Source organism: Pipistrellus hanaki, assembly GCF_964339955.1.
Source record: "Pipistrellus hanaki genome assembly, chromosome: 18".
NCBI classification, from domain to species: Eukaryota; Metazoa; Chordata; class Mammalia; order Chiroptera; family Vespertilionidae; genus Pipistrellus; species Pipistrellus hanaki.
The window spans coordinates 37820637-37885788 of record NC_140520.1 but is presented as its reverse complement, the minus strand read 5'-3'; the positions used below and the strand labels follow the sequence as shown (position 1 = coordinate 37885788).

General features: G+C 57.7%; 1 protein-coding gene across 3 annotated transcripts; it reads right to left on the bottom strand.

The window, feature by feature from the left end:
• Positions 1-11560: 11560 nt before the first annotated feature.
• FAM78B (family with sequence similarity 78 member B) lies at positions 11561-58005 on the bottom strand. 3 transcript variants are annotated; one of them, XR_014793433.1, is made up of 3 exons: positions 57235-58005; positions 21516-22450; positions 11561-13746 (listed from the first exon to the last, which is right to left on the bottom strand). XR_014793433.1 is itself a non-coding variant. In XM_084867156.1 (2 exons), exons 1-2 carry the CDS (start codon positions 57495-57497, stop codon positions 21928-21930), a joined length of 786 nt encoding a protein of 261 aa, XP_084723282.1. In that variant the 5' UTR covers positions 57498-58005; the 3' UTR covers positions 15994-21927. The 3 variants fall into 3 exon arrangements, 1 of the variants encoding a protein (XP_084723282.1); XR_014793434.1 differs by lacking the exon at positions 11561-13746 and adding an exon at positions 13754-15947 and having other exon boundaries at positions 16004-22450; XM_084867156.1 differs by lacking the exon at positions 11561-13746 and having other exon boundaries at positions 15994-22450.
• Positions 58006-65152: the final 7147 nt, after the last annotated feature.

Sequence of the window (65152 nt, the reverse complement as noted above, 5' to 3'; positions counted from 1 at the left end):
TAGCACACACAGACCTTTTTATTTCTTCCTACATCTATGTTGTTCCGACTGGGATAACTTCTCTTCTACTTAAAACACTTGCTTTAAGGTTTCCTTTAACGCAAGCCTGCTGGTGTGAGCTCTCTGGGATTTGTTTGTCTGAAAATGCCTTTGTCTGACCTCGGTTTTGTTGTCTGGGTTTCCACCCAAGGCCCGAGGCCTGAGCCGCCTTCATCCAGTCCGGTGGAGGCCGCAGTTCCCGCACGGCTGGTCCACCTGTTTCGTCCTCACAGCGTTGATTACGCCCTTTATCAATCTCGTCCCCTCGTCCCCTTCCCGCCCCCCACTTCCCTGCTGCCTCCAGGCTTTTGAATTCTCGGAAATTAGCAAATATCCCCAAGGGAACGATGCTATTCTCACATCTCTGTTTCCAGCTTCTAGATCTTGGCTTGGCAATTCTTCACCATCCTGTTGGCTCTTCAATATTTTCAGCTGACTTCCTCCTCTCTTTTCCCTCCTCTCCTTTTCCAACCCACTCACACGTCATCCCCTCCCCCTCCCTCCCTCCCTCCTTCCTCTCTGCCTCCCACCTGAGCCAGGCCCCGGGATAAGGACACAGATACAAGGCGCTCCCAGTTCAATGGGGAGACTTTGCTGGGAAGGGTCACAGCCATCAGCACAGGAAGTAAACTGTGTATGAGAGTCTTCAGCGTAAATGCATCCTTGTGGCCTGGTGACACCGAAGTTAAACAGAACCAGTCTGAGCAGAGAGGAAGAGGTGCTGATTGCCGAGGACACCAAGGAAAGTGGTGTGAGACGTTTTGGTGCATCAAGAAATATTTCCAAGTTCCCTGGAACTCTATCTTACATGTAGAAAGCCTAACGTCTGTACTTGAATTACACCTGGAACTCACAGGTGTTTGTCCAGAGCACTTACATGTGATGAATATTGAACACGGGTGTTTGTCTTGTGCTGTGCCCTGAGGACTCACTTATTAGAGAGACAAACCCACAGGAGATACCGCCATACACACAGCAGAGAACGACGGGTGACCAGACAGACGGAGACTTCGTTGCATTGAATTATTCTTTATGGAGAAATATTGGTCCAGAAACCACTTGCAAAGGAAGGCGATGGCTTTGTCATGTAGAACCCAGCCAGGTCCCGAGGCTTACACGCTGACTCTCATTTTCTTTCAGAACATTCTCATTCATCTTGCCAGGCTCCTCATTCTTCTTAGGAACACAAGAGAAAGAAATACATCTCTTTAAAACTGTCTTTTATTTAAACAGTTGTTAGATGGAGCTTTTCAAAATAGAGGATCTGAGTTTCACGATGACAGATGTGTACTCGGTGACAGGATGGACACCTTGTGTCTCTCCACCAGTCAGAGGGGCTGAGTCTGTTGGCCCAGCTTCAAGGTCACAGTCAGACCCAGGTCAGGGGTGAAAGAGCAAGAGTCAAGTCCCACCTGCACCACTTACTGGATCTAAGACCACGTGCAAGTTGTCTGGTGACTCCTCCCACACCTGACACACTGTCCAATGGGAGGAGATGCCTAGGAAGTCCCTCCCACACCTGACACACTGTCCAATGGGGAGGAGGTGCTCAGTAGGCCCCTCCCACACCTGGCACACTGTCTAACAGGGACCAAGCATCTCCAAGCTTATTTTCTACACCTAAAAAGTGGGGACACGCTGTTGTGAGGATGAATGAGAGCATGCAGGTGACAAAACTTTGTGCTTGGCAAAGGGCGGCAAATCCAAAAGGTTGACACGAATCCACATCTGGGCTTGCCCACCTTGGTAGGTATCCTTATTCCTGAATGGGATATTGAAATTTCTGGCGGAAGTGAGGCTGTTTTGATGTTGTTTTTAATTTTCTACTGCGAGGATGTTGCAGGAAACAGGATAGTCTGTAGAGCCAAATGAGACAACGGGAAAACAGATCCTCTCCACTGTCATCTTGGTGAGGCCTAATGAAAAACAAGAGTCGTCTCGGGCCCAGTAATCCTATTTTCTCTGGGCCTCACCTGATTGTATTACTGCCATGAGGAGCCCTCCCCGCTAATTAACTATCATGACCCTTTGCTCACGGGCTTGGAGATGAGATTATGGTCTCCCCGCTAATGAAATGAGAGGTTCTAGCTGGGTTAGCCATCAGCAGCCCCCGGGGAAGCCAGACTGGCTGGTCTCGGGCCAGTGCCTGTGAGAACAGTGATGCCAGGGCCTGCTCCACACTCGCTCTCCTGGGAGCGGGCAGCATCCTCAGGTCAGAATGCAATTACTGCCACGTATGTGCCTGCTTCCTGGAGACCCACCCTGGAACTAATGCCTGGGGGACATTCTGTGCGTGGACTGAGCAGCAGGTATCAGCCCCCTGCATAGACGGTGGATGGTGTAGAACAAGCATGTCAAACTTGTGGCCGCGGGTCACATGCAACCCACAATAATATTTTTTGAGGCCCAGCCAATATAATGGTATGTAAGAAATGTGATATATATATATATATAATTGATTTTTTTTTTTTTAAACAGAGAGGAAGGGAGAGGGATAGAGAGCTAGAAACATCGATGGGAGAGAAACCGGTTTCAGCTGTAAGAAATGTTTTAATAAAAATTTCATAACTTAATTTTTACAATATCCTGTTATACATAATATATATATATATATATATATATATATATATATATAGAGAGAGAGAGAGAGAGAGAGAGAGAAAGAGAGAGGTAATATGCAAATTATTATAGTCGGGACACCGTAATAGTCATGACCGGCTCAGGAGGAGGTTGCACACGCAGATGGGTGGGGGGGACTGCTTGTGCTGTGAGGCAAGACATGGATGGCGCAGCCCCGGAGCGGAGAGGCAGAAAAGGCGTGCCCAGGCCACTGCCGCGCACAGCCCCAGCAGGCCTGGGAGCGGGGATCGGGAGTGGAGAGGCCAGGGTGTGGCCAGGCTGCTGCCACCACTGCCACTGGTCCCAGCAGACCCGCCTCTGCACGTAAGCTGCAGAGGAAGCACCTTTTCTGATTGCTCATTGGCTAAGCTCCCAGTTTGCCACTAGCAGTGTTCTCGATAACTTGGATAATAACAATCCAAGAAGGCAATCTAGGGTTTTTCCACCTCACTTATGGAGGAAAAACAAAGGTCTGCTGCTGAAGGGCTAGGAAATGTCATATCCTGCCTTAGCCAGTTCTGCTCCGTGGATAGAGCCTTGGCCTGCTGACCGCAGGGTCCAGGTCCGATTCTGACCAAGGGCATGTACCTAGGTTGTAGGCTCCTCCCTGGCCCGGCCCCAAATCAGGGATCATGCAAGAGGCAACCAATCAAAGTGTTCCTCTCACATTGATGTTTTTCTCTCTCTTCCACACTCTCTAAAAATCAATGGAAACATATCCTCAGGTGAGGAGGAAGAAAGAAAGAAAGAAAGAAAGAAAGAAAGAAAGAAAGAAAGAAAGAAAGAAAGAAAGAGAGAAAAGAAGGAAGGAAGGAAGGAAGGAAGGAAGGAAGGAAGGAAGAAAGAAAGAAAAGAAAGAAAGAAAGAAAGAAAGAAAGAAAGAAAGAAAGAAAGAAAGAAAGAAAGGAAGAAATGTTATATCCTATGAAAGAGATATCTTGAAAATGCCTGGAGAAAGTTGCCATTTTTTCTTGGTGAAGGGACTGGAGTCCGTGTTGAGGAAAACACCTTGGCGGCCGGCAGTGGCAGCAGCAGTGAGTGATGGGGGTGGCACCTTCCCCTGATCAGCCTGCAGAGGGAGGCCAGACTGCAGTGTAGGCCCGCAATGAGAGTGGGCCTAAGCCATCAGTGGCACATCCCCTGAGGGCTCCTGGACTGTGAGGGGGGGGCAGGCTGGGCTGAGGGACCCCCCCCCCCAGTGCACGAATTTTGTGCGCCAGGCCTCTAGTTATTAATAACGAACTACAACGTTCAGTAGTGACTGATTACTATAATCATGTTGCATTCATTTTCCTTAGATGCTTACGCACAGGTGCACCATTTCTCCCCACTAATACCAGCAGCGAATATTTTAGCCGATTGCCATGTCATTCATCTTGAACTGACTTATTTGGTGCAACAGGAAATATTTCGCTTTCGGAGAACAAGAAAAATAGGTTTATTTGCATTTATTTGTGCATTTACTCAGTGTCTGGTGAGTTAATGTTCAAGAAAATATTAATTTTTATTAAAATGTTATTTTATGTTAACAATGACTCATTCATTTCAGCCCTTTGTATTCAGCATGTCTCTATCAAAATAGACCTACATTTCTATAAAAATTGCAGCTTTTGTTTTTTTGTGGCCACATAAGCTTAAACCTTGTTTACTTGGCCCGTGCTAGCCTTTGAGCCTGACCTGCTTGATGTAGAGGGTCTGGTCCGGAGTGAGGCAGAGCCGGAAGCAGAGACTGGGCGGCTCACAGCGTCCCAGGAGGCGGGACATTGTGATGGAAGAGCTGCCGGGTCGTGGGTCGCAGTCAGGAACCCCACCCTGGCTCCGCTTTCCTGGCAGTGGGCGGGGCCGGCGGGCCCACATACTGGCTTTCTCATCTGTGACTGGGCTGAGGCCTGGCTCCCAGAGGGCTGTGAGGGTAGATGAGATGGTGTACGTGAGGCCCTGATTTTGTTCCCAACCAGGACCCAGTCCTGTTGCCCACAGACAGTTAAAGTAACAAACTGCTGATGTGTTAGTCACTGTAACCAATCACTGACGCACAGCGCTGTTACCGGCAGCCACTGTCGGTGAGCCGGGAGCAGCCTGGTGGCTCTGCTCCGAGGTCCCTTCCAAGCTTCCAGCCGCTGTCACTGCGGCCGCGCCATCTGAAGGCCTGACGGAGCTGGCACAGCCACTCCCGGTCGCTCCCAGGGCTGGCGTGTGGGTGCCGGCCGCCTGCTGGCCAGGCTCTCCTCTCCAGAGCCACGGCCTGTCCCCTGGGCTGCGTGGCTGTCCTCACAGCCTGGTGTCCACAGGCCGGAGTGAAATCTGCAGCCCTTTCATCACCTCGCCTTGAAAATCACCAAGTCTGCCCTATCCTATTGGCCACAGGGGCCAGCCCCGGGTCACCGGGGAGGGGCGCTCACGAGCACCCTGCCAGAGCCCGGCTGACACCCTGTGGCACGGGCGAGGGTCTCTCTGGGCTGTTGTGCCGGGGTGTCATGTCCCGCTAACTTCCCGCGTCTTGCGTTGGAGTGGGTATTGCCCCAGTCCCTCCTGGCTCCTCAAGGCAGACAGAGGCGCCAGGGTCTCCCGGAGTTCGGAGACGGCAGTTACAATCAGCCGGCAGTGATCCCACCGCGGAGTGAGCTCCAAGGTGGCTGCCTGCCTCTCCAGGGTTTTTAAATAGACGGGATGTGGGGATGTGTTAATGACAGCACATCACCGTCAGTTCCCGCCCGGCAGCGCATGCCACATGACTGTGTAAGGAGGAGGTGCCACATGACTGTGTGAGGAGGAGGTGATCGCAGGCAGGCGGCTCCCTTGGCCCAGGCAGGAGGCGGGGCCGGAGGCTGCCCGGGAAGCCTGGTCTGGACCCCCAGCCGCCCGTCACACCCTCTGAGCGGCTGGTGCCCAAGGCTCAGGGGGGACAGACCAGGCTCCTGACCCGGCTGGGCGCGTCACTCTGGACATCTTCCCAGTTCGAGCACGCGGCCTGCTCCCACAGGTGCTGTCCCTGGTGCGGAGGAAGCCGTGACATGTCACTGTTCCTTTTTGTTTTTTTAAATCCTCACCTGAGGATATTTTCCCAGTGATTTTTTATAAGAGTGGAAGAGAGAGGGAAAGAGAGACACATCAATTAGTTGCCTCATGCACAAGTCCTGCCCAGGGCCAGGGGAGGGAAAAAGCCTGCAAGCAAGGTACCTGCCTTTGATGGATCAAATCCAGAATCCTTTGGTCCACAGGCCGACACCCTATCCACTACGCCACACCGGCTGGGCCCATTGTTCTTACTTCCTGATAACTCTAAGGTCTATCTGCCCTGCCCCTCATCAGACTTCCTCCTGCTCCAGGCCGCTCACACGCATCCAACCAGGGTGCCCACGCATGCTGACACTCGTTTCTTCCTGCCCAGACTCACTGGCCCTCCTTTCCATTCTAGCACCCCGCTCCCCTGTTGCCCAAGCCGGACACCCAGTGGTACCACGTGGGAGGGTGTGGGTGGGGCCTGAGTGCCCAGCCATCTCACCTGCCACGTGCCAGCTAGTGGTCTTGCCTACTTGATGGCTCATTCCTTCTGTGAAGGTGGGTAATGACAGGAACAACCCGAGAGGGCGGCTGGGAGGAGCAGATGCCATTGTTCATGCCTGGCATACAGCAAGAGCCCAATAAATGCCCCAAGAGCCACTGGGCTCTTCGGAGTCTGTCTCCTAAGCATCTATTCTTTCCATAGGCCACCCCGGCCCTGCCCCATCGCGGCTCAGCTGGCAGGTGACCTGGGCACTCTCTGTAGCCAGGCGCAGAGACTGTAGCCAGACGCGTCTCCAAGATGCAGATGTGGGTGCTGCCCCCTGCTCAGCCCTGCCCTGTTCTTGGGACCTGGGCAGAGGCCTCCAGGCTGCCCCCGCTGCCCCTCTAGCCTCCTTCCTTTCTGACCCACCAGCTGAGTCCGCTCTTCCCTGAGCAGGCTCAGGCTCACCGGACCGGGAGCCGTTGGTGTGGGTCAATGGGCGCTTGCCCGGAGAGGCCGTAAGCTCGTTGCTACTGTGGAGACTGTCAGCTGCTTCTGGGCGCAGCCCACACAGAAAGCCACCTGGAGGCAGGTGTTCCAGAAGGCTCCCCCTCCTGCTCTGTCCCCTTCCCCTCCCACAGTGCCCCGCCACCCAGCACTCGTTTCCTCATTGATGATGCCCTGTCTCTCCTCCCACAAGACGGCACTTCCCAGCGGGATGTGGTTTGCTGGTTCGGTTCACGGAGCAGTCCCAGCACCGAGGCAAGAGCCTGGCAGCTGCGGTCACCCGGCCAGTGTCTGTGGAAAGAACCAGTCTTGGGAGAGGCCCGATCCTGGCTTCTCCCAGCAGCTCCAGCCCGCTCTGCCCTCCCGCGGCTGGAGCACACGGAGACCTCGGCCTGGCTGATCTGAACCCCAGACTCCACGCCCTGGGCCATGGGGTCAAGAACATGCTCTCAGCATGTACACTGCCACGTGGGGCTCACAGAGACCCAGCCTTCCCCCAGGGAACCAGCAGCTCCCGAGGCAGCGAGACCGGGAGCCTGGACTTGACCAGTGGTCCCCGGGCTGGGCTCCGGCAGGCTAAGGTCACATCTTGACTTACGTTACGCCTCGACCCCTGAGCCCTAAGGTAGGATGACCTCAGGGCTGTCCTCAAGGCACGAAGAGATGATTCGTCGCCCTGACCTCACCTATGGCAATCGGGACCCTGAACCCAGAGCTCACGGCGCCTGGCGGCTTTGCCCTCTGTAATCGGCACCGGTGTCCCAGCGGGAGTTTGGCACGTAAGCATGAGCACGTTCTCCTGGCGGCACCGTTCACGGGGAGACAGGCACGCCCTTCATGGAGCCTGGTGCTCGGCTCTGCTAGCTGGGTGACCAAACGCTCTCAGCTCCCTGACACAATGCGAGTGGGGCAAATAATGGGGCATTTTGAAAACGTCGGTAAAAACAATGAAATAAAAAATGAAACATTAAAAAAAGGTCAATCTTCCCTCTGCAGCTCCCCCAGGGATGGCCGTGTCTGATGGAAATGTGGGCTTTGTGTGTGTGTGTGTTTGTGGGGGGGGGGGGAGCCAGCTGGCGGGGCGCCTGGCCTGCCTGTCAGAGGAGACGGAGAGCCAGCGCCTCCTCCCCAGGGAGAGGCTGGGCCCCCGCCGGGGCTCCCAGGCCGGTGTGGGCTCAGGACAGAGCAGGTGAGTCCCGCAGGAGGAGCAGGGCTCTTGGTCACGGACCGGTGGGAGGCTGAGGCTTCACGACATGGGAGGAGGGCGTCTCCACACGCGGGCGGGTTCGGGAAGGGCCCGCACGCCGCCCTCGGCATCGCTGTGCTTGGGAACAGTGACTGGGCCGCGTGTGGGGCCCGGAGGGGACAGCGGGGACCTGGAGGCCTCCTCCCAGCCGGGCAGGGGAGGCAGGACCGGTGCTGTGACCATGACCTTTCTGCTGGGCGCTGTGACTCTCTGGACCGGGTTCGGAGAAATTGGGGGGCGGGCTGAGGGGCCTCCGGGAAGGCTCACTGGGCTCTCTGCTGACAGGATCCAACGGGAGAGGTGGAAAGTGACCACGGGTGACCCCCAGCTGATGGCAGGAGCGTATCGTTTCTTCACACACACAGCGTGTTGTCTTTATCCCCCCAGATCTCTGCTTTAGGAGCAGTGTGGAGATACAGCAGATATGTCTAAATATAGGTCAGTTTGCTTTTTCAAATGAATCCCACTCTTGTTTCGTTTTCCCAGCCATGCCAGTTTAACGTGGAATGTACAAGTTATTTTTTTAAAATTTTTATTTCTTTATTGATTTGAGAGAGAGAATATGAATTACTGACCCTCAGCCCTCTAAAAACTGACCGCACCAAAGGGTCACCTCTCTCGTGAAAATAGCCGAGACAGGTTTGAGTAAAAGTCCGGGAGAGAGAACGCCTGCTCCCTCGGCACAGACACTCCCCGGGCGGGCCGGGCCCGCGGAGGGCAAGGGGAGGACAGAGCGGTGTGGCTCTGCTGGCGGGCGCCTGGCGCCACGGGGCCACGGCGTCAGCTCCTTCCCAGGAGCTCAGCTTCAGAACCACGTCCATCCCAACTCGACGTCTACTCCTCACCAACCATTTAAAAACCAGCTCTGCCGGGACCAGTTTGGCTCAGTGGATAGAGCGTCGGCCTGCGGACTGAAAGGTCCCGGGTTCGATTCCGGTCAAGGGCATGTACCTTGGTTGCAGGCACATCCCCAGTAGGGGGTGTGCAAGAGGCAACTGATCGATGATTCTCTCTCATCGATGTTTCTCTCTATCCCTCTCTCTTCCTCTCTGTGAAAAATCAATAAAATATATTAAAAAAAATAATAATAAAAAAATAAAAACCAGCTCTGACGTCGGCCTGGGGACCGAAGCGTCCCTGGTGCGATGCCAGTCAAGGGCATGTCCCTAGGTTGTAGGCTCTTCCCCAGCCCAGCCCTGGTCGGGGGGTGTAGGACTGGCCCCCAATAGATGTGTTTTTCTCACAATGGTATTTCTCTCTGTCTTCCCCTCTCTTTTCCACTCTCCCTAAAAATCAGTGGAAACATATCCTCCGGTGAAGATTAACAAGAACAAAATGCAGCTCTGAGGGAGAGAGGGCAGCACCCCAGACCCTTAACTGCTTTCGGGGCTCAGTCTCCCCCAGACACCTTGTTCTGGTCACATGGCAAGCATGAAGCAGAGGACAGCCCTTCACAAAGGGGAAGGAGAGCCGTCAGCTGGTGTGCTGGGTGGCGGAGAGGGCGGAAGGGCAGAGTTGACTCTCTGCCTCTCTGGAATGTTCTCCTTCCCCTCAAGCACGGGCTAAGGCACAGAGGAGGCTGGCGAGGGCCGCTGGCCACGCAGGGTCCCTGCAGCTGCCCCCGCATCCCCATGGCCTCCCAGAAAACCTGGCACTGCGACTTTAAGGCCAAAGTAAACAGGAGAGAGACGTTGTTGTCGAATACACACTGTATTTAACTTTTTATAATCCCAGAGAACTGAAATGCAACATCTGTTAGCGGCGATGTAACATCCGAAGACTGACGATGCAGAGTTTCCGAAAGGAAGTCATTGTAAGGCACTCGCAGGGCCAGCCCGTGCTTCCTCCGAGGGCTTTCTCCAAACTCCGCTCCGCCCGGCCCACCCCTGCGCCTGCTTCTCCCTCTCCCTGTCCCGGCCCGAGAACCAGCCCAGTCCCATTGGAAGACAGAAGAGGATGGCGCATTGGGGGAGGAGACCGCAGAGGGGGCACAGGAGTGAGCTCATGACACGGTGACAGCTGAGAGAGGGGAGCAGGAGGGACGGAAAGGGGGACCCGCTGCCCGGGGTGGGGGTGGGAGGTGGGTCCGGATCAGCTGGTTCCTTTGATTTTCCTCCGTGTTGAACGCTGTTCTCCATGTTCTCGCCCCAGGGAAGGGGTGTGCAGGTGGCTAGCTTGTGCTCAGGCACAGGCTGGTGCAGGGACAGCATGACTGGAGCTCTCACAGGCCCCGGTAAAAAGGGGTCCCCCTTCCTGGCCCACGACATGCCCTAACCCCACGTGAGAGCCGCTCCTCTGGGCCAGGCATCGTCTGTGATCACTGTTAAACCGTAACTGTCACCGCGGGAGGGCACTCAACTCCTCCACGCACGGACCGAACTGCCATCACCTGTCAGAGCGACCCTGCGCGAGGGGACCCTGCGGGAGAAGGACATTCCCCCTGGGGAGAAGGCGTGGAGTGTGGCCGGGCGGGTGGCCGGGCAGCTGGTGTGGTGGGAATTAGGTCACTGGCCTGGAGTTACTCAGATGGGGAGGTCAGGTAGCAAAGCAACTTGTCCCACATCACAGTGCGCTAGGGTGTGTGTGTGTGTGTGTAACTGTGCATAGATCACAACATTCTGTGCGCACATGTAATACGGAACTCACTTGCACACCTCTGTGGTGATGGTTTGAACATGGCATCTGCACGTGCACACACACACACTCACACACTCACACTCACACACACTCACACTTACACTCACACACACACACACACACTCACACTCACACTCACACACACTCACACTCACACTCACACACACACACTCACTCACCCACACACTCACACACTCACACACACACTCACACACACACACACTTACACACACACACACACTCACACTCACACACACTCACACTTACACTCACACACACACACACTCACACTCACACACACTCACACTTACACTCACACACACACACTCACTCACCCACACACTCACACACTCACACTCACACACACTCACACTTACACTCACACACACACACACTCACACACTCACACTCACACACACTCACACTTACACTCACACACACACACACACTCACACACTCACACACTCACACACTCACACACACACTCACACTCACACACACACACACACTCACACACTCACACTCACACACACTCACACTTACACTCACACACACACACACTCACACACTCACACTCACACACACTCACACTTACACTCACACACACACACACACTCACACACACACACACACTCACACACACACACTTACACACACACACACACTCACACACTCACACTCACACACACTCACACTTACACTCACACTCACACACACACACACACACTCACACACTCACACTCACACACACTCACACTTACACTCACACACACACACACACACTCACTCACCCACACACTCACACACTCACACTCACACACACTCACACTCACACACTCACACACACACTCACACTCACACACACACACTCACACACTCACACACTCACACTCACACACACTCACACTTACACTCTCACACACACACACACACTCACTCACCCACACACTCACACACTCACACTCACACACACTCACACTCACACACACACACACACTCACTCACCCACACACTCACACACTCACACTCACACACACTCACACTCACACACACACACACACTCACACTCTCACACACACACACTTACACACACACACTCACACACACACACTCACATACTCACACACTCACACATGCTCACACACACATACTCACACTCAGCAGTGGCGATCTTGTGTGAAGCGGGAGGCCTCTTCTCGGCCATCTGGGGTTTGGATGCTGCCCACTCGCTGGGGAAGGCTGGCGAGGGGCAGTGTGATCCTCCCTCTGTCACAGGAGACCCTCATTCAATCTGGTGGCTCTGCAGAGTGGGCAAGGCTTGGGTTGTACAGGCTGGACGGGCCCCAGCCAGTGCTGCTCAGTGGTTGAGCACCGACCTGTGAACTAGGAAGTCACTGTTCCATTCCCGGTCAGGGCACATACCCAGGTTGTGGGCTCAGTCTCCGAAGGGGGGTGGGCCGAAGGGCTGATCAGTGATTCTCTCTCGTCATTGATGTTTCTATTTCTCTCTCCCTCTCCCTTCCTCTCTGACATCAATAATAAATAAATAAATAAATAAACAAACAAACAAATAAATAAACAAACAAATAAATAAACAAACAAATAATAAAAAAACGCTGGAGGAGCCTTCTCACCAGGATGAGGATTTGGAGACGTGATGTCACAGAAGTGCCCTCTCACCTGTGGCTTTGGGGGCCTAGGGAGGTGCAGGTGGAAAGAGAATCTGGCAAAGGGCAGCCTCTGCTCCCAGCGAGGCTGGCAGCCTTTGTCCAAGAGCCGTCCCAGCTGGGCACGGCACCAGGCTCAGGGGACAGTGCTGGGACCTGCCCCTGCTCAGGGACCAGCTGACGTGCTGCCAGGGGCGGGGGGGGGGGGGGGGAGGGGAAGGGCGGGGGGGAGGGCGGGGGGGAGGTAGGGGAAAGAGTCAGGGTGGCCGATCTGCTGGGGAGGGGGTTAGGGGGAGAGGCTGAGGAATGGGAGGAAACCACTGTCATTTCTCAGTGGCCTCTCCCATTCTGGGAGCCGAGAAAGCTGGGGAATGAGGGTGTGGGAGGTGAGCGGGGAGAGCAGACGTTGGAGGCCCGCTCACCCCCCCCCCCCCCCAACAGACCCTCAGGGTCTCCTTAAAACGCCGGTGCCAGGCTGCACCGCCGAGACCCGGGTGCGGGAGGGGTCCGGACTCTCGGTCTGACGTGAGGCGGCGTTAGAGGATGGCGCCGGAGCGGGAGCAGCTCCGTTCTGAGTGCCAGCCCCCGGGCACGTGGGGGGAGAGGAGGCCTGGGCCAGGAGGGGGACAGTCCTGGGGCTGCTGGTTAGACAGCCAGGCTTCTGCGATGGGCGTGGCCTCCCAGCCTCCCAGCTGGTGGTTTCTAACCCATTTCTGGCTGAAAGTCTGGTTGGGGTGTGGGCGTTTGGACTCAGGGAGAGAATTTCCCCCCAAGTTCTGTGGCTTCAAAGTGGAATAACTTACTGTGCTGTCTGGGGCCAAGAAGGCGAATTCTGGGGCTGGATACTTCAAAGCAGGGGCTGGACCTTCCGCTGCGTAATGAGTTCTAATTCCATAAATGAAGCAGTGAGCAGGCCAGGGAACAAACCAGGCAGTGAGACATTGCACGCCTCCTGGGCCCTCTTAGGGTGGTCCTCCCCTTACCCCTTGACCTGGCGGCAAACACGGTGCCCTTGGCTACTGCAGGCATCCAGCCTGGCTGTGCGGAGAAGCAGGATGCTTTGACCCCGGCTCTCCAAGGTCAGAGACATCTCCAGAGTATTGACATTGGCCAACCGCATGGAAGGAGGGTAGGAGGGAAGGCAGGGCTTGGGGACCAGGGCTGGGTTACCCCAGGTAACCAAAGGCCAGGCTGAGCAGCCTTCACCCCTGGGCAGCTTCATAAGAGAGTTGGGCATGGACTTGAGACCTGGATGGACCCAACCCTTACACACGGAAACATACAGCAGGCACAGCCCTCTCAACACACCTCCCTGGGAGCCAACCGCAGCCCTGCCAGTGGGGAGGTGCCCGGCCCATGGTGGGTGGGAGGGACAGGCCACTGGGTGGGAGGGTGGCGAGGAGACAAGCAGGATGGCGTGTGGTTTATGGGAAACCAGCTGTCCACGGCTTCAGCTTGGGAGCCACCAGCCACGCTCAGTCGCTCCTCAGTCTGCCACGTGGCTCTGCTGGCTGGGTGTGCCGTGCCTCGTCCTCCGAGGTGACCTGCGTATGGACAGGGAAACATGTGAGTAGAACGGGCATTAAGACAGCGGCTAAAGAACGTCATTCCTTAGAAGCAGATCTGAGCACCATGAATAGATATCAAGAGGACAATGAACCTGAAGTTTTTTGCAAAACTACAGGTAATTATTCACACACCCATTAGTAACAGTGGTCTGCGGCCTTTATGTGGCTCTTTAAAAAGTGATGAAAAACTAAAGTGGTGTGAAGGGATTGCAGGTTGTCTGTAGGTACAACCCAGCAGCCAGGCACAAAGGAGCGACAGAAACGGCGGGCGGGTCAGACCCACAGTCCGCTCTCAGCATCTGGGTCCCGAGGAGCCGGCAGGAATCGCTGGGTTGGGAGGACCGGGCCTGCTGGGGTTTCTGGGGGCACCTGCCACGGGCTGGCTGCTCGATTGAGACTACACTACTCTACCTGAAGTTGTCTGCCAGGTTGCCTTTGAAAAGAAAACCTGTTTCCACTGTCTTTTCTGCGGGCACTTGTCCGCGTGGCTTTGTGTGGCAGCTGTGGTCCCGGAGCCGTGGGCACCTGACGTTTACAAACACAGACAGGAGCTCCGAGAGCCCGGCTCCTCCTGTCTCCCGGATGGGCTCCTGTGCGTGTGTCTCTGGTTCTGGTACACGGGGCTGCTCTTGGGGGGCTGCTGCAGGCACAGAGGGTCTGGGACTACATGTGAACACGGCTGCGCTTTCGGATTCCCTGCGTGGCTTCAGCTGAGGAAGAACATGCCGGTTCACAGGCAGGTGGCCACTAACCTTGTGGCCATGGTTGGCAGTTTGCAGACCCCCCATCGCCATGCCAGCGGGACTTAGGAGCCTAGAGGCCGCTCTGGAGACTTTCTGCAGGGGAATGGCTGCCACGCTCCGGGGCGGCGAATGCCAGTCCCCCTCCTCCCTCAGCGACTGGTCAGAGGCACCGACGGCCTGGCTCTGCCGGCCAGTGGGATCTTGCGTGGCCCAGAATGGCAGAATGCTGGGTGACAGGTGCGATGTGGCCCGGGAGTGCGGAGGCCTGCAACGCCCTCAGTCTGCCTGCTGCTCAGGGACCGGGAGAGAAGCCCGTGTGCAGAATCGCAGCATCACAACGGGCTCAACGTAACCGTCACCCTCTCTGCCGTGCCCTCCCTGTGATATTATGTAATAGGTTTACAACTCAATCGGTGCCTTGGCTTAGCCTAATTTTTGCACAAAAACTCGTTTAGCTGCGGGAGGGGGCGGGTGTCTGTGCATCAGTTTCCCCCAAGGCGAGGCAAAGCCGTGAACCTTGAAGAGGGGGTGGGGGTGAAAGCACCTCGAACAGGTCCCTTCCCACCTGACAGTGGGGACGGGAGGACACCTGCGTGAGACGGTTGTGTGTGGCTGCAGATATTTTTGAATCGGAGGAGTTTACAGCTGCTTATTCTCTCACATCAGATCTGCTTTCTCTTCCGAGGAAGGTGCCCGAAGACGGCCTTGGCCTTTGGTTTCCAGGAACAGGTGTTTGATGGCAGGATCAGAGGAAATGCTTCCGGTCAGACAGTTGCCGGGGTCTTTACTCCCTGGTGCATGCGCCTGTGTGTGTGTGTGTGTGCTTGAGTGTGCATTGTGTGTAAACGGTTCATGTGTGTGCGTGTGAGCATATGTGTGTGTGCTTGTGCGTGTGAGCATATGTGCACGTGTGAGTGTGAGCATGTACACTGCACACTAGGGGTGGGGCAGAGCCTCGCCCCTCATTACAAATGCACACGCAGGTCCCCTTTCTGCCTGCTGATTAGAAGTAACAGCCGCCTCACTGGCCTCTGGCTTTCAAAGCCCCGCTTAGTGGGGCAGTTCTCAACGGGAGGCGAGTGACCACCTCCTGCTGTCTTCCCAGGGCGTCTGTGTGGCCTCCAGCTGGATGGGAGGGTGGGGTGATGGGGGAGAGCCGATGGGGAGGGAGCCCAGTGCCTGTGAGTGGATGTGGCTACAGGTTTTCCCAGTGCCTTTCCTCGGAGGAGCACAGCACATGATAGTGCTCTTGTCACTGCCATCCCTCGCTGAGTCCCCTCACCACAGCCGATGCTCTGGACAGAGAGGGCTCAGGGAGCACGTGCCTGGGGCATGTCCTGTGCTGTGTGCTTGCAAAGCTTCCTGCGGGCTTTGTGGCCTACGGACATTGTGGCCTGCAGGAATTGTGGTTTGTGGCATCATGGCCTGTGGGCACTGTGACCCTTGGCCTGTGGGCATAGTGGCATTTGAGCATCGTGGCCTGTGGGCACCGTGGCCTGTGGGCAGGGACTCTGCCTAGGCTGACACATGGCAGACATCGTATGAACACTGTTTGAGAGGATGGGTGTGCAGAGGGATCTCATCCATTCTCCTTGAGAAGAAAACAGTGAGTAGAAGTTGGCAGGAAGCAGGGATGGGTGAGACGAGTCTGGGGTCCAGGGTGGACATTAGGGTCTCACTCAGCGCAGGTGTGTGCACCACACAACCAAATCAGTAATGCTCCCTTCCAGCCGAGGCCTGTGGCATCGGATCCTGTAGGGACAGACATGCCAGGGGAGGGCCACAGAAAGGTAGGTAGGTAGATAGGTGTACATATGTATGTATCATCTATATATCTATCCATCTATCAACTCTGTATCTATCATCTATCTATCTGCCTATCCACCCATCATCTCTCTATCTTCCTTTCCTCTGTTTCTCTTGCCCGAGCCCCCATGGCGGCGCTGTCCCTGCTGGCTTCGTCAGTCGGCGTAAACGAGGCGAATGGGGCTGGGACTTCCGGTGTGGCCTCTTCCCTTCCCAGCAGGCCTCCCAGAGCTGCTGCGGCACATGCAGCCCCGAGCGGTTTCTACAAGGCCCTGCAGTGGCCCTTCCTTTTCTAACCGCTAGCGTCCAGGCCTCTCCAGCAGGAGTCTGAGGTGGCAGGAGCTCTAAGACGCCTCCCCCACGAGGCCAGGTTCACTGGCAGGGAAAGCTGGTTTCCCTGAGGTGGCTCTGGGCTTCCAAGGAGATGGGGCTGAGGGCCTGCCACTCGCCCCAGACCTGAGTCCACGGACGAGACCGTGCATGCAGGCAGCACGTAGACATCACCGCACTGTGGCTCCTGACTGTGGTGAGGGCTGTATTAGCGGCTTGGTTCACAGAGGAGCCGAGGCCCAGAGGAATAAAGTGAGTCATTCAAGGTCAGGTTCACCAGCTGGTCCAGGTAACCCCAGGGCACACTGGCCTTTGGCCACAGGGCACCTGAATGGGCCTCCCTTCTAATGTGGGGCAGGAGAGCAATCTGAAGGCACAGAGCCCGGGACCATGGAGAGCTGGGTCTGTCCTGTCCGGCCGCACCAGGGACCCATTGAGGCCGACCCCACAAAGGCCACCTTGTCCCGGTCCCGGCCAGTCAGCCCTGCCCGAGGAGTGGCAGTGGCTGGACAAGCACAGAGGGGAGTGTGCATGGAACTAGGGGAGAAGGTCCCCTGAGAGTGGGTAACGGGGTGGAGATAGGAGACAGAAGCTCAAGTCCTTGGAGCACCACTGATATTGGCGTGACCTCGGACAGGTCACTGGACCTGACTCCTCAGACCCCTCACCTGTGAAACGGGCTGCAGAGGGGATGGCAGACCTTTGTGCCTGTGCCGTGCAAACCATGGCGCACGAGCCAGGGGAGTCTTCGCCATTCATGAGGACGGGGAGGGCAGGCCCACACATTCCCATCTCAAACAGGAATGTTGCTTCTCTACTTGAGAAGCAAAACCCTTGGTAAACTGTAAAGCACTGCCCACGGCGAGGGGATTGGTAGGAGGCTGACGTGAGTGATGGATGCCTCACTGGGCGGGAGCGCCTTCGCCCCAGGTGGTTCCTGTGCGGTGTCTGAGGACGGCCCAGTGACCTTGGCTGTCCCCTGGCCACTGAGCGGCAACTCTCCTGCGGGGCCTCCACGGCAGCTGCCTTGGCAGGGAGACTGGCACCCGCCGTCCTCACCATCCCAAAGAGATGAATGGCAATGACGGGGGTAAAAATATCCTTGTGCTCTGCGCTCGCTCGCTCAGCTCCGTTCTATCTCAGGATCGTTGAGGCTTAATTATAGAGCTCAGGCATTCATTGGGCTTTTGATTAATTTTCTTTTCAGCCTGAAGAGTGTGAGTGTAGTGGGTCTGCGTGTGCGTGCGTGTTTGCATCTTTCTCTGCAGCTCCGTTGGGAGCTGGCTCTGGCGGTGCTTCATTGTGTCCTCAGCGGTTCCATGTGCCGAGCAGAGCTGGGGAGGCCGTTGTTCACGCTGCCTCCGCCCCTGGACTGCTCCTGCCCGGATGAGGGACGCAGGGCGGGGTTCTCGCTCAGCTGGGGCCTCAGCTGTGTTGCTTGCTCTCTCCTCCTCCTGTGCTTCCGGTGCTTCAGGGATCCTGAGACCCCCGAGAGCAGACTGCTCCTCGCTAATTACCGGAGCTGCTGAGAGCTGCCCGGACAGCCCCCCCACTCTGCGCCTAGTGGCACCTCCGGCCAGTCTCCCTGAGTTACCTGGTTCTTGGCATAGAAAATAGCGTTCGCTTATTTTTTAACACATTCACTTCGTAGATTGGGCGAGGCCACATGGCTGTGGAGGAGCAAATGACTGGCTTCTCCTTCGCTTTCCTCTCTTTTGTGCCCTCCTGGCAGGGAGAACCGCGGAGGCAGCTCAGGGCCTGGGCGAACAGGGGATTTGGAACAAACGGCCCAGCTGGAACCTGCTCCTGACATTTTCTGTATGTGTCAATGAATAAGTCCGTTAACCTCTGTGTATCTCAATCAGTATTTGTAAAACGGGGATGGTAATAATGATATTACGGTACACTCCTCCAAGATGGTCTGGGGGTGAGAAAATGCATATGGAAGCTTTTGTAAAATATAAATCACAGTTCTTTTATTTTGCTGCTCAGATCACGACTTGACCTGTGAGATACACTCCTAGCACCTGGACAGAGGGCGTCGGGAAACACCCTTGGAAGGGCCTGGAGAGGGACCAGCCTCTAGCCTCCCACACGCTGAGGACCAAAGCCATGACCCAGGAGGTAAGATGTGTGCGGCAAAGGGCCCGAGGGAAGAGCTCAATTTCAAAACAGAGGTCACAGATCAAACCGATCAAAGGGAATCCGGAACATTCATTTTCGACGTAATTGTCACAAAGACCTCCCCTGTCCTTTAAGGGATGGATCCCATCGTCTCCAGTGCTAAGAGGGTGACGGCTCAGGGTGGTGACAGAGGTCTGGCCGGAGACCAGGAGAGGGCGGTGGGGCTCAGGTAAGGGAGTGTGCTGTGATCTGAAGTTGGGGAGGCCCAGGCCCTCCCCTGGGCCCTGCTGACTAGTAGGTACGTGGCCCTGAGATGAGCTAATTTAATGGGACTTTAATTCCCTCGGGATCGTGGACTAAAAGCTTTCAAAGGTGACTACCATGAAGAACCTATGACTTAATAAAATGCTATTTCCCAGGCAGTGTGTGTGTGTGTGTGTGTGTGTGTAGAATACAAATGTAGACCTAAGACCAGGCACTGAGTGAGTCCCTCTGAACTGATGGCGTCTGCCGTCAGACCTGGGGACTCTTGGGGACACGCCTGATGGGAGCAGAGAGGGACCTGAGGTGACTCCCTCTGGAGAACCTTTCACTTTGCAATATCCGGACTGCGCTGAGGGGCATTCAGAATCACAGACAGAAAAGGGTTGTTTTCCGGTAAAACAGCGATGACTTTAAAATCACTGGCTGCAGGCCCTAGGACATCCGCTAGATTTCAGAACTGAGAGACCCCGCTGCAGAGTTCACAGTATCACTGACAATGATCACAGCGCATATTTGGTTATTATACAGGGATTTGCCTTTTATAAGTACTTTCCTATTTTTTTTCTCATTTTGTCATCACACAATTTTTGAGAAAACTGGCCTGGGGTAGTTTCTTTTAAAATTCGGAAACGTGTGCATGTTCAGCAGGAACCAGTCTTGCTAAGTGTGCGGAACCTCGCTTTATAAAGACAGTGCATCCTTGGAAAAGTTGTATGTGAATATGACTGTGTACGTCACAGCTTATTTGAGTGGGCAATGGGTATTTGAAAACAGAAATCTTGTATAAGATTGTGTAATATACATAATCCTTTCTTCTTTTTTTTTTTTTTTTTTTTTTTTTTTTTTAACAATTTTTGGTTTTTAAAGATCAGGTTTTTCTTAAAGAACATGGACTAGGTTCCGGGATCAGTGTCCACTCTCCAGGTCCCACATGGGTGGCATCTAATCCCACCAGAGGGACACACTGCTGTTTCCGATTCTGCCAGCAGCTCCTTATTTCAGCCCCGGAGCTCTTTGGGGCTTCCTCCCCTAAACAAACAAAACAAAACATACCCTGGAAGCGTGGAGAGGGATGGAGGAACACAAATGGAACAGCGGAACTATTTCTAAATGAACTGTCCTATGAGTCACTGGCGTGTTGTCTGTGTGTGCTATAAATGGCTCAGCGTGCCCTCAGTAACCAATCCGGGGGCAGCTCAGGACCGAGGTGTGGGGTCCACACGGTGTCATTGGAAATGGATCTCCTGTAAATGAGCACCACCCCTGGGATTAGAACCTGAAAGAAGTTCAGCTAGATTGCACTTTTAATAAAAGTAATAAAAAGGCGCTCCTGGCTTTCCTGCTCCATCCTCAAGCTCTGGCCACAGACACATCCCTGGAGCCAACCAGAGGGCTGTCACAATTGCTCCGAACCTCAACTCTCTCACCAGGCCTGTAAGTCTGCCCATCAAGCCCACAGCGGCATTGTGGGACTTTCAGAATCATGTTGCAGGGGGAGGGGCTTGAAAAAGGCACCATACTTATATATCACAGTTCATGACTAGGAATAAAGGGAAAAGCTCTTTTTGGAGGGTGATAGAAGTTAGAAGAGCTGGAAAAATCCTTATTATAAAAATTAGAAATTCTTTAAAAAACTTGATATTGGCCTGACCAAAGGAAATACAGTTTCTCATATTTATTGCTTCAGTGAGTAGCTCAGATTTTCATTAACGAGCTCGGGGTTAAGGCTTAGGAAGCAGGCCTCACAAAGGCCCAGCAGTTAATGTTGATTTCTGTGAAATCGAGTGGAAAGAATCGAATACAGAAGCACAGTGTGTGCTTTGTGCTCCACGCACTCGCCAGGAACTTTGGGCCCGGGCGCACGGAGCTGCGTGTGTGCATTCTATCCGCCCAGCTCATTCGGAAACTAAAACCACAAACAACCCAAAAGTGAAAATGCTATTCTTATTTGCTGAAATGTTCTTGAAGCCCTCCATGGATTCTTCGCTTATACACATTATCTTTCTGTAAATTTAGGACTAGTAACGGGAACAGAACAAGCAGCTGTAAACAAAAAAATCACAATTCAGGTTTCACTGAAAACAAGGTGAAGGCCCCGAATATCATAGTGACTGCAGAGCACAGAAACGACCTATCCCAACACTGTGATTAAGGATGCTCTGAGTAATCACTTTTTGGAAGGAGGTAGGTAGATGGAACCATCCAGAGTCACCATCGGTTAGTTCATATCAGCACCTTGGATAGCTCCCAGGACTCCCTCTCAGAATAGAACAAATGTCAATATACCTGCAGTTTCTAAGTGTTCCTTTCATTCCAGTGAGTCTACGGATGACCAGATAATCAACTAATAAATGCACAATGATTAATTTGTGATAACTTATTCCTTCCTCTCCCCAACGCCCATTCTCCTCACCACCGCCCTTCATTCCACCCTCTTCCCCAGCACCCTCCCCTCAGACAGCGGACTGTCTGTCTTACAAACGCCTGATGTGGATGTTTCACTTCCACTTCTAACTGGTTGGGAAGCAGCATTTGCCACAGGCACTGTTTAGTTTCATTTCCATTCCCTGCTTCTCACAGGAAAATGGTCAATAGTTTGGATAAAAGAATCATCCTGGTCAGCTCCAAATAGAATATGGCTCCTTGCATGGTGTTCATAGCAAGTCTGTTGAAGCAGTGATTTCTCTATTCCTAAGAGGAAGAGATTTTCCCTAAGGATTATGGTTCTACCACCCAAGGAGCAGCTCTGCTCTTCACAGGTGGCTGCAAAGGCTGGCAAACCAGGAGGTCTGCTTTGGCTCAGAAATTCAGTTTGGCTCCTGCCATCCCTGGCACCCCCATGGCGTGTCTCCACGACAGGTGCTCCACATACTTTCAGGCCGGTTGGTTTCTACTTAGGAGGAATCACAACCAGAGGTGGCCCCCGCTTGGGCCTCCACATGAGGACCTGGGCATCATTGGCATTGGGTTTCACTAGTGCGTTGGGGGGGATGGGTTCCATCCGGCTCAGGATCCGGGGCTGCTCTTGCTGAGTCCTGCCCACCAGCCGGGCCCGTTGTCCCAAGAGCTGAAGGGGGTCCACCTCAATGTCCACCCTCATCCTCCACTTAATGGTCTGCAGAATGATCTTCTCCTTTGTGGTTGTGTTCATGGCTACCAGCCAGGTGGTGAAACTCTGGTCCCTCTTGATCCTAGTGAGCAGGGGTACGTTGCTGTCGCTCACTGGCACTGCCCATGTCACACTGGGGTAGAAATTGTCATTCATGCTGACGGAGAACCTGGACATCTTGTTGGTGGGGCCGACCAGGGTCACAGTTTCTGTGGTGTTCCCGTACCAAGGGTAGCTCACCCCATCTGAGTCACTGATGGCTTTTACTCTCCCTTCCCTCAAGTCGGGCAGCTCCCAGCTCGACCTGGCAAAGCAGAAGAGATGCAAGAAAGGAAGAGTCTGAATGAATTTTTCAAAGCTGGAGAGGTGCCCACCACTTCCTAACACAGCCGGCTTGGGCAGAATGGGGAGTTCAGAGGGGAATTCAGATAAGAGAGTTCTATGCTGTGCTGTTTCATGATAAATAGGAACAAATGAAAACAAACAAAAATTAAAAAGCGATACCAAGACAAATTAGATACAGTCATAACTGGTCCAACTGGAAGCTGAAAACTCAAATACGCATTTGCGAGACCCACAAGGAGGCACTGACTATTTGGGATGGTGGAATTAAAATCAAGTATTTAAGGCATTCATTGCAAAACCCATTTTCTTGGGAATTATGAGTGTGTGTGAGGTTTGTTGGGAAGAGGTGCTGGTTAAGGACTGATGTACCTGGAATGAATTATTAGATTGTAAGAGGGCAAAAGAAGGCAAAGTGAAAAATTACATCAATTCTTAGAAAATCCCAGTACTAGAATTTCTACTTAACCAAGAAGGTTGTTTAAAACCCAGATATTGGCTAACCCAGTGGTTAGCAAACTCATTAGTCAACAGAGCCAAATATCAGCAGTACAACGTTTGAAATTTCTTTTGAGAGCCCAATTTCTTACACTTAAACTTCTTCTAACGCCACTTCTTCAAAATAAACTCACTCAGCCATGGCATTTTGTCAAAGAGCCACACTCAAAGGGCCAAAGAGCCACATGTGGCTCGCGAGCCGCGGTTTGCCTACCACTGGGCCAACCCAACTTAGAAAATATAGACATAGAAACTGGTAGCACAAGGAAATAATGGCCACCTCTGGAATCGCCTCAATGTGAAAGCTATGTGAAGGTTGGCAGACAAAGTCTCTCATAGCTATTCTTTTACTGACTTCAAGTCCAGTCTTGAAGTCTAATTGCTTAGTTTAGCAAATCTGCCATCTGGGCATTTTGCTACTATTTCTGGCTGTCCCCAACCTTGTACTGAAGGAGGGAAGAGGACATGTGCCCAACTCTTAGCCCATGTCTCTCTCCCGTGCCATGGAATCATTACCAACACCATCACCACCATCACCCCTACCACCACCAGCACCACCATCATCATCATTACCATTATTATAATCACCAACACCACCACCATCATCAACATCATTATCATGCTCATTATCACCAGCATCACCATTGCGATTATCACCACCATCATATCACCAACTTCATCACCATCATCATAGCTGATACTTATTGAGCACTTGCTCTATTCCTACCACTGTGCTAAGTGCTTCATGCTTTCTTAGTCAATGCTCAAAATATATGGCAAAATAAATGAATTTTTATTTCCATTTTATGTGTAAGAGGATGGAGGCACTTCCAATTCCAGATGGGCCAAACCACACGCACCTTGTTCATGGCTAAGTTGGCCCTTTCCCCATTTCTGCTGCGGGTTGGTTCGGTGCTAACTGTCCTCCAGGTCAGAGGTGAGGGTCACCTTCGGCTGGTCCTATGCCCTCTCCTGGACTGCCACACCAACTGTGTCACCACAGTCTGTGAATTTTGCTCCATAAATGATGCTTGAATTTATCTCCTTTTCTGCATCCAACTTTCACTGCCCTCAGCATCTCTGACCTGGTCTACTGTACCAGTCTATAACTGGTCTCTCACAGATGCAGGTCTGACTGTGTCCTTTCCATGTCTGAAACCCTCCAAAGGCTCTTCTACATGGACAGCACTGGCTTCACCCACAGCATAACATTCTAGTTCATCAATAGGACATATGTGGCTCTCAAGGTCTGGCCTCCTCAGCCCCACACACTATTCTGTTTCTCCCCTCTCCCCTCTGCTCATGTCCTGCCCTCTGCCCACACTGTTTTCTCCCCTCCTAGTCTCACTGTACCTAACTACTCTTCCTCTGGGAATCACTGAATGTGTGACCTCTGCAGGAAGCTCTCTCTTCCATGCTCCTAGGGATGCATTCAAACCTTCACAGGCCCAGATTAGAATGATTTGTTTTTATGTCTGTATTTCCCTTTAGGTTATGACTGCCTTCAGGCTTGGGATTGTGACTTATTTTTGAATCATTGGTGTCTAGCACGTTACTGATAATAATCCTATCTAATAAAGAGGGAATGTGCTAATTGACCCTTGCACTGTTGCAAAGATGGTGACACCCACAGAAAATAAGGAGGGAATATGCTAATTGGCTGCCCCACCTCAAATATGGCATCACCCACAGCCACAATATGGCAGTGTCCAGTCCCCTCAGCTGTACCGGGGCCGTGCACCTGCCTCTAGAGTCCCCCAGTCCTCTTAGCCCCCCAGCCACCCAGGGCCAGCCCCAGGCACACGCAAGCCTCAGATGGCAGCTGCCCAGCTGCCCAAGGCTGCCAGAGACTCAGGTAACCAGGGCTGGCCAAGGCTTGTGCTGCCGGCAGTGGCAGCAGCAGAGGTGTGATGGGGGCGTAGCCTTTCCCTGATCACTGGGTTCTCCCACCCCTGAGGGCTCCCGGACTGCGAAAGGGGGCAGGCTGGGCTGAGGGACTCCCTCCAGTGCAAGAATTTTCATGCACCAGGCCTCTAGTAGATCTTAATAAATCTCCATCAAAGGAATAAGCAAATATTTGATTGGAATAATTTTCAAGACTCTATGCCTGTAGCTTGGTAGCACTTGTATGCAGCAAAGCACTTTACCACAGGTTTACACTGTATATATTCACTCATCTTAAAAAACAACATTCACACACTGGCATCTACTATTCATTTAGGGTCTATTAATAGAACAGCTCCATGCCTGACGCTGAAAGTTATGCACACTTAAGGGGGAGGGGGAGAAGCCACACATAAATAAAAATGAATGAATTGGTTACGATGGGCTTGAGGTGAGAATTAAGTAAGGCAACGAAGGGGAAGCACTTAGCACAGAGTGTGGCACAAACCAAGTGACGCAGATGTTTAGTAAGGAACAGAGACGGGGAGTGGAGTGGGAGGCAGAGGAGGAAGCCAGCAGCCCTGGGCCCTCTCTGGCAGGCACTGGCAGCCCCTGCGGGAGGCAGGGAGGACCCGCGTAGGCTGTTCACACGAGGAAAGGCTCCTCTGAGTAACATGGGCTGAGAGGCACCTAGGATCTCCTTATGTCTCCGAGCTATGACAGGGGCCAGCGGTCTGTGCCGGTGCTCGGGCCAACGTCAGTTATTATCTCAACCCTCCTTCTCCCACAGCCTCTTCTCTGCGCTGGGATCAGCACAGTGTTTGCGTTTCAGACAATCAGCCATTGACCCAGCACTCACAGCTAATGGACTCGCCAATGGAGCCGATAATGAAAACATCGATCAACTGCAACATTCACGCTTCCTGCGTCTCTTCTTTAAAAGAAAGAGGCAAATCTCAATCAAACAAGCTCGTGTGAAGCATTTCGTTCAAATAAGTGGATCCTGGGTGAAGGTCCCAGTGCCACCAGGCCAGCCAGGCCTCCCATGCCCACGGCACAGCCACCTCTCTGCAGAGCCCACGTGGCTCCCGGAAGCCCTGTGGTCGCCGAGAAGGTGGGAGCCGGCGCTCCGGAAGGCAGGCCCCGGGCAGGGGTGGGACGGGCTCACACACGGAGGGTGCCCACAGACCTCCCAGGGGAGGCTTGGAGATTTGGATGGAGCTCCCCCGGCCCAGGCCACAGGGGTCCCTGCCTCGTCCCACAGCTAGAGGGACTGGGACACCCACTCGGGTGACTTCTGGCTGTGCCCCTCCACACCAGTGAGAGCCCCTCCTTCCAGAGCACTCTGGGGACCTGGGACTTCTATTCCTACCCCAGTGGCCCCATGCTCACCCTGACAGAGCCCCCACTTGGGAATGTGGAAAGTGAGGCTACGGGAACACCACACTGAGGATCGGCTTTCCTCCCAGGCCGAGGAGAGCAGTGTGCCCATGTGCCAGCCAGTGCCCTCGATGTGGCAATCCCAGCGCCCCACACCGTTCTGTCCCCCAAGCCCTCCAGGGAGGAGCGGGGAGTAAGAACCCCCCCGGGGGGGGGGGGAGAGGGAGAATAGGGAGGGAGGGAGAGGAGGTAAGAGAGGGGAACGGGGGGAGACCCCTCAAGGGCAGGTGCGAGGAGAGGGCTGTGCCGGGGAGGCAGGGGGCAGCGGCGTGTGTCACCTGACGAGTCACAAAGCCACAGCCTCTGGGTGGCCTGTCCACCCACGCAGACTCAACCCCAACCCCGGCACCGGCCCGGGTCCCGATTCCCAGAGGGTTTGCACCGAAATTACAGAGTGAGTTTAAAATTAGGTTTTCCTCCACTGCACTGTGTGTCAGACTCGGAAGCCCGTGACTACCGCCTCCCACCATCCCTCCGCCCTCCGTTCCGACCACATCCTCTCCTGACTGTGAGAGCCACATTTTCCCACGGCAAAAAGGGCCTTTTCAGGGTTTTCGGAGCCTCCGTGTGTGGAGGGCCTGGCGGGCTCCCTCGTCAGGGCCTCCTGTTCTGCTTGGGCGGGTCGCCTAGCGACACTTCCCATTGGGGGCTCTGCCTTCAGGACCCGAGCTCAGGGCCCCTCGCTCCTGTCCCGGGGGGCTGTCAGAGGCCCCCACGGGGGGCTGGCCGGCTCCCACAGACAGCTCTGAGGTCTCGGGTGGGAGATATCTGAGCTTCCTGGAACAAAGCGGCTCCCCCACAGAGCTGTGGGCCGGGAGCCCCAACACGTCCTCACACAGGCCTGTGGCCGCTGAGCCGACCACAGGGGCCTGTGCTGGGTGCCCCTCGAGTCCACAGCCTCCCTGAGGTGCCGGGCCAGAGGGCCTCTGAGGGGTCTGGCTCCAGCATTTGTCTTCTCCATCCGTGTGGCTGCCTCCTCTCCAGGCCACCGAATGGTCCTGCTGGGCCTCCGTCCACGCTGCCCTGCCTGGCGGCCCCACAAGCCAGGAAAGTGATCTTCAAGGATGTAAATCAGATCACGAGGCATCTTTCTGAGAACCCCACGCTGGCCTCTGGGCACTGTCAGCGCCAGGGTGCACCCCGACCTTCTCATCCTAGAGCAGGACAGGCGCCTCCCACCCCTGGTGGGTCCCTGCAGGATGTCGGGGTCCCCCCCCCCCAGCCCCTGCCTGCGCTGTTCAGGTCCTTGCGGCTCAGCTGTTGATCAAGACACAGCTGCTCTCCGGGGGCTGAATCCACTGCACCGACGGCGATGACGGATGTGCACATGGACGCGCCAGGCCCCTGCTCCCAGCGGCCAGCGCTTCCGCCTTCTCTCCCAGGCACTCACAGTTTCCACCGAATAACACCTGGGAGGAGGACAGAGGATGGGGGAGGGTCAGGTCCAAGACGCCAGGCGGAGGGGCGGTCGCGGGCACGGAGAGGCTGAGGCGGGTGTGGCCGAGCGCTCAGCGTGTGTGCACACTCGGAGTTCACTGTTTTCGTTGACTCCCCAGTGTGTGCTCACAGGCCATGGCCCCGCATGGAGCACAGCACAGCTAAGCGGGCAGCCCGGCATGTGCTCTGTCCTGGGCCCGGTCCAGCTCCGCACACAGGGGTGCTGCCTGCAGGGGTGGGGGTACACACAGGGGAGGTCTTCTGGTGCAGCCAAACCAGGAGGCAGACGGGCGGAGCCTCCAGGATGTGGTCGGGGGGTGCCCCTGGCGGTCGCCCAGGCAAGCACTCGGCACTTCGGGGTCCCCCCCGTGTTCACTGTCCTGGGGAAGGGCCTCCACCGCCGACTGACAGGCGCAGCCACTAAGCCGAGAGGGTTAAGTCGCTTGTCGGTGCCTCCCGGCTGCTGAGTGGTGAGGGTGGGAATCGGCCCAGGAGAAACCACGACCTTCCCCTGAACTGGTGCCTCCCCAGGGCCATTTTAGAGTTTCAATATCTGCACTTCTGACACTTGATTAATTCCTTTAAGACATAATTTTTGAAGTCCTGGGTCCGAGGCCCTGAGACTGAGGGGACGCACAGCTGCGTGTGGGGTCATGACTGAGGCAGGTGGGGTGAGGAGTAACTTCAGCCAGAGGAGGCTCGGGGCGCTGGGGGCAGAGGCACCTGCTCCCACGTGTTCTATGTTGTTGAGGGTGCTGTCCATGGGGTGCTCTCCATCTCCTCCAGAGAGCCCGTGTCTGTACTCAGCCCCAGTGAGCCGTCGGGCGGGGACGCCTTGAGTGGATTCTGTGGCCGCTGTTAGTCGACTCCATCAAATGCCCGGGGACTGGCTCTGGCCCCTGGATGGGTTGCCGCTGCTCAGGTGACTCTGGCTCTGGTCTGAGAGCCAGCAGGGAGCTGGCCTGCAGCAGAGGCCTCTGGAACCTTGTGCTCCTTAGATGTTGGGTTGAATCAGGCGCTGATGCCTCCTGCTGCCCAGGCTGTCGGAGCCATGTGGGCGCTGACGTAGATTCAGTGGAGCAGCAGCAGCGCCCACACGCCCGTCCCTTGCGCTGAGTCCCAGGCCTCTCATCCCTTCCCATGACGTCCTCTCCTCCACAGACCGCACTGGGCGGGGCTGAGGCCCCAGGTCCACGTGCTGGGAGCCAGGCGGCAGCACGGCTGTCCCTGGCTGTGAGGTGGGGCCCCGGGGAGCGCTGTGCAGGCTCCTGAGAAGCACGTGCCACGTCGGGTGTTCGGCCCATTGCAACTTCCAGGCTTCACCCAGCGGCCGAGCGGTCTCCGCCGGGGACCTCGGTGAGAGTGCCTGGCCATTCCTGCCGCTGACAGGCACAGCGTGGGGCTTTCCCTCTGTGCTGAGCCACCGGGGGTGGGGGCAGAGGAGGCAGGCGCTGGGCTAATCTGGGTTGGGTCTTGCTGGGTTGATGGCCTTCCCAGGTCACTTCTCATGATCAGCAGAACAAAACCCAAACCCCTAACTTGCTTCCCTGGCGCGTCCTCCTCTGGCCTCTGATTCCCCCAGCTTCACCCCACCCTGCACCCCCCTGTGCTCTCAGCACTCCATCCCCACCAGGCTCAACCGGGGGGCCCACGGAAAGCCAGCCCCGAAGCCGGCAATGACAGCCTCCTGCAGAAGCAGCACCCCCTCCCGCCCTCCCAGGCCCTACAACCTTCCTCCCAGCGTCCCCTTCCTGGCCCCGTGCTCTGTGTGGGTTGAACAACATCCACATGGAAACCGGGAATCAGAAAGCCCTCTCCGCATGCGCCACTGTTCACGGCCACGGGAAGACCCCGCTTTCTAAGGCAGGACCCCGCCCACCCACAGGAACCTGCCCACCCTGGACAGGCAGACCAGTGCCAGCCTGGACCCTGACCCTGCACTCCACAGGAAGACGGGGCTGAAAAAGGCCAAGTTGCGGGGGAGGAGGAGGCCAAGGAGGAGGCCATTCTCTGAGGACAATGGGCTTAGACCAGCCAAGGTCACGGTTAGGCTTGTCATGGCTTCGACTTGCCTACTGAAGCAATGCGGTCCCAACAAAATCAAGTGAGGGAAAGCCACCTCGGGACACGGCTCATTTGCAGTCAGTTCCATGGTTTGTCGAGCCACATGCCTGGCGCTGCCCCCAGGGCAGGGGACACCCGGCTCTTAAGCTCCGGGCCTTGCCCTTGGGAAACGGTTCAGGAGCACAGACTGAGGGGCAGATCACTCCAACGTGACGAGGTTAGAGGACAGACACACGTCACCGTGGGCCCGCAGACAACGCTCCTGGCCAGCTGGAGGGAGGCGGGTGGTGACCATGGCGACGTGACTGGCATCTTCACGCGTCTTCACTCAGGAACCCTCACACGCACCAGTGTAAACGACGGGAGGGCTCTGGGATCTGATCACAGGCCGCAGGCGAAGAACGGGGAGCGAGGAAGAAGCGGCATGGCTGACGGCCTCCGGGTGTGGTGTGGGACCAGAGGAAGAGGAAGACTCTCCTGTCACCTGGACGTGAAGTCGGGCCAAGATCCAGGGGTGAGCAGGCAGCAGAAGGGGAGGAGGGGGCCTCGGCGACTCCCCCTGGCTGTGTGGCTTAGTTGGTGCAGGGAGGTGGGGTCTCAGGTGTAATCCTTTGTGGGTCCTGGCTCCTCCGTTGCCATGGAGATACTCACCAATGGTGACAATGGATGGGATATAGCCGCAGCCAAATTCCGGCTCAGCCTTCACATTTCACAGTTACCTCTTCTAGACGCTGTCTTCACCCTCACCATCACGATGGAGGACATGCTGGGCTCTCTTTATTTCACAGTGGCTGGCGCTCAGACAGGCCTGCGTGAGTCTCCAGGCCGGAAGTTAGGGAGGATGGAAGCTGGTTGGGCAGGAACCCCCTCCACGTCCTGTTTGTTTCCCACCACACGCTCCCCGCCCTGTGAGCGGGCCGGCGGCGGGGCGTGGAGACTTCGTGGTTAACTCGGCTGAGCCAGTGTTTTCTGTGTCCAGAGTCTATTTTTCTCAAGCGTTTTCCAGAACGTGGCTCTCTGGGGAAATGATCTATCCAAACGGCCTGTGACTGACTTGGTAAACACAAGCCAGAAATAGTTAGCTAATGAGTTACCATCAGCGCAGTCATCCCTGCCGACAGGCTCACAGGGAGAGGGAAGTGCCGCGGCCGTGGGGCCCAGCCTCTCCCCGGCCCCGCAGGGAGCCAGGCCGGCCTGCCTGGGTGCGGTGTAAAGGGCCCTCCAGGTGGTCGGTGCGCTCCCTCCCTCCGCCTCCCCTGCCGAGTTAGTCCTGTGGCCTCGTCTCTCCCAGGACCTCTCACCTGGGACTCAGTCCTGGTGCTCGGCCTGCCTGAAAACCGGAATCTACCGTCCTCGGCATTTCTCCCTGCCCATGACCGCCATGCACCGGAGGCCTGCCTCCGTGAGTCTTCCTGCCGCCTGTCTGCCAGCGCCTGCTCTGGGCCATCCATAGCTCGCAAGCTGACTTGTCCCCCATCAAGAAACTGGATACATGGGCAGTGAGAAATGCCGAGGACGTGGATTCTGGTTTGCCGGCAGGCATTCCAAGCCGCTCCCCGCCCTACTCTTCCCACGAGAACAGGGCTGAGGGGGCACTGTCGCCTGTGGTGCCTGTGATGCCTGACCTGCCAGCCTTGTAGGCCCAGCGCTCACAGGCCCGTGAGAGCAGCGGCTCCTTCCCCACAGGCGCCTCGGCCCCGGAAACAGCCTAAGAGCCGAGCCCGTGCCCCTCTCCGGAGGACAGGCTCGCCGAGGAGGGCGTGTCTAGGCGATCCGCAGAACGGAGAGCCTGACCAGTGGAGGGCTTCTGGGCCCCGCCTGAAGGCAGGTGGGCCGGCCACGTGCCAAGTGCTCCTTATTTTTTAAAAAAACACAAAAACCAACAAAACAGATGTGGACTGGGCACGGGAGCAAGGCCGGCGTCCTAGTGGCTGGGATGCCTCAGCCAGAGCTGCTTCTGGGGGAACAGCCTAGTCCCAGGGCCAGTACTGTGCACAGGGGCGCAGGGGTCAGGACACATGGGGAGTGTGAAGGAGAGCGTGTGTGTGCGTGTATGTCTGCATGCGTGTGTGTGTGTGTGTGTGTGTGTGTGCGCGCGCGCACCTGTGTGTTGAGTCTACATTGCACAGAGCCAATGGTCCGGGAAGCAGGAGGTGGGAAGCACTGAATGCGACCCCAAGAGAAGCCATCGAGGGGTGACTGTGCCTAGGACATCAGCCGTGCCCTCAGCACTCATGCCCATAGCACCCGTGCCCACAGCACCCATGCCTTCAGCACCCATGCCCACAGCACCCATGCCAACAGACATGAGGAAAGTGGGGCAAATAAAAAGCAGGGACAGGGTGGGGCCAGCAAGTCCAGTGGGTCCGGCGAGCGGGACGATGGGACAGAAGCAGAAGGCCACCACGTGCCCGGAGGAAGGTGCCCTGTGGTCCCCGCTGGACCCTGTCCTCACACCGGGGCCTTACCACCGGCCGAGGGCTGCAGCGGGCACCCTAGTCACCCCCGCACTGTCCGGGCCACTCTGCCCCGGGCTGGCGGGAGCTGTGGACTCAGATGTCCCGTCGGTGCTTGACTTAGAGGCAGGCGTGCAGGAGTGTGCTTGGTGCGGGACAGGATGGCCTGTGGGACCCTCGTGGTCCCGCACCTGAGGGTGCTCTGGGAGCAGCGGGGACGGCGGGCCACGAGGCAGTGTCCCTCTCCTCGCCCCTGGGGCTGGAGGTGAGCAGACCAGGAGCTATTTTGGGGGTGATGCTCCCCAGCAGGCAGAACGGGGTCAGGGGCAGGGTCCCCAGGCCCAGCGACAGGAGACACAGAGACGACGGGACAGCAAAGGCAGCAGGCTGCAGACCTCGCTGCGGTCCCCGCCGGGAAGAGCCAGCCTGGGCCCTGAGCCACGTCTCCACAGGAGCCTCCGGCCTCCGTCCCTCTGGGGCCGCTCCGGATTGTGGGTCAGCCAAATGCGGGCAACTATCTAAGCAACATAACCACAGGTTTTCAGCTGAAAACGACATCTGGCACGAACATATTGTCTGCCTCTGAGAAACCACCCTGCCAGCAGGGTTTCACCCCCGGGCTATGATGAGTGGGAAACTCAAGTTCGGGTCCCCGACTCCCCTGGGGGCCTCCGAGCTGTCATTCCCCCGGAACCACTGCTGGGACGGCAGTGCCAGCCTGGTGGCCTTGGAGATCCCTGTGTACCTCTCCCCACAGTGGCCCTTCCTGGCCCCTCCATGAGCCAGATGTGTGACCGAGGGTGACCTAGCCACGCGGTGCCTCAGTTTCCTCGCCTGAGATGGGAATAAGGACAGGAATACCCGCTGCCCTGAAGCCGTTAAAGACTTGCACAACATCTCACCTGCCTCTCCTCACCCCGGTGGCCTTCCTCCTGTCCCACCCACAGTGATAGGCCTGTCCGCACCCCCCACACCTCGACTGTGCCTCAGGAAGCCAGCCTGGTTTCCAGGGAGACCAGGAGAAGCTGAAGAGCTGTCCTCAGAGGCCTTGTCACTGGCCCTGACCTTGGCTGCGCAGCCCCCTCCGCATGCGGGTGCCCTGAGTCCGGCAGGCGGAGTCGGTGGTCTCTCTCTGACTCCGGGCACCAGCCGTTATCTTTCTCCCGCAGCTGAGCTGACACACGTGGTGAGCGGTCATTGGCTTCTCCCTGTGCTGGGCCAGGCCCGGCTCACAGGGGCCCGCCCTGCCTGCTTTCCGCACCAATGCGGTGAGCCCATCGCCCATGCACGCTGGCAAGGAACTCGGCCGGAATCGGTCACTTCGGACGCCATGAGGCTTGGAACTGAGCCTCCCAGAGAAAGCTGAGGGATCCCCAGTTAGGGGGGTTGGAGCAGGTGGCCCCACCTAGACCCTCGGCTGGGTCCCTCGTGTGGCAGAGCTGTGGTGGCTGAGCACAGCGGGCCTGGGAGGACTCCGGCAGAAGCTGGAATGGGACCGAGGGGTTCAGGCCTGTGAGGCTGGGAATCAGGAAGCTGCCAGGAGGGCATGGACTGGCGCACAGTCAGGCTGGGGCGGGCCGTGCCCTGAGGGTCCCGCTGTGGGGAGCAGGGACCAGCGTGAACTGTCAGCCCTTCTGCCGAGTGAACCCAGAGCGGGGAGGCCTCTGCGTGTGGACACTGCGGCCTGCAGACAGGGTGTCCTGACCCCGGAAGGTCAGGCCTGACCTCTGTCACATGTCCCCCGATCGGTTCTGCCCAAGGGCTGTGCCTCTGCTGTTTTCTGTAATCAGGCCCCGATTTAGGGACTTGGCCAGAAAAAGGGATGCTCTCCAAACCAGCAGGCAGGAGTAGCAAGGGTGGGGCACACCGGGTCTCCCGTTTGTTCTCTGCACCCCGACAAAGGAGCCTTCGCTTTAGGGGCCTGGCTGTCTGGTCAGGTCGAGACGTGTGATATGAAGAGTGACCCCAATGAGAGAGAAAGCTGGCCTCTCAGACGTGCCCAAGGCTGCCTGTCCAGGGCCGGGCAGCTGTCACCAGCAAGGACAGCCTGGCGGGCACCCTGCCACACCCACTTTGGTTCTCTCACTTCTGTTCCAAGTAACTGGGAATATCGCTCCTTTTTGGCCAACTGAGGGGGGGGGGGGGGAAGGTCCTGACATAAGAGGCCTCTGCACAGGACTTCTGAGGCAAGGCGACATCAACGTCCACAGCCCAGTCCCTGGTGCAGAACAGCCTCCAGCATGCGCAGTGCCGTCTCATTCCCGGCAATATGTGAAGTCTAAGCGCCACGGGAATCTTCCCGAAGGCTAGTTCATTCCCTGTGTTCCATCTCTGTTTCCCTCTGGCTACATTCCCTCCGGTCACTGTGATTCTGCCCAAGAGAATATAAATTGTGTTCAGTAGGTTGCACAATCCAGGTTCTCAGAGGCCTGATTAATGCCAGGATCCATGACTCAGCACGGCCTGCCCCGCTGTCCTGCAACCTCGTCTCCGGAAGCAGCTGGGTCTCATCGGTGCTGCTGCTTCGGTCAGTTCCTGGGGGCAGCTTGCCACAGCCTGCCCTTCCCTTCGGCCTGGTCGGCCCCGCCTTCTGCCTGCATTGAGGGACGAGCTCTGATTCACTCATCACATTTCTGTTCTATTCGTTCTCACAACCCGGACACACATCAGAGAGGCCGTGAGTAATCAATGTCAGTGCAAGCCCAAAGCAGGGCTCTACAAGCCCAGCCCCCCTTCTCTTCTGATCTTCACCTCTTTCTCCGACCCATCAACAAGCACCAAACTCCTCAACTCAGGCTGTTAAGCCAACAGTCTGACAAAGCCCAGGAAAGAACCCTCTGGAGCAAGCATGTCAAACTCAAAGGCTGACACAGGCCACATAAACAAGGCATGCAGCCCGCGGGCTGCGAGTTTGACATACTCGCTCCGGTGCCTGGGAGGGCACCTTCCCTGAGAGCTGCCCTCCAACGCCTCTGGACCAGCTCCAAGGAGAGGCATCGAGCAAAGGCCTGGAGGGGACTGCATTTTGGGGTTTCACCGGTGAGGCACAGAATACACACTTGCTCCCCATCCGGCCTCTGCTTCCCGCAGATGCCCCCCAGTCTGGAGTGGCCAGAGACACAGTGCTCTGTGACCCCAGGAGGCAGATGCTGTCCAGGCTCCTGCCCTACGCCAGGACGGCTGGCTACCAGGGGCCCAACCACCCCGATTCCCTGAGTGCTCCTCACATGCCAGGCCCCAGACCAAGCCCTCTCTAGTCACCTCATTTCATCTCCGAAGCCATCCCAGGAAGTACATACTAGGGTAATCCCCATTTCATATGTGGAAACTGAGCCATAGAGAGGTGATATAACTGACCCAAAGTCATATCACTAGTAAATGCCAGAGCGGGGATGTGAGCCCCAGGTAGTAGCCTCTAAAGACTGTATTCTTAGAAAACCCCCTTAAACGCACTGCTACATACCCTTCAGTTAGAGAGATGAAGGTAAAAACAAAATATTTTCTAATTAAAAACGGAGACTATAGCAACTGCCACCTTTGGGAAAGACTGGATGTTGAGGCCAGAAGGCCCAGGGTCTATGTCCCTGCTGTGGTTCCCTCAGGACACAGAGGGAGGTGTTGAAGGTAGAAAAGTGAGTTTTTATTTCCTTCAAACTGTGCCTTCTGCTCGCGTGGGGGAAACTGAGGCAGCCAGCAGCCACACCCTCTATTCATCTCCACATCATCCCTGTGAGTAGGTGCCCAGCCCCCACCCTGCCAGCAGAGCGGCAGGAGAGGGAGGCAGCCGGCTGGCAGCACGCACCTGTGGCTGTCACAGACTAGAGGTTCCTGTGTGGAGCCATCACGCCGGCATCCTGCCATTTGATAAAAACCACCTGTGGAACGGGCTTCGCTAGTGGAAGCTTTAGCATCCAAGGATGCATCTTTTTATGTAAAAGGCTAAGCAACTGTCCGACTGTCCGACCGGCTGGTAGCTGACACGCACTGACCATCAGGGGGCAGATGCTCAACACAGGAGAGGCCAAGCTGTGGTGACTTGGCAGCAGTGGTTCTGGGGTGACTTGGGTGACGCACCCTGGAACCAGAGAGGAGGGAGCCTGATTCTGAGGTGTGTCACCCGAGAACCACCCTCTCGCAATCTGGGACCCCTTTGGGGATGTCAGAGAGCCAGTTTCAGCCCAATCTTCACAGGCCAAACCAAGGGACCCCACCTGCCAGAGACGGCCTTCTAGCCATGGCACGGCGCCAGGTAAAGCTGGCTGGGGAGGGACTGCAGGAAGTGGTTCCAGAGCGTGTCCAGCCCGTCTCACCCAGTCCCACCCCATGGCCACGAATCAATGTGCACGAATCCGTGCACCGGGGCACTAGTAGAAAACAAAAGCCTTGGACACAGGAACTGAAGGACACGTGGATGCTGAAACACAGGTGCATCTTATTTTGTCACCCTAATTATACCTGCTACAGGAGCCACGCCTTTCTTCTCTGCGTTTCAACTCCCTCCCATGCCCCCTTTCAGTTACTTATCCGTTAGGCACCGATCTGTTTCTCATTATTTTATCTGTGCCACCTTCTCTCACTGTGCTCCTCCCTCCTCCTCCCTCATTCCAGGAGTGAGGACGGGAGCAGAGGAAGGAAGCAAAGGGCCGGGACAGAGTCGCCAGGGGCTCGAGCCCTGATGACCGTCAGACATTGGGGGGTGGTCCTGCAGGGGACCTTGGGTGCGGCCACATCTCTCTGATTGGGTGCGGAGAACAGGGGTCAGTACTTGAGCTCGTGTCCATCGCGACAGCTCGCAGGGCCGATGTAAGGAAAATGCTTGCTCAGCTGTGAAAAGCTACACACATGTGAACCTCCGTAACAGCAGGAGGGGAGAGTCTCCACTGAACCCCACCACCAGCCTGTGAGCCAGGAGGCCTGGGCCTGGGCCTGTCCACCCCCTGCCCTGAGGGCACACGGCTCAGGCTAAGGGCAGTGGCAGGACCACGCCCTGTGGCAGACGCACAGATGCGGCGAGCATCCCCTGGCTGCTTAGCCGATGAACAGTAATGACTGAGTCTATGTGGTGGGTGATGGGTGTCCTGGGAGCCATCACGGATGCTCCTCTCTTAGACGCATTTAAAGATCTCAACATCAGAACTGCAGGCGGAGCTGGAATGAAGTAATGGGGGAGGGGGCAGTTTCATGGGAGGAAAATAAACCAAAGCATGCGGGGGGGCGGGGGGGGGGGGCGCGGAGGAGAGACATGCTGTGAAGACTGATGGGCACTGGCCTTTGTGAGAGCACGAACATGGGGCACCTGCTCAGCCAGGCCAGTCCAGGCTCTGCTCCTCCGCCCCCCCATCCCCCCAGCCGCCCGGGATATGAGCGGGGCGCGGGAGTCAGGGGGTAGCTGCAGCAGTGGGGCTCAGGGTCCCTGCCTGGATCACACCTCGGTCTGTGGACCTAGAGCACCCCGGGTGCTGTTAGACCATCAGGAAAAGCAGATACGGCATAAGCTCTGCAGTTCCGCTGCTGTCAACCCCGCCAACTCCAAACTCAGAGGAGGTAGGCTGCCCGGAGGAAGGCCTCAGGCCACGTGGCCCTTCCTTTTTGCAGTGCACACGATCTTTGAGGGCCAGTAGCTTGTCCCTGAGAAAGGACCCGTAGGCTTGAGAAGCCAGCTGCTGAGCAAACAATGCACCGAGCAAACCGCCTTTCCCACAGGAAACGGGTGGGACGCTGCGGCACAGATGTGGGAGCATCTGGAAAGCCCCCACAAGCCCCCACATCCGTGGCCCCTTGCCCGTGCCCACAGTCCCGGCTCCTGCTTGTCTCTTCCTGTCCTAACGGAAACCTCTTTCTTAGGGATACGGAGGGACAACTTTAGTTCTCCTGCCTCCACACCCACAAGTCCTGCTGCTCCTCCCTCTGCACTTTCTCCTGCACTACCCTCCTCCCTCACCCCTGCACCAAACACACACACACACACACACACACACACACACACACACCACGACAGTTCAGGTCCCTGTCATCTTGCATGTGGCCTCTCCTTACTCCAATCCATTCCAGAAACTCCTGCAGAACAGCCCCTTAAGCACAGCCCTGACCATGGCACCCACTGCTCAGCAGCCTCCATGGCTCCCACTGCCGTCGACGGTAAAGACAACTCACAAACCTGATGGTCAGCCGCCTCCTGCTGCCTTGTCCTCTGATCCTCCTGATCACACTGCGCCCTCTGCTCGGACACCCGGAGGCAGTGCTGCCCCGTGCCTGCCACCGAGATCTTAGTCACCCTCAGGCCCAGCCAGACATCACCCTGCCGGAAGCGCTTGCTCACTGCTGCCTGAGCACCTCTTCCTGGTCTGGGTATGTCCACGCCGCATTCTAGTAGTTTCTGTGCGTAAATGTCCCTCCACCAGAACGTCCCACCACGAAAACGAGCTCTGCCGTGCACCTCTCTGGCTCACCTCGCACAGCGGCGAGCACGCCAGAAGGAACTCGCTTGACTTGCAGGCAGCGAGCATGGACGGCTGGCCGCCTGCCGGGTCAGGCACAGAACGCACGGTTTCTCTCCTGCGTCTACATAACCACCGTCCGCTCAGAAAAGGCCACAAAGTTACACAGGCTGGTGAGGATGACCGAGACGTCCTGTGAGTCATGCGGTGGTCCTCAATGTGGGGGAGGAGGGGAGAGAGACAGTTCTGCCCCAGGAGACACTGGGCGGCGTCTGGGACACGTCTGGGGGTCACACTGGGGGATGCTACTGGCATCTAGGGGACAGTCTGGCAGGCTGCGAAATGTGCTCCAATGCCCAGGCCAGCTCCGCCCGCCACCCCTTCCAGCAAAGAATTAACGATTTGGGCCAAAATGCTAACAGTGCGACTGCTGAGAAGCCCCAAACAAACGTAAAAGCCATATTAACCCCGTGACTCAGATGAAGATACTGAGGCTCAAACAAGGCAAGTGGCCGCTGAAGTGCAGAAATGGGCCCAAACCCCAGGTTCCCTGAGGCCGTGCTCGTCCTCTCAGCCTCTGTGTCCCTCAGTACAGCTGCCGCCCCGCCGCTCAGAGCCCCAGGCAGACCCTACCGGCGGTGCCGTGAGGGAACCTGGCAGACGCCCAGGTGACAAGGATGTGGGTCCAGACAGGACACCCACCCGCTGGAGGCCAGGGTGCTTTCCCTCCAAACTCAACCGAACAGCGGGAGGCGCTGCCTGACGCCGGGCGGGCAGACTGCGCAGGAGGCGAGCAGCCCTCCGCCATGCTGGGAAGGACGTCTGGACAGGAACAGCCCCTCTCTTCCCCCGCCCCCCGCTGGGTAACTGAACCCTCCCGCAGGACAGTGGCTTGGCTGACACCAACCAGTGTCAAGGTCAGTCTCCTCGCTCACAGCGCCGGTCTCCTCGCTCACAGCGCCGTGCTGAGGCCGGGAAAGGCCCCAGGAGAGCGCCATCCACTGGCTGTCAGGAGCACCGTGCTGGGAACGCCATGCTGGGCAGGCCACCCCAGGCCTCAGTCCCGAACTCCCCAGAGCAGGGGGGCAGCCCCCGAGGAGGAGGGGCGGGGCTTGGCAGACTCTACACCCTTCTTGAGCATTTGGGCCCCATCCCTTCCAGTGTTTCCCAACCTTCTCTCATGATGAGAATCACCTGGTGGAGTTGTTAAAACACAGATTCCTGAATCCCAACTAAGAAGTGCTAAACTAGAATTTTTGAGAACATATAGGTAAAATTGCATACCTAACTTAGTGCTCTGTATATAAAATCTGTCTTAGAGCACTAGTTAAGTATACAATTTTACCTATATGTTCCCAAAAATTCTAGTTTAGCACTTCTTAGTTGGGATTCAGGAATCTGTGTTTTAACAACTCCACCAGGTGATTCTCATCATGAGAGAAGGTTGGGAAACACTGCCTTAGACCACCTCCACCGGAGAGGCTGGCTAATGAGGGCTGAGGAAGCTGGCAGCGAGGAAGGGGGCCTGGAGGGCCGGGCACGTCTGTTCCCTGAGGGGCAGCCTGGGGCTCCTGTGGCCCACGGAGAGATGGGCACCGGCCAGACTGGGGCTCAGTGAGGAAGACGGGGGACAACTGAAGAAAGTGCATGAGTTCCCTGGGGCCCGGAGGCTGGGTGATCCAGGAATGGATGCTGAGTGAGCTCCTCAGGGGGTCGTGCAGAGTCTGGGTGCCGATGAGAACAGGCTGTGAGCTGTGCTGACGCAGGGCCTGGGCCTCCGACCTCGGCAAAGAGTGGTCTGGGATGGGAGACGCCACCTGGAAAAGCCCTCCGCCCCAGGGCAGACAAGGGCACCGCAGAGGGACGGGGGCCTACGCCGCGGTGACAGGCTCACAGGCCTCGCTCTCACTCTGACTCCACCCGAGAAAGACGCCTGTTTCCCCTGAGGCTGGAACCCAGGAGGGCCACGCCCGCTCACCTGAGTTCTGTCTGTCCCATTGTTAGCACTGGCTCACAGAGGCCTGTACTGTAAGAGCATCCGGCTATGTAGACCGGCACGCAGTGTCCATGCAAAACCTACAACTAAACGTGACACGTTCAATGACGTCATTCCCGTGGTTGACGCAGGGATTGTGCCGTCTGCACGGATAAGTGGCCGGTGACGGTGTCCTGCTCTCAGGGTTCCTCCCCCAGCCCTCGTGTGAGGACTGGGACACAGAGCCAACCCGCCAGCCGGCCCATCCCTGTCGCTGCAGGTGACGGTGCGACTGTGGCCACGTCACTGAACGCCTCATCGGTCCGAGGGGGAGCAGACGGCCGCTTTATAGGGAACCACTGAGGGTGAAGTGAGGTGCTGGCACGAAACAGGTGCGTGCACAGGGAGTGGCCTTCCCACAGGCGCTGTCCTTCCCCTCGTCCACCGTAAGGTGAGGCGGCAGGCGAGGCCTGTCCCTCCCACCATGACTCTGCACTTTGTTCCAGCCAATGAGACAAAGCCCCTTGTTCGGAAGGTACCGTGTTCAAAGCCACTTGCTCGCAGGCCTTTTCTGCGGAGCGGCTATGAAATCCTCCTGACGCTGCACCAGCTCTGCGATCCCGCCCACAGGGTGTCAGCGAAGCAGCGGCCTGAGCTGCATGGTGGGATGAGACAGGCCCTGGAAGACCCAGGAAGGAGCAGTCGGGGAGTGTGCAGGGCTGCCCCCTGTGCCGTCTGTGCCCTGGGGGCCGGGGACAGTCTCTAGGGCCGGGCTGAGGTCACCAGCAGAGCTGGGAACTTGGGAGCAGCCCTGGGGGGTGGCGAGGGCTCTTATCAAGTCGGGACCTGGCTGGGACGAGGGGCCAGAAAGGACAAGGTGCCCTCCCCCTCACCTCTTCCCTTTGAGAGCGGGTTCCTGCCGCGCCCGCGCCCAGCGCCTCCCGGCTGTGCCGTGGGGAACGGAGGGCCGAGCATCTCATCCAGGAGCCGCTGGTGGAGCCTGGAACTCCAGGGAGGCCCTCGCTGAGTGGGGGGCACCGGGTCCCTCTGTTCCAGGGCTGGGGTCCAGCTGCAAACAGAGGGGCCTTTTCACATCAGGACGCTCATGAAACACAGAAACTGGCTTTGTGACTTGAGAAGCCTCTGTCATTCCTTTAGGTTTGTGTCTAAGCGGGAAGGACGAGTTCCCCAGGCGGCAGCCCCGCCCTGCGGCCGCTGACCCTGGGCTCCAGCCGGAGAAGCGCTCCGGGCCTGCTTCTGTGGCGTCTGCACAGGGCCAGTGAGAGAGTGAGGTCTGCTGAGAGCACAGGCCCAGCACGGGACAACCGACGGGAAGGCCAGGGGCGCGCTGCCAGGAGACAGCCCAGGATCAGGCGCCTCGGCCCAGGGTGCTCCGTCCAGGGGCTCCGTCCAGGGAGGGCTGTGCTCCGGGAACAGCACACGAGGCCGCAGAGCCTGGGGTCTGACCGCTGTCTCTGGGCAGGTCACCTGGGTTCCACTCTAGTTGAACAAGGTCACTGTCTCAATTCCGTCTCCTGCCAGCGGCCATCACAGGGAAGCACCTGGTGCATGGGGCTGCTGTGAGGACCAGGTGTGCGCAGACAGGAAGCACTGGGCACCCAGAACGTTAGGTACTGCGTGTGGTAGAGGCTGGGACCCGTGGCCCAGAGGGAGGGGCGCCGGGAGGCTCTCTGGGGAGAAGGGAGGGTGACCCCAGCTGGGCTGCCCAGCAGAGCACGGTGGGGACTGGCAGGTGTGACGGTTAGGGGGGACTGGCTCCTCGGCGGGGCCGGGCCAGGGCACCAGAGGTCGGGCTCCTTGCTGAAGAGTGTGAGCCTCGGGTGGCTTTGGGGCAGGAGGGTGACGTGACGGTGTGTGTTCTGAGAGGCCTCTCTGACTGAGGGGAGAGTGGATGTGGGGGGCGGGAGGCCCGTTGGGGGGCCCCCCGTGGTGGTGCAGGTGTGAGAAGCGGAGGCTGCTCTGAGGAGGAGTTGGAGGAGGAGGACGGCCGCGGGCGAGAGGGCGGCCACAAGTGCTAACGGCACCGGCAAGAACCCTGGCGGGAGCTCTTCGTCACCTGCCAGGCCCGTGCCCAGCCTGGCCCGGGCATCCGCTGGGTCCTCACCTACAAACCCCGAAGGGTGGGCGGGCGAGGCGGGAGCACATGGCTGCCCTCGGAGCTGCAGGGCAGGCAGACGGGACGCTGATCACCTTCGGTGGGATTAGAAAGGAAGGCACGTTCGGCAGGGAGGGCGTGACAGGCAGCCCCACCGCTGACAAAGGCACCAGCGGAACCCTGACCCGAATGGGTCAGCCTCATCGCAGGGTCCCAAAGGACAAAGGGGCAGGCTGCCCACTTCCAGTTACTCAGGAGATAAGCCCCGGAGCTCAGGACTGCCGACAGCCCACCAAGCGCACGTGCCCGGGTGAGAGGGAGAGAGGAGACAGACAGACAGGGAGAGGCTGATTGAGATTTATCTCCCAGGTCCACGCGCCCCGGCACTCGGTGTGGGAAAAGCTGCGAGGGAGGAGGGGCGGGACGGCTCCTCTTTATGAATGATCCTGACGTGGGTGTCACAGGAATAAAGTCAACAGATGGGGATGCGTTTGTGAGAAAGGGAAGAGACAGATGGAGCCGGGGAGCACAGCTCCCTTCAGCTGCCTCCAGGGAAGGGAGGCCCGTGACCTTACGCATTTCCTGGAGGATGAGCTCCTCCCCGGGCGGCGGGAGGCTGGGCGGAGGAGGAGCGGGTGGTCTCCCTGACGGAGCAGGAGAACCAGAGCGAAGGAGGGCGGAGCGGCCTCCCATTCATTCCCAGCAGCTCCGGCTCCTGACAGACAGGGCGTGGGCGGCTGCTCAGCTCCCAAACCCCAGATGGTGGCTCGGGCGAATCTCCAGCTCAAAGGGGACAAAGCACGCGCACAGAGCCCGGAGCACAGAGGCCACGGCACGGAGGCCACGGCACGGAGCCCACGGCACCGAGGCCATGCCACAAAGCCCATGCCATGGAGGCCACGGCACGGAGGCCACGGCACGGAGCCCGGGTGGAAGGCGACCACGGAGGAAGCCCTCCTGCTTCCCACCGGGTACCGGGTCCAGCCCTCTCTACCAATTCATTCATCTTTCTGTTTTTGTTTGTTTTGGTAATCCTCACCTGAGGATGTACAGGTATTTCCGTTGACTTTCAGGGGGAGTGGAAGAGAGAGGGAAAGACAGAAGCATCGATGTGAGAGAAACACATTGAGTGGCTGCCTCCTGCTCGAGATCTAGGCTTGGGCCGTGATGGAGGCTGCAACCAAGGTACATGCCCTTGACCGGAACTGAACCCAGGACCCTTTGGTCTGCCAGCAAACGCTCTGCCCACTGGGCCAAACCAGCCGGGGCCACTCATTCATCTTTCCACAAAAGATGAGGCCCTCTCATCAGCTCCTGCCTGTGAGAGAGGAGTTTTGGGTTTCTTTGAAAAAGCCAGTGACGGGGCGGGCTTTGGGGGACCTGACCACCTTCTACGCTTGATACCATTAAGAAGGCACACTTCAGCCCTGAGAAGATTCTCAGGCTCTGCCAGAGAAGACAGCTGGTGGGTGCCCTCAAGCTGGGCCGGGTCCATTCTCCTCAAAGGGAATGGAGGATGCACCTGCTGCACGGCCCTGGGACAAGAGAGCGAGCCACGTCTGCATCCTCAGAACCTCGACTCCCGACTCATCTTCCGTTTCCCATCAGGTTGTTTCTTCCGTGTTCGCCTTCCGAGTCAGAGGCCCCTAAACACGGAGCCAGGACAGGTGAGCCCATCTTGGGAATTCTCCCGCCCGCCTCACTCCCCCCGTCCGAGCACATCTGGCGCCCGCGCCCACCAAGGGAAAGGGCTTCTCCTCGGCCCGGGGGTAGTGGGGGGTGGTGGGGGTGGGTGGGGGTGGTGCTGGGAAGGGCCCATGTGGCAGGGGGCGCTCACCTGCTCTGGGCTGCGTGAGGGGGAGGAAGAGCCAGGCATTTTCCCCAATTCCCTCCCAGAGGCTCCTCGACTTTGAGAGGCCGCACGCCTTTTCTCAGGGAGTCAGCAGAATGGCCGGCCGTCTGTTCACAACCAAAGACAAACTCAAGCCGGACACGGCGCCGGCGCCCGAGGGCCATCCCCGCGCTTCCACGGGAGGGGGCTGACTCTGCTGGCTGCCCAGGGAACGGAACTCAAACTCAGGACCAGAGGCCAGGGGGATGGGGCAGCGGCCGAGTGGAGGACGGTCAGAACGCACTTCTCTGTCTGAGCCTCTGGCCTGGGGCTGGTCACGGCTCCTGAGCTGGTTCCTTCACTTGCCAGAGAAGCAGTGTGGCCCTGCCTCCCCCCTCACGCTCCTCTCAGCCCAGAGAAGGTGCTGCTGACACGGCTCAGGCCCAGGGCCTCCCCGAGGGCAGTCTCCGCCATTTTGCTGAAAAGGCTTTTGACCCCAAGGGCCAGTTTCTACCTTTTCCGTTCAGGGTTTTATGGCGCCTGGGACCCCAAAGACGATACGTACTTAGGACCACAGTCGCTATCTGAGTTGCTTCTTCTACCTCTGAATTAAAAGGCTCCATCAGTGGGTGAGGGTGGCTTACTCAGCGATGCTCAAATTCAGAAACAGAAGGCCAACTGGAGGGCAAGGTGGACGGACAGCAGGAAGGAAGCTGGGGCACCTCCCTCCCTCTCCGCAGGGGCCGGGAGACCCCGACTTCCTCCCCAGAAGCTCTGGGTCCTCTGCCTTCCTTGTGCTCGGGCTCTGCTTACCACCTTGTGGCCAGGACCTCCAATCTCTCCCCTGGTCTCACTTCAGCCAGTGAGCGCACACACAAAGCCATCGAGTTCCTACGGCCCTGGGCTCAGCTGCCTGGGGTTCAGGCAGGGCCAGGTCAAGGAGACGGTCAGAGAGGACCTCGCCGGAGCTGCGGCCACGGAGGGACACAATGAGGCAGCAGGTGCAGTTCAGACCGGGGACAGGGGCGAACTCAGCACCAGGATGGGAAGGGTGGGCTGTGTGCGGTGAGGGCGATCAGAAAAGCCCTGGGGCTGTGGACAGTGACAGCTGCCGTCTCTTCTTAGGGTGCTGTCCCTTTGGAGGGAAAGGGAGCTGAGACCCAGGGAGCAGGACGGATGGGACATCTGCGGTGGCTGCCAGCTCAGGCCAGACCTTCCCGTAGGAACAGGGACCCAGGACGAGCAACACAGAACCCCGAAGCAGGCTGGCACGATTCTGCCTGGAGCAGGCTGGAGGCCAGGCGACGTGGGCTCCTCCAGAGAGCTTCACGGGTCTCTGGAGCTGCCCTGCTCGGGGTGGGGCTCCCCGGCCACCCTGCCCATCGTGTCCCAGCACAACACTCAGCACCCAAGTGCGGAACGCACACCAGCTGGTCGGTCTGCTGTGCAAAGGGCTCTGCCAGGCCCACAGGTTCCCTCCATGTATGAGTTTCCAGCCCCTCCCGGTGTGTGCTGGGCACACAGTGAACATCTGGCCATTATTTCTCCCCACACGGTTAAAAACATTTAACCTCAACGTGAAAGCCCGCCACGCACCAGGCACTGCCCCGAGCGCTTCATATTATACATGCTAGCTCGTCTCCGCTGCCCCGCAGCCTGGGACGGGGAAGCTGCCCGACCCGCAGGGAGTCAGCGGCGGAGGCAGGGTTTGAACCTAAGGACAGAGGACGCCAGGCTTTTTAACCGAGCACAGGGCGATGAGCGCTGGGAGCCTGGGAGCTGTGAAGGCCAGGCCTTCCCCGTGGGGTGCTTCCTGTTTGGGGGTCAATTTAAAAATATATATATATTTTATTGATTTTTTACAGAGAGGAAGGGAGAGGAATAGAGAGCTAGAAACATCGATGAGAGAGAAACATCAACCAGCTGCCTCTTGCACACCCCCTACCGGGGATGTGCCCGCAACCAATGTACATGCCCTTGACAGGAATCGAACCTGGGACCTTTCAGTCTGCAGACCAACGCTCTACCACTTCGGCTGGGGGTCATTTTTAATGACAGCAGCAGCGATACTGCCTCTCTGCCCGTGCCCACCCACACGGACCTTCCACACACACGGTCCCAAAAGGCAGGAGGTCAGGGGTGCAGAAGGCTGCCAACACCAAGCACTCAAATCTCCGGTAATATTTTTTAAAAGAGCATGTTTCCTGGGCCTCCAGATAAATTGTGAAATGCCTTTCAGATACTAGCAGTTTGGCAAGAACGCTTGCAATCGTTATCAGATGTTCCGGTCATTTGCTGGTCTCAGCCCTCCCCGAGGCCAGTTTTTCTCTTTCCGTGAAGCAATGACCTTAACGACGGAGGCTGGAGCGCAGGTTGAGTCCTCTGACCCCGGGGCTCCATTCTGGCCCCAGGGCTGTGCGACTGGGCAGGTCCCAGGCTCTTTGGAAAGCCTGTTTCTCCAGGGAGACAGGGACCATGTGAATGCCAGCGGGCTTTACGTGAGACAGGATTGTGTGTAAGGCCGAGCGGCTCACGTCTGTCCCAGGGGCTCACCTGACAGTCAGGGGGAGACGCAGCCTGGATGTCAGAGGGAGGGACAGCTCCTGGGCCACCTGGAGCCCAGGCCCAGCCGACAGTGACAGCGCTGCTGCCCCCCTCCCTGCCCCACCCCAAGCCTGCCAGGCCGGCACTCCTGGAGACACCTTCCACTCTGAAGCGTGTTTCTCAGAAAAAGGAGAGGCTTTCCTAAAGAACCGAATTCACGGAGTTGAATTGTTATTTACACAGACTTGTTTTAAAATAAACGCAGTCCTTTGAAGATCCCAGCGGGTCTGCCGATCAGCTGTTGATGGGGACCCCCCCCTCCAATCCAGCCTGGGCACAGCAAACTGCGCCGGCCCCCTGCACCCCGGGTCCCCCCGCCCCCCTGCAGGGGAAGCAGATGTGATAGTCAGGTGCTCTCTGCTAAAATGCCTCAAGTTCACAAAAAAGAAAAAGAAAAGAATGGAGAGAAATCCAGCTAAACACCACGACAGAAACAATCCCCGGCAGCTAGGCTGCCCCTCCCAGAAGCCCCGTCCGTCCCGTCCCCGGGGCCGCCGCTGAGCCTGCTGCCGGGAGGGCCCGGCCCCTCACAGTCCGTCCCTCTGACACACTTGGCTCCTGTTTCTGCCCGAGCCGCCAGGGCATGGAGCGCCTGGCCGTCTGCGGGCAGGAACCGGAGCACGTACGGCACAGCACTGGGCTGGGGGCAGAGGGGGCAGAAAGAGACTGGGTGTTGGGGACCCAGAGTGAGCCCAGTTTGTCCTCCCTCCGGCGGTGAAGCCCTCTGGTTTCCTGCCATCTGTGACGGCCTCTCTGGGGAGACCCTCTCCTTTTCCACTTGCAAACCACGGCCTGTGGCCTGCGGACACTGGGAACAGGCTGGTCTTGTTGCTCACGGCAACGGTGGAGACATCCCTTGGGGTGCTGGCGGCTGCGCCCAGTGCAGGCAGCCACCTCTGCCCACAGGTGGACCCTCACCAAACGGTGGGGGTGCGGCTTACTGCTTTACAGCCAGGGGCCCCCGCCCTGGCCCAGGAGCCAGCCGCGGGCTCCCGCAGGGCCCCTGTGGCAGTGCCGCCGCCGCAGCGGGGATCACTGGCCTTGGCGTCGGGGCCTGGGCCAGAGCCTGTCCTCTCCTCACGGTGGGTCCCCGCCCCCTCGGGGCTTCAGCGCCCCCATCTATAAAACCAGCAGCTGGGCTGGAGGACCTCAGGCACCGCCCCAAACCCCCAAGTGGGGGTGAGTCTGCTCCTCCAGGTACATTATTTTCCAGCTGCTCTCTAATCGAGATTCTGGGGTGACTGGGATCTGATAGCAGCCACTTCCGAGGTCACTGGAAGGGTAGAGGGCTGATCCGGGTGCTGGGATGGTCCCTTGGGTCTAACCCATGACCCTTGCTCGGTGCCAGCATGTTCTGAGCAGCCAAGCAAACCAGCTGGGAGGTGAGGTGAGCCCCACTCCCGTTTCCCAGGCCTCCTCGCGAGGACTAAGCGAGCGTGCGGGCAACATCCACTCTCCCGCTCCTTCACTCCGGCCACGAGGCGGGGAACCCCATGGAGTCCCTGGAATGCTGGTTCCCAACCCCGGCCGCTCGCTTACTAGCTGGGTCACAGGGGCAAGCTGCCCCCTCCGTCGGCCTCAGTCTGGCCTCCTTTCTCGGGACGGGAGGGGACGGGACGGGAGGGGTCGGGACGGGCGCCAGCTCCCCGGGCAGCGGCCGGGAAGCGGTTGGCGCTAGCAGGTGCCCAGCAAATGCTGCTGCGACTGTGCCGAGGGGCTCGTGGCCTCTGGGGAGACCGTCGGCAGATTTCTGCCCGTTCCTGAGGGTGGACTCTGGTTCTAGAAAAGAGGCTCCGGACCCCGAAGGCCGAGCAGCCATCTCCCACAGGAGGCGGGTTTCCTTTCGGGGCACGCACACCATCATCCTTCCTTACAACGCAAAGGCTGTTCATGCAAGTCTGACACAGACTCTGCAGACTGGAGTCGCTCAGAGAACCTGGTCTTGAGCCCCGAAGGCGGGGGTGGGGGGTGGGGGGGGGGACACGGGACACTTTAATGGAAGCTCCACCGGGTCTCCAGCACCTCACTGCTTGGTTATGGTTCCCTGTGCTCCCACCACCACGTGTGCCCAGGCGCCCCCCTCCCCCTCCCCCTCCTCCCTCCCCCCTCCCCCATCCCCCGGCCTGCCCCTCCAGGACCTGCACGGCAGCTGACGAGGCAATTTACTGCCTCCCGTTAGTCAGGCCCTGACAGCCTCGCGCGGCTACACAGCTCAGCCCATGAGCCGGCGCTGAAAGGCCGGCCCCGGAGGGAGCGGAGGGAGCGGGCAGGCTGCCATCACCCCCGAGGGGCACAGGCCTGATGTATTTTGTGTTAACCTGACGGCCCGGCGTTCCTCTTTGCTTTTGTTGAACATGTTTCCGTGTTCTCATCCACCCTCTCTTGTCCTCAGAGGCCTCTGGGCGCTGACCCGCCCGGAGGGGCTCCGTGGACGCAGCTCCTGTCCTGGTTGGCTGGCCGTGCACTTGGCACAGGAGGGCACTAGGGCAGGAGGCAGAGGCCTGGGCGCCAGGTCTGGTTCGACCAGTACCTGCCAGTGACCTTGAGTAGGCTATTTCATCTAACACGGGGAAAACAGCTGCCTTAAATAGGTTTCGTGGTTAATGTGAGGTTAACTATGGGAGGCCCTCTTACAAAGGGACAAAGCTGTGAATGTGTGTGTTATTAAACATATGTTGTAAAGCACACGTGTCAAACACAAGGCCCGCGGGCCAAATCCAGCCCGCCAGGCCTTGCAATGTGGCCCGCACCGCGCTGTCATCACTGCACTCTGCTGTCAGTTTATGACATTGTCAGTTTATGACTGTTCAGTAAACCATTCGGCCCGCGATTTAGGCTGGATTTTAGATTTTGGCCCCTTCTCTGATTGAGTTCGACACCCCTATAAAAGAATCTATTAGAAAGAGTCTCAGACACAATTTATTTGTGGTGCCGGTCTCGTCTGTCCCCCAGCCTGGGAACCAACCCCACACTCCCTGGCGCGGACCACATGGTTTCCATCCTCTCAGCGCGCCCAGAGCCACGGCTCAGAGCCAACCTGGAGGGTGGCTTCTGCTGGGACTTGGAAGACAGAAGACAGCCATCCCTGTGCCCCCTGGCTCCCAGTCTGGACCTTCTTGCCCGACCACACCCGCCGGTGCCCTCAGGCTGACCCAGCGTCGCCCCCTGGTGGCACGGTCGCCCTAGCAGGTGCCCAGCACTCCGGTCAGGAGAGCCCTCCACCGCGGCACCTCCCTTGGTTCCTTAGGAAACAGCACATTCACGTGCAGGCACGCGAGACACGGAACTGTTCAGGGACCTGCAAAGGTCACAGCGCTGGCACTGGGCCTCAGCGGCTGTGCCTTCAACGGGCACGGTCAGCACGACCAGCTGGCTGGCTGCCCAGCGCCTGAGCGGCAGGGTCCCGCGCCAACAGGTCTCCCAGGTGAGCATCCGGAGCCACAGGCGTGTCCCGGGAGCCGGTGGGAGAGCCAGGTCCTCCCAGGGCCTCTCTCCTCCAAGCGCTGAGCGGAGGAACGAACAATTCCCAAGGCAGCGCCTGAGGGGCCGGGCGACTGCCGGCTGGGCCGGGGCTGCCCTCGGGGCTGACAGAGGCCACGGGCAGCTCCCGGAGGAGCCTGGACGGCCAGTGTGGGGCCCTGAGCTGAGGCACCCCACCTGGCCATGAGCGCCCCACACCTCACCCATAATGTCGTCTGTTCCCCTTCCCGTGGCGGGACCTCCCAGACTCTGAACACAGTCCCTACGCCTGCACACGCACCCCCCTTCTTACGAACCCACCGCAACCCCCAACAGCTCAGTGATCTGGGTGGGCAAGACGGGGTTCGCCCATGGCTCTGTCCGGTGGGGACATCCACACTGTGGGCCTCTCTGCCCTGGGGGTGGGGGCTCCAGCCCTCCCAGGGGCCTGGCACCCGCAGGCCCTGCCTCGGAGTGGCCACCACCTGCTCTGTGGCTGCTAACTGCAGGTTCCCTCTGCTCTCATCACGGCCAATCACAGATCACAGCCACTTCCTGTGGTTCGTGTTCACACAACGAGCTACTGCCCTCTGTGGTCCGTGGCAACTTTTCCCACCAGGGGGCCTGGCTGAGAGAGTGGCAGGATCACCGACTTGAATCCCGAGGACAAAGCTGAGCGTCTCCCCAAACGCCAGGGAAAAGCTGGGCCAGTGATGGCAGGAACCTTAGCCAGGAGGTCTGTGTGCTGACACGAACGGAATGCTAACCTGTCCCGCCACAGCTGGGCCCGGCAGGACCAGGGGCCAGAGGCATCCCAGCTCAGCCAATCGCTGGACGTGAGGCCTCAGGCAAATCCCCTGACCTCCCCATCCTGTCTCCCATCGATAGCAGGACAGAATCACAGCATCCAGCTCACAGGCCGCAGGGAGGGCCAGAAGGGTCATGCGAGCGGGAGGGAGGGGTCGGGGATGGGTCCTGAGGCCCTGCCTTCCTCACCAGGCCCTGCACTTCCTCACCCAGACGCCCTCTTTCTTGACCTGGAACTTCGTGAAGCACTTGCAGATCGGCCTGGACAGCAATGACCTCGCTGCCACGGGGAAGGTCACAGACACCCTGCGGGCGGCCCACACGCCTCTGCCGGCTTCCACGTCCCCCAGCACTGTGCAGCGATCTTAGCACCCCAGGATCTCCAAACTGTGTCTTTTCTAACCCCCATTGATTTCTCCCCTGAACCCCCGAGTTCTTTCTCCATCATTTGTCACCCACCCCCCACCCCCATCCCCACCTCGGGACTCAGCGTTGTGTTTTATCTGCAGTCAGCTAATGCTCTGATAAGATCTGCACCCCTCCCGCCTCCCTCCTGGGAGATGGAGAGATTACAGGCCCAGGGTCAGGCCAGTCAAGGGCACTCAGGGCTTCCCTGGGGACAGGAAGTGGCTCTAGACCAGGGGCCCCCAGTGTTTCTGGTGAGAAACAGCTCTGGCTACTTCCTGGTCAGGAGCCTGTGCCTGGGAACGGAGTGCGACTGGGGGGATGGGTGTGGGCACAAGTGGCCTGGACACCCATCGGGCTCCTTGGACAGACAGGGCAAGCTGGGTCCGCAGGAGGCATCTCGGTGGGCAGCGAAGGACCCACCCATGGCCACACTGCATGCCCAGGCAGCGGGGAACGCGGGAGGTTGGCTTTGGGGCACTGGTGGCTGGGCAGGGCGGGCATCTCAGCAATAGCCAGTCTCGCGTCCACAGTCCTGGCTCAGGCCTGAGTGGGTCCTGCGGGCGGAGCAGGACTACGGCAGGCTCTCTGTCACGTCTCCTTGGGGACTTAGAGGCTGCGGTGTTTGCTGAACACCATTCCCGGCTCCTGCTGCACAGGGGCCACAGGGACAGAGGACATGGCAGAGGAAGCCTGTGCCGAGGAGGCAGCGCGGAACAAAATGGCAGGAAGCACCGCGACGGAAACTGTCCGCGTGCTGAGGGCGGCGGAGGGTCCAGACCCCAGCACGTGTGGGGTCGGCTCAGGTTTAAGAGGAAAAGCTAACACGAGGAGAAGAAAGACTATTTGAGGTCAGACAAATGGCTCATTTATTTATCTCCGTCAGATGTTTCTTGACCCTGTGCTGGGGCCCAGCGCTGTTCGTTCATCGAGAATAAAACCGACTGAGGTTGCAGGAGCCGAGGCAGTGGAAACCAGCGCGCAATTCTCTCCCTGCGTGGACCGTACCCGGTGGAGGGAAAGACTGCCCTAAAGAGGGGGAGGCAGGGCTCTCTGCAGAGCTAGTCGCTGAGACCTGGAGGGGGAGTGGGATTTGCTAGGAGAGGGTGGGCACGGAGAGTACCTCAGACAGAGCAGCCCATGAAGAGTCTGGGTTGGGACCAAGCTGGTCCCTTGGGAGAAATGGGAAAAGCTGGCCTGGCTTGGGGACAGAATTCAGAGAGTGGGAGACATGCTCAAAGTTCACCTGATTGCATGGAAGTCACTAAAGGGCGTAAGCAAAAAAAGTGGTAGCACTTACATCTTTAAAACGTCACTCAGGCCGCCGTGCGGGGAAGGACCAGGAGGCGAGGAGTTTGGTTAGAAAGCCTCTGTCGGAGCCAGGGCAGTGATGGCGACGTGTCCTGAGATGGAAGGGGTGGCCTCAGGGAGTGTGGCCGGACAGAGCTATCCGGTGGCCGCAGGGAGTGTGGCCGGACAGAGCTATCCGGTGGTCACAGGGAATGTGGCCGGACAGAGCTATCCTGGTTGCCATAGAGAGTGTGGCCAGTCAGAGCTGTCCAGGAGACGTCAGCAGGACTGGAGTGTGGGGCCGAGGTGTGGGGAGATAGCTAGAGTGACACTGATGTGGATTCGGGGTGGGCACTGCAGTCAAGGGTTCAGGTCTGAATTTGAAAAGCTTGAGATGCCACCCCGATGGCCAAGGGGAAATGTGGGTAGACACACACACACCGAAGCTGCAGGTGACTGCTTCCCGTGGAGAGCATCAGCGGCCCCTGGGATGGATGAAATCTCCCAGGGAGTAGCCCTAGCCGGCTCCAGTACGGGGTATGCAGGAGGCAGCTGATCAATGATTCTCTCTCATCATTGATGTTTCTATCTCTCTCTCCTTCTCCCTTCCTCTCTGAAATCAATAAAAGGAAGGAAGGAAGGAAGGAAGGAAGGAAGGGAGGAAGCTCGCAGGGAGCATGTAGAGCGAGCAGAGTCCTGATGAACTGCCTTTTCAGTAAGAGACAGAGGGGAAGCTGGACAAACAGCACGGCAGCTCAACGGAGGCAGTGGCGAGGCGAGGAGGCCCTCAGCCACGGGGAATGATGCTGAGGAGGTGAGTGTGACATGGACATCACAGAGGAACTGAGTGTGAGCCGTGTGGAATGAATGGAACCTGCCTGGTGGAAGGAGAGGTGACAGAGGGAGGGGTGCAGTCAGATCTCCAGTGACGGTGGCTCAAAGGGAAGACTAGAGAGACAGGCAGAGCTGAAGGAGGGGAGGGAGCTAGGACCTCCTGGCTCCTAAAGTTCCACCCAGGCCAGTGTCCTCCGCACCATGAGCCTGGGCTGATCCGAGAGTTCGTTCCCTTCCAGCTGGAGAAGACGACGCACATGGGCTCCCCATCGGCCTCAGCTTCCCCTCCTCCGACCTGGACATAGGACCCCATTTCTGGTTCAAACCTCCCTCAGGGAACCTCTTGGGTTGGACTCTATGACCCAAAACTCCCACCATAAAGGTCTCATGTCTTACTGAAAAGCCCCGTGTGCCCGGGGGGTCTGAAGGCATGGAGCCCCTCCTGATACTCCGACCTCGACTTGCTTTTTCCAGACCACACTGCCCGAGGACGTCCCCAACACCCCAGCCCCCCTCTAGAACCCTCTCCCACAGTCTCCACTCCAGCCCCACCCCCTCCCTGGCATTTGCTGTCTTCTCTTCAGAGTCAGTCTTCCTTGCCCAGTGGAATCTCGTCCATTCAAGTCCAGTCCAGTCCTCACGCCTCCAGAGAACCCTGCCCGGTGCCCCAGTCTCTCCAGCATACCCCCACCTCTCACACTGAGGAGCAGGGAAGCTGCCCACATGTTCCAGAACGCCGGGGGCCCTCAGAAACACGGGTTTGTTGACGGGCGGTCTGAAAAAAGCAGCGGCCCCTCCTCACTGACGGATGAGACCCGCGTCTCCACGGCTGCGGCAGCAGGGCTCACGAGACAATTAGTGCTCCCCATCCCGCCGCCACAGAAGCATCGGAGCCAGTTCCATCACTTGACTTCAAGTTCAAGTGAAGCTCCGACCATCATGATCCTCATCAGCTATTTCAGAACCCTATTCTTGGAAACGTTAAAAATTTAAACCACAAAAGTTCACGTTTTCTATTAAGCCATTAGAGTTTTCTTGCCGTTCTGAGTTGTGGATTTCCTCAAAAAGGCAGCTTTCTAACCCCAGTCCTCTCATCCCGTCATGCTTCGAGTAACAACAAGTGATTGCGCACAGGTGCGGGTTTTTTCCACTCGAGGGGCCGGCGGAAGTGGACATAAGACCCAGCGGACTGCAGCGACGCATGTCATTCGAGCTCCCGTTAAAAAGTTGACACTGGCCAAGTTCTCGGGCATCAGCATTTTGTGGGAATTGGTTCAATCAAATCTGGGCTCCAAGTGGCCTTAAACAGAGCAATTACTGCAGCCACAGGGGGCGGGCGGAATCTGGACACGGACCCAGCATTACGGACTTTGACTTCTCGGGGACCGTCCTTGCTCCCCGGCATCAACAACTTGAAAACCAACAACCTTACAACACTGGAAGTAGCAAAAAAACAAAACAAAACAAAACAAAAAACAACCTTAGAACACTGGAAGTAGGCAAAGCTTCCCCCAGTCCCGAAGGTGAGAACTCCGCCAGGAGAGTCAGGGAATGCGGGCCCCTCAGCCCCAGCGCTGGCACCAATTCACGCCCATCAATGTCCGCCCCCCCCCCCCATCAAGGTTATACTGCCCTCAGGGCCAGGCCTAAGGGAGGGCACCCTTACCCTGTCCGGGCCTTTCTCTGACTTGGTTGGAAAAAACAGGTTTCTAAAAAACAAAATAAAACAAAAACAAAAAAACCAGCTTGAAGAGACACGTATATAATCAAATATAATCATTCTTTTGAGGGCGTGTCTGTTTTTAAAAATGATGTGATTCACCCCAAATAACAGGTTCCCCATTTCTCAGACCCAGCCACCCCTGGGAAGGAGGAGAACGGAGTGTGGAGGCCTGAGGGCCGTGTTCACACACCTTCAGCAGAAACAGCTTTCTCCTGCCCCGAGCTTTTGTGCTGGAAAAGTGCAAACCCTCCCCGGGGAGGACGAAGTGACCTGTCAGCATTCCTTTTAGCACCTCCGACCAGCGGGCTGCCCTGCTGCAGGGAGCCTGCGAGCGGCTGCAGAAGGTGGCCTGACCCATATCCACACTCGCTGGGTGGACCTGGGGATTCTAGAGTTTGGGATTAATAACCGAAATGAGGCTGACTTCCAGAAAAGGGGCTCCCTATGGGCTGCAAGCTAATTAGGGTGCCCTGGACCTGCCCTGGAACAGCAGGAGGAACACAGGCCCAACCCTGTCAGCTGCTGCGGCCGCCACCCGCGCAGAGCCTGCTTCTGAAGGGAGGCTGGCGGGGAATTATGAACATTTAGTAAATAAGAGAGCCCTAGAGGCCACCGCACCAGCCACCGCACCAGCCTGCGGTCCGCCCCTGGTGACCGGGGAGGCTGGGTCTGCACCTGGCCGCGCACGGGCACCGGCACAGCAGCGGCGCTGCTGAAAGCAGTTGGAGAGCTCCCAGATTCGGAGGAACGGGCCCTCCCGGCGCCGCAATGAGGAAAGTTCTGGAGTAAGTTAAGACCGTGGAGCACCACACGCCCAGCGGGCGAACCTGCCAGGGTCGCTGGCACAGGCCCCCAGTCCTGCTCGGCCTGAGCCCGGTGCCCCTACTCCCGCCGCCCAGAACGCCTCCCGAGGGCGCCCGGCCAGACGGCGGTTCTGCCGGGCTGGCCACTCCAGATGGAAATGCCTCCGGCTCCCGGCCCGGGGGATCAGGGCCGGATTTCATCAGTCAGAGGAGCGCGGGCAGGATCGCCATCCCCGCCAGGGCGCCCGGGACCTGCTTCGCCAAAGGACGCGCGGCACAGCCCATGCGCCCCCGCGCTCCCCTCCGCTCCTCTCTCCACAGGTCCCCCCAAACTCTTCCCGGAAAGCCCCCAAACCACAGGCGACGCCCCGAAACCCCCAGGGCGCCGGCCAGCCACCCCCAGCTCTCTCTTGAACACTCCTCTCCGCGTCCTCTCCGCCCCGCACGGTCTCCGCGCTCGCGGGGAGCCAGACGCAAACCACGAGGAACTGCTTCGCGAGGAGCCTCCCCGCGCCCGCCCAGTCCCTGAGACAAAAGCGCAGGGAGGGGGAGAGGGAGGGAGCGGGAGGGAGGTGTAGACGGAGGATGGGAGAGCGGAGAGTAGGAGCTGGAGGAGGTTGGGGTGGGAGCGGAGCCGGGGCCGCAGGGAGAGCCGTTCCCGCCCCGCACAGCCGGTCGCTTACATGCCCAGGTCGCTGTAGGTGTTGAAGAACTCCATCTGGTTGCACGCCTGGATCCAGCCCACCACCCAGGTCTCGTGGCGGGGGATGGGGGGCATGACCACGCGCGCCGAGGCTTTGAAGTAGGGGGTCTTGTAGCGCAGGACGATGGGCGAGGTCTCCTCGATGCGCGTGGGGCACTGGTCGATGGTGGCGCACACGTCGTACACCACGATGTTCTCGCGCCGCACCCGCGCCTTGCAGGCGATGCTCTGGACGCAGCCCATCCTGCCGCCCGGCCTGCGCGGCGCGGGGCGCGGGGGCCGCCGGGGGCGCCCGTCACGCCGGCTCGGCCACGCGCCTCCCGCGCCCGGGGCGGCTCAGCGCGCGCCTAGGAGCGGGGCGCCGCCGCGGGCCATCCTCCGGGGAAGCCCCCTCCTCCCGCCGCCGCGCGGGGTCCCGGCGGCCCGCCCCCGCCCCGCCACGCCCGCCCCTCGCTCCGGCGGGGCGCGGAGCCTGCGCTCCTAGGCGGGGAGGGGCGCCCCCACCGGCTCCGGCGCCCGCGCGGAGGGCAGGGCAGGGAGCGGCGCTGCGGGGAGGGGCGCCCGCCTCGGGCCGGAGCCCGACGCCCCTGGCCGGAGAGGCGGCGGCGGCCGCATGGAGCCCGGTTCCTCTGCCGCCGCCGCGGCTGCATGAACCTCTGCACCGCGGCCGCCCCCCGCGAGCAGCGCACCCAGCGGCGGGCGGCCGGCGGCGGTGGCGGCGGAGGCGGGGGATGCGCTCCTCCGGCCCCGCCCGCGGCGGCCGCGTCAGCCCTCCCGCGGGGCCGGGGACGCCGGGGGGATGGGGAGGGTGGCGACCCGGGCGGAGGGCCGGCGGGCCGGGCGGCCGGGACGCGATCGCGGAGGAAACTGGCTGCGCGCGGAGTTTTGTCCCTCTCCGGCTGCCGTCCGCGTGGGGGGTGCTGTGCAGGGTGGGGGTGTTTAAAGGGCCTCGGGCGCCCGGCGAGGCCGACACGTGGACCGGGCCTGCAGGGCGGGGCTGCAGTGGGCGGTGCCCGGGCTGGGAGGGGCGTGGGGACCCCGCTGGAAGGAGCTGGGTGGGCGCGGGGGTTTGGAGACCCGGCTGGATGGGGCTGGGTAGGCGCGGGGGGGTGGGGACGGCTAGACGCCTTGGCCGGGCGGGGGGTGGGCGGTGGTGGTCGTGGAGGTGGGGACCAGCCCAGGAAAAGTGGGAGGGGGCGTGGGGAACAGGCCGGGGGATTGGGTGGGTGGGAGGGGTGGGGTGGCGGAGAGGGGCGCAGCGCTGTCAGGATTCAGGGTGGGAACCCTCAGTGCACGATGGAGGCAGAGAAGGGTGAGGGGAGCAGCTGTAGCTGAAAGGGGTTCTTTCTGTAGACGCTGAGGTCGGGCTCCGGCAGAGGTGCTAAGGGTAGCGGACCGAGGGTCTCCCTGCCGTTGCCCTGGGAGCTTTCTTCCCACCGGGGCCTGGGGGGAGGGTACCTAGCGCCCAGTCACCGAGATCCCAGCAGTTTCGGTCGGAGCCGGAGCGGCGGCTACTTCCTGCCTGCCTCCACGCAAACCTTCCTGCTGAAAACACGCTCTGCCAGCAGCCGCAGCGCAGCGCAGACCCAAAGCCGCACGTGGACGCCGGGCTGTGCCCCGCGCGACCCCCTAGCTGCATTGAGGTCACCCCGGGTAACCTGTGACCCGCTGAGAACAAGGGGAACAGCTCTTGTGGGAACAGGACTGGGTTTCCTGCCCAGGATACCCTGTGTGGTTTGTATCCATCTCCCCCAGGAAGCCTGGAATCTCATGGGCCCTGCGTTGTCTCTGCACATGGTGGCGACCACAGTTGTGTGTGTGAACGAATGAGAAACTAAAGAGCCTCCTGTGACCCTCCTCCCCCGCGACTGGGCATCGCATTCAGTGTGACCACATCTTGTGTCTGACATTGTGGTCAAATGAGCAGAAAAAAATATTTAGCAAAGGCTGTTCCTGGGCATCTTTTTACATTTATATTTTCAAAACTAGTAGCTTTTCTGTATTTTATGATTATGAGGCATTCACCGGTGCCCATGAGTGAAACACTCTAACAGGCCTCAGGAGGCTGCCTAAAGTTCGTCCGTAGCCAGAACAGTTGTGGTAATTTAAACATTGGTGGAGATCTAAGCACTCTTCATCCTTGTTTTAATTTTGCTGGCATCTTGATTCACTTTATAATTAACAGGAAAAAGCAGTTTGGCCCTTTGATAACACGCTTCTCTCACTTGACGAGGTAGCCCAGATCTCAGTCGAATCCCGTTAGTCCAGCAAACGCTGCCTGCCTGGGAGCCGGGCGTGTGCAGAGCACCACGGCTCAGAGGTGACCACAGCCCGGGGATCGCCGGAGACACCCGGTTAACAAGCTGCCCCTGTACATTGTGACACGGGCTTTAGTAGTGGTGTGTATCCAACCCCGTGGGACCCCGACCGGGGAGCCATGGGGCCACACCAGGCTGTCTTGAAGTAGTGACACTCAGAGCAGATCCTCAAGATGCTGACAGAGGCGCACAAAGAAGAGGAGCGTGAGAGGACGGTGGGGGCAAGAGTTGGGCAAATGCAAAATGCTGGAGGTGTGAAGAGAGACGATCATGGTCATGGTGTGGTGTGTAGGGTACGGGCATCAGACCCCGTTTTTTTTTTTTTTAGACCCCGCATCTCGATCCCCTGAGGGAGCCAGTGGATGCAAGGTTAGCGTTCTGAGAAAACTTACTTTGTCAGTGTGGAGACTAGACAACGGGAGCTACCGGCAGTGTGTTGGGATGTTGTGATGACAGGTGACCTGGCCCCGAGTGAGGGCAGCGCCCTGGGCTGGAGAAGCCTGGCTGCATTTACGAGGTAAAATCTGTTTATTTGGTAACTGATGGGAGATGCTGGGGGAAGAGTCTGGCCAACTCTGAATTGTCCAGCGTCAGCAGATAAACTCGATCCGGATGGTCTGGACCAGGAGACAGGAGGGAAGCCGGTGAGGAGGGTGCTATTATGCTAAGTTTGAGGAACTTGGAGGGTGTTTTATGCAGGGGCCAGAGTTTGCATTTCAGAGGTTATTCGATTCCAGGAAACAGACCAAGAGAAAAGCATTCAGTTGGGAGGTTTAGTTATCTTTGTTGATGTGAATTACTTATCAGTGTGCAATGTTGTGCACAAGTGTTATCCTTTGTCCTCTGGTAGCACAGGCTAAGCTTCATAAACAGGCACAGCCACGGTCCCCTCCCCCAAATTATCGGACGGTCATATAAAGGAAAAGAAATTTTTTTTTCAAACTTAAATCGAGACCATGCTCTAACAGAGTGCCAGTAAAATGTAACTCATTACTCATGCACTTGAACCCTTGACATTCTCAAAGGCTTCACCCCTGACCTTCACAAGTCTCCAAAACCATGAAAGTCACCATGACATATAACTCCCACTATAAAAAGAAGTAGAGTGTAACTGAAAAAGATGTAAGGGGCTCTTTAATGGTTTTATAACCTATGGGGCCAAGGTAATTTCTAAAACCACTTAAATAAATGTTGCTATTAAAATAAACTCCTTGCTGTATGACATCTGTACCTTATTAACTCTGTAGTTCCCTGACTCCGCAAAGAAAAACAGTCACACCAGCCTGGGAACTACTCCATGGACATCGCCGAGAAGAGCAAAGCTGTGCTGGGACAGGGCTGCCAGGCAGTGGGCGTGGGTGTAGCTGAGTGGCTGGCCTGCACCCTGGCCTCCTGGCAGGCCATTCAGAGTTGTGTCTTAGCAAATTAAACCAAGGCCGAGACCTTTCGGGTTACTCGATGGGGGCTGTTTTCCCCAAGAATATTTGCTCTGCAAATGCCAGCGGGCCTCCGCCCAGAGCTCAGAGGAGCGGACTCCCAGCGGCAGCCATTTCTCAGCGCCACTCCTGTAGCTTATCTTCCTCTCCTGGCTGCCGTCTCCCCACCCCCTCGTAGCGTCCTGGTCCTGCCTCTGCAGCACCTCCCATGCTGTCCACAGTGGTGGGGTCACACTGGACCCCCTCGGTAGGCAGTTCACTCTCCAAGGACATGTGTCATGAGGTCCTTTTGTCCAGCCTAATGCCTAGAGCCTAGGAATGAATCAATAAATATTTGGCCCTAGCCAGTTTGGCTCAGTGGATAGAGTATTGGCCTGAGGACTGAAGGGTCCTGGGTTCGATTCCGGTCAAGGACACGTACCTTGATTGCAGGCTCTTCCCTGGCCTGGACCTTGGTTGGAGCACATGCAGGAGGCAACCAATCAATGTGTTTCTCTCTCATCGATATTTCTCTCTGTCTCTCCTCCTCCCTTTGGCTTTCTCTAAAAATCAATGGGAAAATATCCTAGGGTGAGAATTTAAATAAATAAATGTTTGAATGACTTTATATGAGAAAATAATATTACCCACAACTTAACTCTAAGCTCCATCTCTTTATCTACAGCAAGCCTCTGTTTTTGTTTTTGTTTTTTTTAAATATTTTATTGAATTTTTACAGAGACGAAGGGAGAGGGATAGAGAGCTGGAAACACTGATGAGAGAGAAACATCGATCAGTTGCCTCCGCACACCTCCCACTGGGGATGTGCCCGCAACCAAAGTACATGCCCCCGACCAGAATCGAACCTGGGACCTTTCAGTCCGCAGGCTGACGCTCTATCCACTGAGCCAAAACGGCTGGGAGAAGCCTGTGTTTTGGCCCCAGTGCTTTTGGCACCGTGCCTCCTCTCCCTCTCCCTGACATGCCTCCTGTGGTTAAGTGGTGCCCTTTGTCTGGAGTCTACCCGCTGTGCCCTCTCCAGGGTTATCTGTTCTGGGCACTGAGAAATGGAAACGCTGCAATGACAAGATCTCGATGACAATCCTTCCTTGTGAGTGACTTCGCCCGAGTTTATTCTCGGGGCACAGCACAGGCGCTCCTTTGTGCTTCGAGCATTTGATGTCTCCGTGCGGACAGAGCCCCTCAGTTCCTGAGCCAGCGCCCGGAGCGCACCCCAGAGGCTGGGCGCACCCCGCACAGGCCGCTCACTCGGCCTCCCATGACCCCAGGCTTGGTCTTTCCAGAAGCAGGCCATCCCCGGCTTCATTTCTGCTATTGATGGGCTCATTACTCATCAAGTGAGCTTTTCAGAAACTCTGGGTCACCAGGGCCTGCTTTCCAGTTGACCTTGGCAAGGCTTTTCGGAAACTGCAGGGCAGAGGACAAAAGCTGTTGCGGAGTCGCCTGCAGAGCTGTGAGGAATGGAGACAGAGCTCCATCCGGCTCAGATGGTCTGGAGACAGGCAGGAGGGGAAATGAGTCTTTCTGGCCCAAGAGCTCAGGGCTAAGGAAACGACCCTTTTTCCGGTTGTGAGCTTCTCCTGCCACCACTGCAAGCCAGAGTCACCCTTTCTCTGCCAGGCCAGGCCAGGAAATCAGCGTGGATGTACCCCCCGCAACGACGTCTGCTTTGCAGAAGGCATTGAGCCCAAGACATGGCAACTTCAAGCAACCAGTCTTTGCCGAGCTTTTCCCACCAGCCTCGCATCACATTAGGCTGCAGTCTAGAAGCGTGCTCGGGTCCCTCACCTGCCCTGCTGACCGTCACCTGGGCAGTCGGAATCCTTTTCTCAGTCCTTATGTGTAGGGTTTGCATCTACGATTCTGCAAATCCCGGTTCTCCTAGCTGCTGGGGCCCTCTCCCTCCCCCTCCCCAGAGGCCTCTCCTTCCTACCTGGGCCATTCACCTGGGCTATAGGCTTTAGCAATTATTTTCTGTCCTGGCTTCTCAGTTGGTCCCTTTAGCCCCAACATTTGCCCTCAACTCCAGGCCCGCAATCCACCTGCCCCCTAGATGTTTCCGTCTGGATATCTGTCGTCCTCCATCTCAATGAGTAGACACCTCCTTCCCGCAGGCCAGGGTCTCTCCTTCCCACAGGCCAGCGTCTCCCCCTGGCCACCTGTTTTTGGCCGAAGGCTCTCCCATCTTTGCACTCCCATCCAACACGTCGAGGCAGAGCACTGCTTTCCAAAATGGTCTTCACTGGGGCAGAGAAGGAAATAATGGAATTTCCACTGTCAGCTCTTCCGGTTAAAATGCCTCTCTGTATGAATGTTTTATTAGTGAACAGATCAGCATTGTGGGACCGACATGTCTAATTTGTAATAAACGAACATGCAAATCTACATGGCCACCACTGATCTATCATAGATGCTGTGATTCCGTCTCCTTGTCTCAATTCTTCCTTATAAACAGACAGAATCAACCTCCTCAAACACATTTATTGTTCACAGGCGGGTCAAGACCCACTCATTCATTCATTCATTCATTCACAGGCAGAGCAACTGCCACGTGGAGACAGAGGAGGTAACGTGCCTTTCCCGAATCCAGGAAAACGGGCTCCTGTCATCTCGTGCTCCGTGTGGTGAAAAGAGTTGTGCTCCAGACCCTGCCTCCCTGTGCCTCGCGCCCGGCCTCCCACTCCCGTGCGGGAGAGGTGCTTAGCATTGCCTGGTTGTCACCAGTGTGCTCTTCACATGCATGTCGACAAACCTGTAAGCTCTGCAAACCTGTAAGCTCTGCAGGGCAGGGTCTTGTCTTTTTGTCCATTCGTGTGTCCCGGATGCTCAGCACAGTCCCGGGAATAGACTAGGCACCTGATCACTTCATCAGCTATTGAAGCACCGATGTCTTCCATAAGCCAACTCAGCCAGTGCAGTCAGCAAGGCTTGTGGCTCCCAGACCCAGCGGGGCTCGCCACGGGCACTCTTGGAGCCCCTGGTCCCTCCTCCCACCACACTCACCATCTTAGTGACTAGTTAGTCATTTCATTGCTATGGTTAGTTCGTCACGCTCTCTCTTCCTTGCTGGATTATAAGCTCCATGGGGGTAGGAGCTGGGTTTGTCTTTTTCATTGCTGTTTCTCCAGCCATCAAATAATGCCTTGTTCTCAGTGGTCATTCACAAAATACTTGTGGGATGAGTTGGGGACTTCATCTTGGTAACCTTCCCAGGGTCTCTGCCCTTGTAGAGCTGAGGCCCTATTGTACCCTGGGTGGTGGAGAGATTCCCCTGTCCCTGCTGGCTGCTCACAGGCTTCCCTGATGCTGCCTGCCTTCCTGGCTCCTGGGCCCTCATGCTCTGCCCCCTGCCAGGACACATCGTCACCACTGGAGGCTCTGACGCCCAGGCCAGGCCTTCCCTTCCCTGCACGGTGCTGTGCCCATGGGACCAGATGCATCTCTCAGCACCAGCGTGGGGATCTGCATGGGAGCTCCGCTCCCACCCTCCTGGACTGCCGTCCACGCTGTGCCTGGAGGTGCAACAGGTGTGAGGCGCTGTGGGGACCCAGGGACTCTATGTGTGCCATGTTCACGCACCAGATCCCACCTGGGCCTCAGTCCAGGCTGAGCAAACACCACACGAGGCAGAAGTCTTTGTGAGCACTGACGGTGGGAACGAGTACTGATTTTTATTACTACTGAACGCTATTATTTATGAATAGAACCTAAGTTCAAGTCCCATCGTCACACGGGAGTGAGCGGTATGGAAGAAACCACGCTAGAGGGAAGGAGAAGACCGGCTTCTCTGAAGACGGGCTGCGGTGTTTACTGGAAGAGAGGCTAATTTTATCTGTTTTGCTCAGTAAGCCTCGCACACAGGGGAAGCATTAGTGTTTACACTTCCTGAGGCAAGGAGGCGGCACCCACAGTCCTGCATCCACAGGAGACAGCATCCAGCAGGCCGCAATCTCATTTCACAACCCCCTCAGAGCTGGGTGGGGGAGGCCAGGAGCGGGTGGGGGAGGCCAGTCTTTGTCTCCAAAGTGCTCCAAGCACAATTGATTATATCTTAAAATAGGCCCGCACTGCCCTCGGGGGCTTTACCGGAAAGTTATGTCTTGAAGACTTCCTGTCTTTTAGTTAACAGGAAGGGAACTGATAC

Excerpts from the sequence above, each read along its gene's own strand:
- FAM78B (XM_084867156.1), bottom strand. The coding sequence starts at position 57,497 with ATGGGCTGCGTCCAGAGCATCGCCTGCAAGGCGCGGGTGCGGCGCGAG. Across the intron at positions 22,451-57,234 it reads ACCTACAGCGACCTGGGCAT|GTCGAGCTGGGAGCTGCCCG; the intron begins GTAAGCGACCGG and ends CTGCTTTGCCAG.